The sequence below is a fragment of the Coregonus lavaretus genome (assembly GCF_964263955.1).
Source record: "Coregonus lavaretus genome assembly, chromosome: 32".
NCBI lineage: Eukaryota > Metazoa > Chordata > Actinopteri > Salmoniformes > Salmonidae > Coregonus > Coregonus lavaretus.
The window spans coordinates 17,058,589-17,130,677 of NC_140019.1; the positions used below are offsets into that span (position 1 = coordinate 17,058,589).

Here is a 72,089-nt window from a genome sequence, read left to right on the forward strand (position 1 = left end):
ATGTCAGACAGGGGTTAGTGGTCTATTGTGGTGTCAAACAGGGGTTAGTGGTCTATTGTGGTGTCAGACAGGGGTTAGTGGTATATTGTGGTGTCAGACAAGGGTTAGTGGTATATTGTGGTGTCAGACAGGGGTTTGTGGTCTAGTGTGGTGTCAGACAGGGGTTAGGGGTCTAGTGTGGTGTCAGACTTGGGTTAGTGGTCTATTGTGGTGTCAGATGGGCTTAGTGGTCTAGTGTGGTGTCAGACAGGGGTTAGTGGTCTAGTGTGGTGTCAGACAGGGGTTAGTGGTCTATTGTGGTGTCAGACAGGGGTTAGTAGTGTGGTGTCAGACAGGGAGTAGTGGTCTAGTGTGGTGTCAGACAGGGGTTATGGGTATAGTGTGGTGTCAGACAGGGGTTAGTGGTCTAGTGTGGTGTCAGATAGGATGTAGTGGTCTAGTGTGGTGTCATACAGGGGTTAGTGGTCTAGTGTGGTGTCAGACAGAGGTTAGTGGTCTAGTGTGATGTCAGACAGGGGTTAGTAGCCTAGTGTGGTGTCAGACAGGGGTTAGTTGTCTAGTGTGGTGTCAGACAGGGGTTAGTGGTCTAGTGTGGTGTCAGACAGGGGTTAGGGATCTAGTGTGGTGTCAGATAGGGGTTAGTGGTCTAGTGTGGTGTTAGAAAGGGGTTAGTGGTCTATGTTGGTGTCAGACAGAGGTTAGTGGTCTAGTGTGGTGTCAGACAGGGTTTAGTGGTCTAGTGTGGTATAAGACAGGGGATAGTGGTCTAGTGTGGTGTCAGACAGGGGTTAGTGGTCTAGAGTGGTGTCAGACACGGGTTAGTGGTCTAGTGTGGTGTCAGACAGGGGTTAGTGGTCTGGTGTGGTGTTAGACACGGGTTAGTGGTTTAGTGTGGTGTTAGACAGGGGTTAGTGGTCTAGAGTGGTGTCAGACAGGGGCAAGTGGAGGTTATAGGAGACATACAGAGTACATCAGTCAGGCTAATTGTTGCCATAACGCCAAAATGTTTTAGTCTTAATTAAAAGTGTGTGTTTGGTGAGGGAACAGGCGGGAAGAGGCCCCTTCATCTTCCCTGGTGGCTCTCCACTGTAAAGAGGCCAGTATGCCATGTCTGTCTGGGGCCCGTCTGTCTGTCTGTCAATCACAGTTAAAAGTTCATAAAACTTCTATGAGCATCGATCGCAAGGTGGGAGAGGTTGGAGTGTTGGAGTGGCGGGCCCGGGTGATTGATCAAGCCTCTTGCTTTGAATTTCTCATTTCTATGCTTTCACTGTGAAGGGGTGTGTGCATGTGTGTGTGTGTGTGTTGGGGGGGAATGGTGTGTGTGTGGTTACACATACTGTAGGTCTATGTATTGAGTTTGTTGTACTGTATGTACAGTGATGGATAAATGTTTGGTGACACAGAATATCATATACCAAGTCAGAGTGGATGTTTTGTACGTTTGCATGTATGTGTGTCACGATTTCATCTTATTTTGAATGAGGGACAAATGAAAGGAGTAAATCAATAGCATAGTGCACATGTATAACAGGGGGCTTTAGATGCTTGTCAACAGGTCGGTGCTCCACAACCCCCAGCAGGCTACACAACCCCCAGCAGGCTACACATAGCAGACTCAGATCAGTCCTTCTGCTTACGGCTCACACTGTTGTGCGTCTGACAATTCCTTTCCCCAGAAGAAAGGGAGGAAATGATCTGATACACACATCTGTAGACACAGCGATGACCTGCGTCAATCATAACATGAATAAAGATGAAGCCCATGCTGCTCTGGGATGCAAGCCACTCCAAATCCCCCGTATCCCCTGTTCTGTCAGTCAGGTGTTGGAGATGGGCTTGGGCCTTGATGGTATATTTCATATGGAATTTGAAATGGTAAGTGCAATGTAGGAAAATCCACAGAGAGCATATGTGTTGAGTGTGGTGGAGGAGGATAGTAGAAGCAGCCAAGTAGAACAGCAGAAGCCACCTAAGTGGTTGGAAGGGCAGCGGCGGTGGGAAAAGTAAATATAAAATAGCTCAACATATAAATAGATGTGAACACGTTGGAGAATGAGGATGTAAGCATATGCTGAATGAATGTATATATATTCTGCCAAGGCACCACTTGAGCATGCAAACGTTTTAAAGCTTGGGAGCCTTAGTCCCTACCACCCGTGAGACTGATTGTAAAAGAGCAGTGAGACTATGGCTACGTTCCAATAATATTAACTAGCTTCCTATTCTGGACCACCAATCTGAAAGGACTTGATTTGTGAAAGTCCTGTAGTTGAACACCTATTCAATACCCCAAGTAGCAACAAAGGAAAGGAAGCAATTTTAGAATATTGGCCCAGCTTAACTCTACTATGTTTTCCATTTAAGTTAGGTTCAGGGGTGCAGGTGAGCGTCTCTTCTGATCACGTTGACCTTGTAGAGGTACACTGTTCTAACTCTGACTTAACCTTTGTTCCTGCTAACTGAAGTCATTTGGGTCCTTTGGAAGGCAGAGCTGTTTGAAATAAGACAGAGAGCAACATGGGAATTGATTTGGAGGGAGCTTTAGGTAGCCTCCTCCTAAACCTCTAGAAATAGGTTAGGACATCTGCCTCGACATGTGGAGGTTTTTCACATGGGTTGAAAAATGATGTATTACACTTGTAAGATGAAATGTTTTTTGTTTTTTGTACAAAATATAGACTTTGCGACTTGCAACAATATCTCCCAACCAACAAAAGTGGCGTTTTGCATTTAATTAAGTCAGAACACAGGAGGTTGGTGGCACCTTAATTGGGGAGGACGGGCTCGTGGTAATGGCTGGAGCGGAATTAGTGGAATGGTATAAAATACATCAAACACATCGTTTCTATCTGTTTGATACCATTCCATTTGCTCTGTTCCAGACATTATTATGAGCCGTCCTCCCCTCAGTAGCCTCCATTGAGTCAGAACGATATCAGAGTATTAAGGTAGAAGACATGACACTTAAGGTGATGATCAAATGAACATTATCATGCTTAATGAATATTTCAGATAGATGGTTTATCTGACTTTAAAGTGTCAATCAGCAGTAGAAACAACAACAAAGTTGCCTCCCCACCCCTGGTTTAGTAAAAAGCTGAAGGCTGGAGAAATGTAATCACTCTGACAGAGCTATGGATGCAAGGACTGACCATCCATGATATTAAATTATAGTTTTCACCATGTTTTAATGCCGTAAAACAAGCTCATATTTTGGATTCTGATGGGGTATCACAGTTGAACTAAGTTCATGAGGCATTTATACGTTTTATTCTTCAAGAATCAATGCTTACACGTCATTAATTCATAAATCCAAAATGTATGTTGCAACTGCTGATTTAAAAGCCTCCAATTTGGACTAGATTATTCTCCTTAACGCAAAAACGTCTGTCTTACTTGTATAGTGTTCTGCTGTCACCAGCACTATGTACCTAGTGCTATCTACCTAGTGCTATCTACCTAGTGCTGTTGTGTGATCTGGGATCATGTTTCACTACCTCTCCTCTCAGGCTTGGTTGAGTGTGTTAGTGGAAATCCCATTCACCCTCTCCCTCCCTTTTGTCGCAGTCGAGTGGTCACCTAATAACAACGCTCTGTTTAGTGAGACCCCAGTCGACTGTTTGATCACTTTCATGGAGAGAGAGAGAGAGAAATAAAGGTCAATAATTGGATGATTAAATAAATAAAAAATGATACCTCGCCGCCCCCTCTCTCTCTCTTTCTCCCTCTCTCTCCCTCACTCATATTTTCGCCTCCTCTTCCCACCGAACTGCATTATCTTTACCCTTTTAAAAAATTCAAACGTCAGACACCGCAAAGACACGAAGATGGCTGGGCCCCCGAAAAAAAAAATAGATACAAATTACGATGGAGAAAGTGCCACTGATGGCTGGAATTGCAGCATTTGTTTACACTAAATCAGGCAATCTATCTTCATATGGGCTGTGTATTGCGTAGGGGGTCAGGGTTCGCGCAGCGCGCCGGCACTCTCCAATTACTCAGGCTCTTTGCGAGGAGGCAGCCGTATCGATTGGCTGAGAGGACAGGGGCCTGCAGGCAGCCAATGGGGTGCTGGGGTCAAAGTGCTATGGGATTTTAATAAGGGGAAGTAATGGTCTTAATTTCTGGGGGGCCTGGCAGTAGAGGGAGAGACATCTGCTCCACTACATTACAGTCATTTAGCAGACGCTCTTATCCAGAACGATTTACAGTTAGTGAGTGCATTATTTTTTTATTTTTTTCATACTGGCCCCCCGTGGGAATCGAACCCACAACCCTGCCGTTGCAAGCGCCATGCTCTACCAACTGAGCTACATGGGACCTACCCTCCAGTCTCCCTGGCGAGAGGTTCATTAGGAGACAAGCTTTATGAGATTCTCTTTCTGCTTCTCTCTCTCTCTCTCTCTCTCTCTCTCTCTCTCTCTCTCTCTCTCTCTCTCTCTCTCTCTCTCTCTCTCTCTCTCACACTCTCTGTGTGTCTGTACCTTTTCTCTTGCTTTGTCTCTCGTTCACTTGTTCTCTCACTTGTCATACTCTCTTGGTAGATGGCTGTTTTTAGAATTCTCCCTGGTTGTGTTGAAATTCCCTTTCCCAATACTCATCCCTAGTGCTCTGACAAGGCCTTAGGAATACCTTATTATCCAAAGACATCTGTTTGGTTTCAAAGTAGACTATCCCCGCTTCATCCCAACAAGGGAGGAATTGTCCATGAGAGAGTAATCCATCGCAGGCCTCTCAGGGGCCAGGGGCAGAGATTCAAAATGGCAGCCTGTGTGGAGAGGGAACGTGTAGGCTCTGTCACCCTTCAGATAACATCCCCACCCAGCCCTAGCCTGAAAGCCCTTTTCTCCTTTCCTTGGTGTGAAACGGGACTCTGACAAATTTGATTTAGCAGCTTGCGGGTGCCCATTCCCGGGGAAAGAAAACAAATATTGTTATAATGGTAATAACATCTATTTGCCGCTCGCGAGAAACAGCAGCGGGCCTTTGAAAAGACCCTGCGCTGCCGCTGCCACCTTATTCTTATTCATGAAAGCGCCGGTTATGCATATTAGCGCAAACTAGCTATTCTACTTACCGACATTTGGTGTGTCAATCATCCTTACAGGGCAAGAAGGCTGACAAATTGTCCCCAAAGTCATATTTGACAGCCTTTTATGATTAATGGGCTTGATTATGGAGAAATATCTCCCTAAGTCGTTTCTGGATGTTTCTCTTTTCCCCTTGATATCGAAACGGAGAGGAATGGAGATTGTGCTGTTTGGGGGGGGGGGGTAATGAAATAAAAAGGGGGGTATGTGAGGGGTTTAGAGTGAGGGAGGTGCAATTGAATTAGTGAGGAATGCTCTGTGAAAGGGATAGTGACTGGGACAGGTTGAGTGGAAGGTCTCACGCTTAACAAACAGCATTAGAAGAAAGAGAGAGACATGCCGGTGGAGGACGAGATGGGCTGACACTGGGCTGATACTCTCAAGGCCATTGTAGAGCTCCTGTATCAGGGCAGGACAGCCAGGCAGGCAGGGGAGATATGCTACTCTAGAATGTGACATAATGCCTTCATAAGGCCATCATAAGGCATACAGAAGGTCGACATAGGCATACACAATGCGAGTGTGCCATTGGAAGCAATAGAAGGCAATGCATGTTTGAGCCGCTTCACCTTGTTTGTAGAGATATCACTCAGCAATGTTCTAACCATGATAATTCTCTCTCTTTCCAGCCTTGAATGAGCCTACCATCGACTACGGCTTCCAGAGGCTACAGAAGGTCATCCCCAGACACCCAGGAGATCCCGAGAGGTTACCTAAGGTCAGTGACACGCCTCATAGGACACCAAGGAGTACAGCATCCCCTGTTGTTACTCCAAAGACCACCCAGACTATATTGACTTCAGACTGCCAAATATCTGAGTTTATAGAGGGCAAACCAGATTTGTTAGATTGGATTAATTTGTTCCACTCAATATGGACCTGGCCTTAAGAACACAGTCCGATGCCAAGGGGCATATTGTTCTGATAACTTGTACAATTGGAAACAGGTGTTTATGGGATGTTGTATTGGTGTTGTAGAGTTTGAGGCAGTGTTTCTGGTCTGGTTATTTTTAGGTTTGAGGAAGCAACAAACATGCATATGCAAAGTCACTGCTTATACAAATATATCCGCATTCCATGCACACATGTAGACACACATAGACAGAGTTTACAAAACATGACATAGACTGACCAGGTGAATCCAGGTGAAAGCTATGATCCCTTATTGATGTCACCTGTTAAATCCACTTCAATCAGTGTAGATGAAGGGGAGGAGACAGGTTGAAGAAGGATTTTTAAGCCTTGAGACAATTGAGACATGGATTGTGTATGTGTGCCATTCAGAGGGTGAATGGGCAAGACAAAACATTTAAGTGCCTTTGAACGGGGTATGGTAGTAGGTGCCAGGTGCACCAGTTTGTGTCAAGTACTGCAACGCTGCTGGGTTTTTTCACGCTAAAAATAGTTTCCCGTGTTTATCAAGAATGGGCCACCACCCAAAGGACATCCAGTCAACTTGACACAACTCTGGGATGAATTGTAGTTAACATGGGCCAGCATCCCTGTGGAACGCTTTCAACACCTTGTAGTCCATGCCCTGACAAATTCAGTCTGTTCTGAGGGCAATATTAGGAAGGTGTTCCTAATGTTTTGTACACTCAGTGTAGACGCACGCAAGCACGCACACATTATGCAGGGTCAAGAACACAGGCAGCCGTCAAGTGCCCTGGGCGGTTTGCCGCCTGGTTAGTACGAAAATATTATTTCCCCCCTAAAAAGGTGCACCATTAAATGAGTGAGATTGTTTTGGGCAAGGAACTGCTGTAAAGAGGGATACGATCAGATGGGGCCTGACAGTCTAAAGCAGCTGCCAAATTGAAACCATTTATCAAAATCTGACATCTGAGATCCAGTCACCAAAAAAGCAGTTTATTTGTAAATTGATACTATTAGTGAGCATACATTGTCTGGCCCCTTTGATGCCCTGATTTGTGGCGGAGGGAGAATGTCCCTATCAGCCGTTATATATTTATTTATTCAAAAGAAAACTCAATAAGCATATAGATTTTCCTCCGTCTTCTCTTCAGCCGCGAGCTTTCCCGACATTTTAGATAGAAGGAAATAACAACAAGACTAACACGTAAAAGCTTGCCATTCGTGAAGTACCTCATTGCTCTCACCCAATGTGGCTTGTCAGGACAGACTCACACGGTCACTCTGAACAGTAACGCTGACCTTTCATCCCTTTGTTATCCTCTCTCCTTTGCTTTTCTTGTAGGACAGAAAGGTTGGCCAGGACCGTTAGTAGAATCTCTTAGGCAGGGAGCAAAGCAACCCCAAGCTACAGTCAGAGGCTATAGGCACCAAAACCTGTTATTGGAACCAATTGAAGTCAAATTGAAGTAATGTTTTAAGCAGGAAGCAACAGAGCAATTCTTGAAGGGTGGGAATAATGGGGATTCCATGTAAATAATGATAGGGGAAAACACTGCCTGTTGGTTTTTGGTGTTTTCCTTTGTAGCTGAGAAACCCCATTTGAGTGATTAGATTAGGAGGTTGGCAGCCACACATCTCCAACGAGTCGGTCTCAGAGCTGGAACCCTAGCCTCAGTGAGCTGGAACCCTAGCCTCAGTGAGCTGGAACCCTCAGTGATGGACAGACAGACCAGACCAGGGCTAAAGCATGGCCAACTGGTCACTGATGACCTCAGAGGCTGGGACTGGATCAGTTCGCCTCTAATTTCATTTCCAGTCTGCCTTGGCTGCAAGCGGACACTTCCCAGTCCAGATCTATGGAGGATATGTGGTTTAAGCTCTAGCCTCTCCTTATTGCTCAGCATGGGAGGCAGCAGCATATTTGCGAGCGGCGCTCCGTTCCAGGATCTTTGCGGTAGAAGACCCATTCCCAGGTCACGGCAAGTTTAACGGCCTATGAATCCTCTTAAATAGACACCTGGATGGTGATGCGTTCCTTACATGTGGAGGGCCTATTTTCCTAAGATACGGCCATACGGGAGGCCTGTTTTGATACAGAGCAGACAAACAAATGGAGACTGAGCTAAAAAGCTGACCGAGGTGAAGAGTTTGCTGTCTTGTCGGCCAAAATGTGTTAACGGCTGAAAAAGCATGTTCTGGCCTTATATGATATCTGAGACTAGATGTGTTTACCACCTGTTTGGCCATTACATTTGAATCAACTGCCAGGGTTAAGGGGCAATTCTATTCAATGCAATGTTAGTGCTGGGCTGTAACAAAATCCTGCACTCCCTATAGCTAGTCCAGGACCTGTGCTGTTAGTTTGCGCCCCTAATCTACACTGAACAAAAATAGAAACGCAACAACAAAAGTGTTGGTCCCATGTTTCATGAGCTAAAAAAAAAAATCCCAGAAATGTTCATGATGCACAAAAAGCTTATTTCTCTAAAATTTTGTGCACACATTTTTTTACATTCCTGTTAGTGAGCATTTCTCCTTTGCCAAGACAATCCATCCGCCTGACAGGTGTGGCATATCAAGAAGCTGATTAAACAGCTTGATCATTACACAGGTGCACAATAAAAGGCCACTTTAAAATGTGCAGTTTTGTCACACAGCACAATGCAACAGATCTCAAGTTTTGCAATTGCCATGCTGACTGCAGGAATGTCCACCAGAGCTGTTGCCAGAGAATTTAATGTTAATTGCTCTACCATAAGCTGCCTCCAACGTAGTTTTAGAGAATTTGGCAGTACATCCAACCGCAGACTACGTGTAACTACGCCAGCACAGGACCTCTACATCCTGCTTCATCACCTGTGGGATCATTTGGGGGGGTGGGGGGGGGGGGGGGGGGGGGTTTACCCCTGCCCAGTCATGTGAAATCCATAGATTAGGGCCTAATGAATTCATTTCAATTGACTGATTTCCTTATATGAACTGTAACTCAGTAAAATCTTTAAGATTGTTGCATGTTGCGTTTATATTTTTGTTCAGTGTAGATTATATACTGAAGAGATCAGTGGCATAGGGTGGTAGCAGTAGCTAGAGGTACAGTTTTCACTCCCTTTGTGTTGTAGCTAGGTGACTACGGGGCGGCTGTGCAGAGCCAGGCTAGGAGTGATTTATCATTGTTAAGGGACCTGTCGGAAGGCTTCTTCTCCCGGGTCAGCTGATCCCTTCTCTCTGGGAACCTCGCGAACCAGGGAGCCATCCTCCCATAATTGAGCTCCTGGAAAGCAATGGAAGAAAATAGGGAAAAAAGATGGAATATGTCTGGAGACAGACGCAAGGAGGACTGGGGCGTTGGTGGCCAGGGGCAGGGGCTGGGGCTCAGGGGGGTTGGGTTAGGTGAGATGGGTAGAAGAGTTACGGGGAGAGATTTTGTCATGTTCAGTCCAGTGTTTGATAAGGAGGATGCAGTTCAACTACATGTAGTATGATAAAGGCACATTCTATAACATTTCCACATGAAAATAGCACTTATTAATATCTTTCTGTAATAGTAAAGAGATACAATTCCTTGAGATAAATACTATTTTGTATTGTCGCTAAAATGTTATATAGTACTGCACATTAAAAGGAGCACTGAGAGGAAGGGACATAGGCTGGGTTTCCAGTCGATAGGTTATGAATTGTAATTCAATTTATAGATTCGGAAATTCAACTCATGAATTGGGGAGAAAAAAATCCCCAACGAAAATGATGGCCATTTTCAAACACATGAATCAAATTGGAATTCATTTCCTCAATCGACCTGACTTGAAGATGACCCCAGTCAGTTCAGGATAGAGGTATTCTATCATTCCTACTCTTTCATATCGTTCTTCTTGTGAGTTATTCCACCTGGAGCTCTGAAGTACCCTAAAGAGACGTTCACTCGCTAGATGTGTGGTCTGTCGCTCCAGAATACTGTATGTGCCTTCCCCTCTTGGCCTGGATACAGATGAGAGCATGGAGCATGGTGGATGAAATGATTTCCCCTTCTGTCTGAAGTAATAAAAGAGAGACATACACTAGCTAAAACCTGTTTTTCCCCCGGTGTATGGTAGAAAGGGCTTTAAAGTCATCAGTGTAGAGGTTTCCAGGATAGAGGCTGGGAACAGACTATTCCTACTCACACATAGGGAGGGAGTCCCTTGTAGGGTCAACTTCTCATCCCTTACTGGCACTTGACCCGTTGAGGATGGAGGAGAGGATGCTCCTTTCCATCCGTCCTGTCCTCCGCCAAGTCCCTTCTCCTTCCCCCTTCATGGTGTTTAGGTGCTCTCTCTCTCTCTCTCTCTCTCTCTCTCTCTCTCTCTCTCTTGCTCTCTCTCTCTCTCTCGCTCTCTCTCTCTCTCTCTCTTTCTCTCTCTCTCTCTCTCTCTCTCTCTCTCTCTCTCTCTCTCTCTCTCTCTCTCTCTCTCTCTCTCTCTCTCTCTCTCTCTCTCTCTCTCTCTCTCTCTCTGTGTGTGTGTGTGTGTGGGCAAAGTGCTTGCATGCTAATGTGTGTATGTATGCTTGCATGCATGTGTGTGTATGCGTTCTGTGTGTTTATGTGTGTAGTGTTTGTATGTAGCGTGTAAAGGCTGTCGGGGCGTCCTAGAGTGTCGTAGCTAGGGAATGTGCTGAGCAGTACAGGGAGAGCATAGCCCCTTATTAATAGAGGACACACAATGACTTTTAGTGTGCCCTGCGGTCTGCACTGCCACTACACACACTGAAAGCTAATAAGACCCGGGACAGTTGTTCTGTATGCTGAAAGTATACCATTATAGGCAGGCTGCATGTACTCTGTCTGTACATTACTCCTCCATAGTTAGATTTCAGTCTATGTCCATTTGTTATTGCTTTATTACTTTAGTATCCTAGAGTATTTAGTGAATTTATCAAGCAATTTTCACTTTCAGTGAATCTTTCAACCCTTGCATATTCCATGTTTGATGTTTATTCATATTGCAAATGGGTAACTTCAAGAATCAAGATATTACCGTTATATTTCATTCAAGTGACACTTACACTTTATACTAGCACTAAACCAGCATTTTACACACAATGGACACTTCCATAGTATCTTCATCTGCCGAATCCTTCAGATCATTGGCTGAGGTGATTATTGAATGAGCCATCACGCTGCTTCTATCCATCCATCCCTCTATCCCTCCATCCATCCCTCCCTCCATCCCCCCTCTCTCCCCTCTCCCCTCAGAGGTGTGGGCCAGTGATAAGAGATTATGATGATAACTGGGAGGCAGTGCATTACCGTATTGATTGGGGCAGAGCTTTCAGCGGCGTTAAAGCACCCGTGCTCTGATTGCCGGCACTTGCGCTGACAGGAATCCAATGGCGCTGTCTCTCCTCGTCGCTATAGGGAGGGGTGTGTGTTCATGTGTGGGTATATGGGTGTATGGGTGATGGGAGGGTGGGATGTATGTGTGTGTAAGGGAGGGGGGGTTTATGAGTGTGAATGTGGATATGTGTGTGTGTGTGGTTCAAGGCAGTGCAACGGCCATCTCTCACCTCCACACACACATGGCTCCCACCCCCACCCCAACAGCTACAGGACCACAAGGCCCAGGCATAGATAACCCTCACTGTTATGTCACAAAGTGCTGTGATGTATTTTCAATGGTCCAAGTCAAGTAACATGAAATGAAATGAGGTTCTCAGAACAGATGGCCTGTTCTTAGTTGGTTATCTAAAGGTTCTCAGAACAGACGGCTTGTTCTTAGTTGGTTATCTAAAGGTTCTCAGAACAGACGGCCTGTTCTTAGTTGGTTATCTAAAGGTTCTCAGAACAGACGGCTTGTTCTTAGTTGGTTATCTAAAGGTTCTCAGAACAGATGGGCGGTTCTTAGTTGGTTATCTAAAGGTTCTCAGAACAGACGGCCTGTTCTTAGTTGGTTATCTAAAGGTTCTCAGAACAGACGGCCTGTTCTTAGTTGGTTATCTAATTGTTGTTATTGTCTGGAGATAATTAGCTAAATCCATGGTAGATTAGTGAGCTGAGGAATTTCTGTACATAACGAAGTGCTTCATTTATTCTGCTATAATACTCTGGAGAATGTACTCCAAGGAGTATTTTCTTTGCATTTGTTTTCGAGATTGGGGTTATTTACGGGGTTGTTCTTAGAAACTGCCCGCACACTTCAAACAATTGAACGCACACACACACACACACGCACACACGCGCACATGCACACACGCACACACACACAAACACACGCAAAACGAAGCAGAGTAGCACCAACGAGGCCTCGAAGGCGTTGTTACCTTGAGAAGGCTGTTGTGTCTGTCACTGCCTAATGAAAATACAAGGAGAGACCGACTGTGGCAAACACACACACACACACCAGTGTGTAGAGGCAGGAATGTGTGTGTATGTGTCTATGTGTGTGGGTTTGAGGCATCTGGGGCGGGAGGGGGTTGCCAAAGTTCCCTGTGGCAGGCAGGGTGTTGCAACCGCCAAGCCTCAGAGACATTAACTAACTTCTGTTTTATAATGGAGATTAATGAAGCGAGTACATGCCAGAGGGGGAGAGGAGAGGAGAGACGATAAGAGGAGAGAGGAGGAGAGGAGGAGAGGAGGGGTCCGAGATACACTCCTCACAGGGGTATAGCGTTTGGCAGTGCCAAGGTGTGACAGATTGTGCCCTCTCTCAGTGGATAGGGACGGGTGACGGGGTTCAGGCGTAGATCTGGGGGTGGGGTGGAGATTGACAGGAGCTGAAACGAGAGCTGTATTGCTTGGTTGGTGTGGGGGTGGCGGTGTGTGTGTGTCTGTGTGACTGTGTGCCTGCAGGATAGCTGTGGGGTCAGTAGGAGTGTTGGGGTAGGCAGGTGAGTGGGCATGCTCACTAAGGAGAGGCACAGAGGAAGGGCACACTGGCATGGGGGATCTCAGATAGAGATGTGAAACTCTGCTAATGTACACGCTCACACACAGGCACACATATGAACACGCACACACAAACACACACAAACACACACGCATGCTCTTTATTTAAAATGTGTGTACATAGTAAAAATAAATCAACCAGTATATTCATAAAACAGAAGAGAATCCATGAAGTTAACAAAAACTCACACACCCCTTCCTCACTCTGTAACTCACGTCAGTACGCAGGCCTGCCCACCTGGGCAGATGGTAATTCCTCAGACTGTTTCGACCTTACTTGGATCCTTTTTGCTGAGGTCATATTTTGTCGTGGGAAATGGGGGACAGAAAGGGAGAAGAGCATCCTCATGCACTCTTTCCCTGTCAAACACTTGACACAGGGCCAACAGTGAGGGAATAGTTAAATGATTAAACGATAAGAAAAAACATTATTCCCGGACACATGTTCACCACAGCACTGCACATTTCCTTTGACAGCGTTTCGGACAAGTCAAGTTAAGCTGTTTTTTTTTTACACAAGGAAAAGGCTAGATGTGTTGCAGGAACCAATCAGGCTCCAGACAGGCAGACAGAGGCCCCTCCTCATTGTAATACCCCGGAGACCTCCAGCAGAGGCTCCCACAACACCAGCTCTCATCCCCAGAGCCCTGGAAACATCAGCCAACCCAGCTCTCCCCACCTCACTCACTCCTCTTCTCTGTCCTCCTTACGTCACATCTCCTTTCCGCTCTCGTGTTGTGTCGTGTTGTGACGTCTCGTCCCTATCTATCAGGCCTGTTATTGTTATTAAGAGCCATTGCCACGGCGAACCACTGGGCTGCTGGGGAGAGATTGGACGCTTCCTCCTCTGGGTGGGAAAACAGCCTAGGGGCAATGGAGGGGGGGGGGGGGGGGGTGAATTAGGCAGGGAAATTCAACAATCACATGCAATGTGGCTCTAATAAGCCTGGGTCTGAAGTGGCGGATCGGAAACACAGAAGGCAGTTTGAAAGTGTTAATAGGTACCCACCACCTCAGGCTGCTCCCTCTCTCCTCCCCCTCTCCCTCCAGGGTGCATTGGCAGCCATTTTGATTAGAGGCTGGTAAAGATGCCCTCTGATCATGACAGTTTGCTATTGTGTAGTGCTGTGACAAACTAAGTGCTGTAACAAAAAGGCCACCCCCTACAAGCAGAGACATGAGAGCTCAAGAAGGGAGTGGTGGGGCTCAATACAAGACGTCTGACTGGGAGTGCGTGTAAGTGTGTGTTAGTACACTACATGTCCAAAAGAATGTGGACACCTGCTCGTCAAAAATCTAATTCCAAAATCATGTGCATTAATATGGAGCTGGTCCCCCCTTTGCTGCTATAACAGCCTCCACTCTTCTGGAAAGGCTTTCCACTAGATGTTGGAACATTGCTGCGGGGACTTGCTTCCATTCAGCCAAAATATCATTAGTGAGGTCGGGCACTGATGTTGGGCGATTAGGCCTGGCTCGCAGTCGGTGTTCCAATTAATCCCAAAGATGTTCCATGGGGTTGAGGTCAGGGCTCTCTGCAGGTCAGTCAAGTTCTTCCACACCGATCTCGACAAACCATTTCTGCATGGACCTCGCTTTGTGCACAGGGGCATTGTCATGCTGAAACAGGAAAGGGCCTTCCCTAAACAGTTGCCACAAAGCTGGAAGCACAGAATCATCTAGAATGTCATTGTATGCTGTAGTTCACTAGACCGAAACATGAAAAACAGCCCCAGACCATTATTCCTCCTCCACCAAACTTTACAGTTGGCACTATGCATTCGAGCAGGTAGTGTTCTCCCGGCATCCGCCAAATCCAGATTTGTCAGTCGGACTGCCAGATGAAGTGAAGTGTGATTCATCACTCCAGAGAACGCGTTTCCACTCCTCCAAAGTCCAATGGCGGCGAGCTTTACACCACTCCAGCCGACGCTTGGCATTGCGCATGGTGATCTTAGGCTTGTGTGTGGCTGCTCGGCCATGGAAACCAATTTCATGACGCTCCCGACAAACAGTTCTTGTGCTGACGTTGCTTCCAAAGGCAGTTTGGAACTCGGTAGTGAGTGTTGCAACCGAGGACAGACGATTTTTACGCGCTTCAGCACTCGGCGGTCCCGTTCTGTGAGCTTGTGTGGACTACCACTTTGTGGCTGAGCCATTGTTGCTCCTAGACGTTTCCACTTCACAATAACAGCACATACAGCTGACCGGGGCAGCTTTAGCAGGGCAGAAATTTGACGAACTGACTTGTTGGAAAGGTGGCATCCTATGACAGTGCCACGTTGAAAGTCACTGAGCTCTTCAGTAAGGCCATTCTACTGTCAATATTTGTCTATGGAGATTGCATGGCTGTGTGATGTGATGCAGACAGCTGCTTACTTAGGGTTGTTTATCACACGTAGGCCTTGCCGTTAAAGCTCATCTCTGACTTGTACTCTGTAAAACAATGATTACATTTGCATGTTTTCCTTGTTTTACCACCCCAACTCCCATCACCAAGGTCTGACACTTGCAGCAAGCAATTTGTAGTTTTCATAATGATTTACACCAAAACATTGAAGATTGTATTATCGCTCAGATCATGTTTTAGGTTTAGAGTTGTAGGTTTATAAAAGCAGTAAACATTTATTTTCTACAGTCTACTTTCCTAGATTTTACTATCAACCATCAACAATTTAGAGGATCCAGTTTTAGTAAGTGTGGAATTTTTCATGTAACTGTGTAGCATATTACGTTTGAATCTAATGAAATAAAATAAACAGTAAAGATGTGATGTGATGTCATTTCAGGAAGTGCTGTTAAAGAGATCAGCAGACTTAGTAGAGGCCCTGTATGGAATGCCCCACAATAACCAGGTATGTCATCATATAGCCCATTTTCATTGCTAAAACATTTAATTAAAAAAGTGACCATTCAGATTTATATTCTTATTTGATTATTTTGGTTAAGAGGTAACAAAGTTTCCCAGAGTTTTAAAATGTTCCTTTTATTTTCTTTGATTATACACAGATTAAATTAACATTCCGTTTATATTTCGAGAACAGCCAGGTCACAGAGACCTGGGAAGCCAGGGAAAAACAATCTGTACAGTATCTAAATGTCAGAAGTAGTAGTTCTGTTTATCTTGAGTCTATCATCTGTGAAAATTCCAATATTCAACCCTGATCCAATCTGAGTGACCCACCAAAAATACACTGCCCGAGGCTGTACATTACAAAACCTTTTTTATGACCTAAACTCACAATCACCTATGGTACTCTCTCTCCACCTTCCCCCTCTCCCTCCCTCCCCCAGGAGATCATTCTGAAGCGGGCAGCAGACCTGACCGAGGCCCTGTACAGCGTCCCCCGCAGCCACAACCAGCTGCCCTCGCTCAGTGGCTCGGCCGCCCACTCCGGCATGATGGGAGTCAACTCCTTCAGCAGCCAGCTGGCCGTCAACATCTCTGAGGCCTCGCAGGGGGACCAGGGTGAGTGCTACAACCCCCCACCATGATCCCACACCCCACAATCCTCACCCTGCTCCCTCTGATCCTCTCACCCCTTCTCTGTGTATTGGTGTTGCCTGTAGATATGTGATGATTGCTAGTCTTCTCAATGTAAGCTTCATGGCTATCCTGTAGCCATACTTTAGTGTCTGTCAGCAGCTCTGCTTTTAGTAGCCATATACATCAGGCCTGGCCCTTTGTGCATACATCCACTCAGTGAAACATTCCCTCAGATCCAAGCGTGTGTGTGTGTTTGTGTGTGTGTATGCTTGTGTGTGTGTGTTTGTGTGTGTGTGTGCGGGTGTGTGAGTGTGTGTGTGTGTGTGGCAGACAGTGACACCAGCTCCCTGTCACTATTCATGGAGAGTGTATGAGAAGGGGAGGTGCTAATGAGTTCAGAAATGCAGACGATGTGGCATGAATAAAACAACCAGTTTAGCCACTGAATACAGACAGCAGCTTGGTCAAGGTTTCATGGAGCAGTGTGTGTTTGTGTGTCTCTCTTAACAGCATTGAGTGTGAATTCACTATTTATACACTTCCAAAAATGCATAAGCATGTTATTATGTTGTTATGCATATATTATAATGCAAAGCCCCCCACGCAGGCATGACCACGCACACACACACACACACACACACACACACACACACACACACACACACACATACACACACACACACACACACACACACACACACACACACACACACACACACATACTATCCTAGAGAGGGCTGTTTCCTTTGACAAAGCAGCTCTATGACTGATGCACAAGAAATATGTCTGAACGTGTGATGAACACATTGGCTCACGTCGGAGTCGAGGATATGGATAGAAAGAGGAAATGCGAGAGATCTCTAGAGCTGTTTTCTCTCCTCTGACACCTCAGCATTCTAGTTCCTCTATTTCTATCCCTCCCTCTCTCCCCTCATCTGCTTTTCACATCACATACAAGAGAACACCTACAGGAATCTATGAGGTCATGGGAACAGGACTGCAGCCATCGTGAAAATACATAATGTCATAGTTTATGTCCATGATCATTGGAACATTACAACCCAGAATCAGACTATTTCCCCCTACTGTTGTACAACTATGAAACGCCTCTTTGTGCTCCTAGAAATTACGTACTATGATTAAAACCTTAATATACAGGGCAGATCATATGCCGAGCCTTATCAAACGCATGAGGAATGTAATTTACTGAAGCAATTCCAGACCAGCGTTATGGATCTGCTTTAGATCAACAGCAAAATTGATTATATCATTTCTCCTCTGGCGTTTGTCTTCAAACTTGCATCCACTCCACTTGTTTTACTTTACGCTGACAGTTTCCTCTGGAGCGAATAGGGATACTACCTTGTGGCACGTCTCGGTCTCATTGACCTCCAGAGGCTGACCTCGTCATTGCGTCAGTCAGCGATTGCTGGATAGGGTTACTGACTGCTCCCCCTAGGCTTGTCCTTCATGTCTCACCCCAATAGTGGATTGGCGTTGCCTCTCCCCCCGATACCACCCATAGCCTTATGTTGATTGGCCTTCATCTAGGATGTATTGAATACCCGTTCTCCCTTCGTTATAGCCCTCTCCCCTTCACGAGGCACTAGGGCTTGTACTAACCTGGGGGCTTAGTTAGAGACCAGAGAGAAAGGCACACTATGCCAAGTAGCACAGTGTGCTCACACTTCCTCTCTCTCCTTCTCCCCTTCTCTCCTTCTCCCACACTCTTAGAAATAAAGGGGCCTGGAACCTTTTGGGTTGCCACCCCGGCGGAACCTTTCCAGTTGAAGAATGTTCCTTGAGGAACCCCTCTGAAATGGTTCTTCGAGGAACCCCTGTGTAAAGGTTCAAACCGGAACCTTTTTGTGATGGGAGGGGTTCAATTTTGAACCTTTTTAATAATATATTATAGAGGTGGCAGCCTATCAGATTGGAGGCGTGGCTTTCAGATATTTATTTTTGGTCACCCTTCAGTGTAAATGTCATTCCTGTTCATCATGTTAAGTTTGTACACTGCAAATTAAAATGTTCCTTGAATATTTATGCATATTACATATTCTAATATAATATTAATAATATTAACATAAAGTGGTAACTATTCCAACCTTGGGATTTGCATAGGCTCTTGAGGAACTCATACACGTGTTAGCCTCATCGAAGCTACAAAATTGTCAGTGTTCAACTTTAACATGTGATGACAACACAACAAAACAGATTAACAGGAATGACATTTACTCTATGGGTGGCCCCCCAAAAAACTACTAAGCCACGCCTCCCCTCCAGGGTTCCTCCAGGAACCCGTTGTTACATTGAACCATTAAAGGTTCGTCCAAGAATCCCTTAACTAACCGAAGGTGCAAATATGAACCATGGACTAGCAATGGTTCCTTGAGGAACTCCAGGGGTTCCTTGAGGATCTCCAGGGTTCCTCAAGTCACCAATAATTCTAAGAGTTCACTCTCCTTGTCCTCCCCGCTCTCACTCTCTCTCCCTTTCCTACTTTCTGGTTTGAGCCAACGCAATTCCCAGCAGGAGAGCAATTGATGGAGCGCTGCCCTGGGATCAGGGAGAGTGCAGGCAATGGGAAACACATGTCAGGAACAACGGTGGAGGGAGTTGCAGCATGGACAATCCCTCGCAAAAGCTACACCGTGTCCGATTCAACTCTGCAATGCAGAGCATTGGACATTTACAATACGGTTGCATTTTAAAAAGCCCACCTCTTACCAAATCGAACATATGCTTTATCGCTTCTGACACAATATTTATTAACCCTCGTTCAGATTTGAAGTGTAAAGGGAATTGTGCTCAAACAATGAGGGGAGAGGGGTGGTTTTAGTTCTGGAGGAGAGCAATGCAAGTCTTAATACTTACTATTAGAATAGTAGGAATTGGGTCCATGCTTTTAGAGATTGTCAACGGAAGTGTCAAAGCAAATGGGATGTTGTTCAAACTGCACGGTTTTGATGACATTGGATTGACCATAGCATTTCCTCCTTTCGTCCAGGTTACTCCCGTAACTCCAACAGTGTATCACCCCGTGGCTACGTCCCCAGCTCCACGCCCCAGCAGTCCAACTACAACACCATCACGTCCACCATGAACGGCTACGGAGCGGGCATGACCAACCTGGGGGTGCCAGGCTCACCCAGCTTCCTCAACGGCTCCGCTGCCAACTCCCCCTACGCAAGTAAGTACAGCCTTATTTGGTCTCAATGATCATTACTGTAACAAACCAATGTGGGGGATCATTTGGGTAGTTATATGTGGTGGGATAGCAACACACGGTTTCATTAGGACAGTAGTACTCTGATTCAGTCCAGGAGGGATGCAGTGTATGCTAGCTCTTCTCTTACTTTTCGTTTACACAGTGACTGGTTTAGATCTGGGGCACCAAGTGTATGGACTCACAGACTAAATAAGTGACATCAGTTTACTATTGATCGATTCAGTGGAGGCAAAGAAACAGAACATACCTGCATCCGCTGCCGTTCTGGAGGACTGGTGTTGAGGACTCCTGCTGTAGGATCTGCATTGGAATTCCTCACACACATCTCATAGATGACATCATTGGGATTCCTCATCTCTCCCTTAGGGCTAGATCCCTTCAGTTTCTCTGTCCCTGATCTTTCCTTCACCACTCTAGTGCAATTAACATGCTTAGAGTCACGATTCTGCTCTGAGGTCACAGGTGTCTTGAACTCAAACTGTCAACTGAACTCAAACTGTCAACCTCTGGGACTCTTTGAATTGCTTATTGTTTAGGCTACAGCATCACAGAGCAAAGTCTCCCAAAATAAATGCCAGTGTCCCAGTAGTTGTAAATTCTAGATACTAAACTGAAAGTGGGTATTGGTCTGGCACTTGATGTGGAAGGTTATGCATTGTCTACTGAAGGGAATGGTTGGGTTTGTCTGTCTGTACCATGCATTGTAAAAGTCTTCATCTTCTTTGCCTATATCTTGTTCCATCTCCTTCATTACTTAACACTACTAACATACTAACACCCTCATAGTATCATTCATGCTGTGGGCCAAACCCATGCAGTTGGATTAGTAACAAAACATCTCAACTGTGACGTTACAGAGCAAGAATAAGTTAATAGTTCAATGAAGATAAAACAAAATAACAATTTACATGTAGGGATATTTACAATTTGCATTTTGCCATCCATTTTAGACGTCCATTTTGAATTTCTGTATTTGTGAGATATGAGGCTAAAAGCTGCTTCAGGGTTTCATACTTTAGTGGATTCATATTTATTGTGATAAAAGATGCATTAACTCGTAGGTACAGAAACTAACCAAGCCAGTATGGGGAGAATGAGGTATCAAATACACTGTGCTTTAAATTAAATTGCTTCGTTATCACAGTCAGCATTTCATACATTAACATTCTACACACATGCACACACACACACGCACACATACATATATTTGTTTGTGAACGTGGATGGAGGTTGCTGCTATCCTCAAGAACAAGGTATTGTTTGTGTCAAAGTCTAAAATAGGCCTTCAAGTTATGGATCAACTTGCAAATATTGTGCACCTTACTCCGAGCATGTTACTCCAGACCTTGGCCCTTCTTCAGGCAGGCATCCATTCCTCAGCCCCCATGCATGCCCTCACTGTACAGCTCATCTCAGTCCACTCACTCACCAACCTCTGTCTGTCTGTCTTCTCCGTTAGGATCTACCACCTCCCCCTCCTCCTCCTACTCCTCCTCCTCCTCAATCCCTCTGTTCTCCGGTGGACCCATAGGCCCTTATTCATTCTCTCCTGTCCATATGATCTCTGCAGTCAAACAGAAGAGCGCCTTCGCCCCTGTCGTGCGGCCACAGACCTCCCCGCCCCCCACCTGCACCACCACCAATGGCAGCAGCCTACAGGGTGAGCATCCCGCCCCTCAGTCCCGCCCACTTCTGCCTGGGTCAATGTTAGAAAAGGGCGTGTCATTGATACCCTGTAATGCTAGAACTCACACAACAAAATGATATGACCTGAGGTAGTAGTGGATTGAAGGTCAAAGTTGATCCATAACTTCTGGCTCTGAGTGACTTTTCAAAAAAAAATCATCACAATCAAATCATTTGGCTGAGAATCTTTGTTCACATAGAGTGAGTGATTCTAAGGGCTCGATCCAATATGTATCGCTGAAGCATTACAGATTGCGCGATCGAAATGTAAAGGTAATTTACGATTGAGCCGACATATGTAGTGTTTACCGTGAATGCTGTCTCCGCTAACGCGGGAACATTGCCTTTAAATTTCTATCACACTATAACGCTGAACTTCAGCGATACAGATTGAATCCAGCCCTTAGTCAATGTAACATGACTGGAAAAGTTATTATATTTGAAAAATATAATTTTGTCATTCTTAGGTTTTGCAGCAAATCCATATGCATATCATAATTACCTCAACACACGGCTTTTCATTTAAGAGGGTGTGTAATGATTTTCTATGGGATATGTATCCTTACAACATTATATTACAGTTTTATCGATGCAAAATGTGTTATGGATACAAAACGTCTCCCCACGTTTGTAGGTAACCAGCGTGTCTGTTGTCTTTCAGCCATGGCAGGTCTCATAGTCCCACCTATGTGAAGAAGACCTTCTGTCAGACAGACCACATTTCCACTGGCTCACAGAATCTCTGCAACAGAAGCTTAAAGCTCATCAACCTCCAAAACAGGACCATGAAGCACCTTCACTCCTGGAAACAAAGCAAACAACACAACAAAGAAAATTCAAGTAACCAAAAACCCGTAAAATGTCACTAGAGTATGTTTGTGTTGGTTCAGTAGTTGGCTTACCCGTCACCTTCTGTGCTTTGCATTTTGGGACTTTCCTTGCCCATTGGGTAACATTCCCACAAAGATATGTGTGAAGGGTTAGCTAATCTGAAAATATAGCGAATAATAAACTGTGGTTTTGAAAGGCAGGTAGTTACTGCTTGTGGTATGAGTATTGTCCTGCGTCCTACAAGGTTTATTTGCATGTCTGAAAAGTAATTTGACTGGATCTTCTAATGAACCAAGTTCATTTTCAGTCATATAACCACTGTGAGCAGGGAATGTGGAAAGGCCTACAGTTCAAAACTGTCAACTATGGAAAAAGTGCAGAATCCAGGAATATCAAACTCTCTGTCAATTGTCAGACTCAAAATAGGTGGGACTTTCAATGAGAATTCCCCCCAATGTCTATAAAAAAAACTATTCAAAAGACCATTGATATCTAATGTCATGGTCTTATAGCATTTTTGTTTGTGTACCATCGCGTTTAATAATGTGTGTGTTTATCATATTTAAAGGGAAATGCAGTAATTTTCTAATCTAATGAAAGGAATGGCAAACATTCTGCCAAGGAGAGAAAAGCAAATGTTATACTAATATTTGCCCACTACCAGAGTCATGCCAGGGCAGCCCAAGGTTGTGAGGTTCAAAGGTTTTGGATGTCTACCATTTTTGAAACACAGTACAATAGATATATTTCCGGGTGTGTTGATTAATAGATTTTAACCAGAAATGCTTGCAGCAGTTTTAATCACATTTAGGTACCAGATTTCTTGTTATTCTTCTGATTGTGCTTATTTTGTATGTATTTATAAAGTATGTTTTGGGATTCCTTTTGTGATTTAGGCCGGAATGATAGTCTCAAATATACATGTAAACACATTTGATGTCTTAAAACCTTTTAGATATTGTAAAAAGATTGAAAAAAGGAGAGGAACAACCCTTTTGTAAGAACAAAAAAAGTCGAAACATGACATGGTCACCCTGTCTTTCAAAGCAGGATATATGCTCCACCACTTTTGTATAAAAATGCTTTTCCGATACTATATTTAACTTTTTTTGTATACAGCATTTGTGTTTTCCCCTGTTCTTCTTGTCTTTTCTGTATTATTGTGAAATGTGTATTATCATGGTTATTTCTTAATGCACTATTTTAGTTGGGGCACTTACAAGAGCAATGCATCTTAGCAAGCAAGAAAAACAAAAAACAAAAGGCAAAAGCTAGTACAAATATTAACCAATATTTTGGGGGGGATTCACATTTTTGTCATTGTGGCTGAAATGGAAAGGTCATTGTCATGCAAATTTCTCTATTTCAAAAACGATTCTAGTTATTTTGTTAGATTTCAACTCTTTTCCCGTATTATTTGGACCCAAGCCTATTCCTTATGTTTTGGTGAGAATGAATGTAACACACATGCCTGTACAAATCAGCTGCGAAGTTGAAAAACCCAAGTAAACCCTCAGTAACTGTAGAGGGACCACTCAAGTGTAGGATTCACCTATCTCAAGGAACCTTGATGGTAGTGTTGTTGTTGTTTGTGGTGGTGTTATTGCCGTTGCACACAATCTATCATTTACTTATGCAATTTGTATTTACTGTAATGCAAGTTCTCTCCACATTTCAGTAGAATGGTTTTGAAACATAAAAGAACACAATACATAATTGATGCCTTACAATAGATCATGCTCCAACACAATGCATTTTCATTATTTTGATACTCTAATTGAAGTGTGGTTAATTTGAGTTATGCTTTTGCAGATGTTTAAGAATTAGTTAAAGTTGTCATTCATTTGATGGTTTACATTAATTTAATAACACAGGCCCATCATTTGAGCTGCAGTGGATGTAGTTTAAACTGGGATATGTTGGACGGTACATCCTTCTCCAAATTTCCACATATCCTGTTTAACATAATGATAGTGGACAATAGGTCACAAATCAATGATGAGCCTAATTGTGAAAAAAAACGGGAAAATCTGTTATGCTTTTTTAAAAGCCATTTTTCAATTACAAGATTGAAGGCCAGCTCATATATTGTCTTTTAGAGTGCACTTGTACACTTCACAAAACATCTGAATTCAATATCATGGACTTTTAAACCCATTTTCAATGAAAACACAAGTTTTCTTTTTGAGTAAAATCTTGGCTGACTTCTCACAATCCTCACCTTCACCCCCATTCCCTGTATCCATTCCATCCATATACTGAGTTTTAAATAGCTTGAAAAAATGTTTTTGTAGAAAGCTTGCTTTTTGCTGCCCTGGTTTTCAGCAGAGGTTTTTTAAATTGTAAAGTGTACTTTCTCAATGTTTAATTCAATGTGAAAAGGGGAGAGGTACTGCATCTTTGTGAAATATGAAATATACCATAAAAGTATATCAAAGCACAATGTTTAATTCATGTCTTTAGAATACAAATGGGGGATCTCTCCAGCTTCTCCTTTTCTGTCTTTGACCATGCTGTAAATAGATGCATGTTTCTTTCTGTGATCCAGTGCTTTTTGTACAGAAAAACTAATAAAGAATGCATTTGGCCTCGAAAACTCTGTTGTATTGTCGGTTCTACCTTCTGTATTGGAGTTCATTCTGCTTAGGGTGGCAGGTAGCCTAGCGGTTAAGAGCGTTGGGCCAGACGCTCTGGATGAGAGCGTCTGCTAAATGACTAAAATGTGAATGTTATGAGGGGCTTAGTTACAAATCTATACTGAACAAAAATATAAACGCAACATGCAACAATTTCAACGACTTTACTGAGTTACAGTTCATATAAGGAAATCAGTCATTTGAAATAAATTCATTAGGACCTAATCTATGGGCATAGGGCCACCCACTGGGGATCCAGGCCCAGGCAATCAGAATACGTTTTTCCCCACAAAAGGGCTTTATTACAGACAGAAATACTCCACAGTTTCATCAGCTGTCTGGGTGGCTGGTCTCAGACCATCCCGCAGGTGAAGAAGCCGGATGTGGAGGTCCTGGGCTGGCGTGGTTACACGTGGACTGCGGTTGTGAGGCCGGTTGGACGTACTGCCAACTTCTCTAAAACAACGTTGGAGGCGGCTTTTGGTAGAGAAATGAACATTAAATTATCTGGCAACAGCTCTGGTGGACATCCTTGCAGGCAACATACCAATTGCACGCTCCCTCAAAATTTGAGACATCTGTGGCATTGTGTTGTGTGACAAAACTGCACATTTTAGAGTGGCCTTTTATTGTCCCCAGCACAAGGTGCACCTGTGTAATGATCATACTGTTTAATCAGCTTCTTGATATGCCACACTTTCATGTGGATGGATTATCTTGGCAAAGGAGAAATGCTCACTAACATGGATCTATACAAATTTGTGCACAAAATGTGAGAGAAATTAGCTTTTTGTGCGTATGGATAATTTCTGGGATATTTTATTTCAGCTCATGAAACATGGGACCAACACTTTACATGTTGCGTTTATATTTTTGTTCAGTATACAATAATTTATTCCCTCACATAGCAGGGGGCAACAAGAATCAAACCAAGTACTCTTAGCTTCATAAAAAACTTTCCAGAGAAGCTCATCCTTCAAAAGCTTCAAGCTTTTGGACGCTAGTTCTTGCCAACTCTCCTCAGTCTATGGGAGATATTTTTACAACAGCCTCCAAAGATCTCATTTTATGATGAAAATCTTGGCACTCAAACCCTCAAACTGGGCCTCTCAGATGACATATTGACCAGTGCATATCTGAATCAATCATTCAAAGTCTGAGGAAGGGAAACAATTCCTCCCTCTGTGAATGACAGCATATCATTGGGTAAAAATGTAATCTTGATGTTTGCAAGACTTTGTTTGAGTCAAAGAGACAGGTTTTCTAAATTGTACAAAGTGACTTCATCACTTTTGTGTTTGCCTACCTGTTTGATAGTGTGTGCACTGTCCACAGTCTTACTCAGGGGCTTCCTGAGATAGCTGCCCTGAACTCTACCCGGTTCTCTTTCCGATGCCATTAAAGTAGACCAGCAGAGGTCTTTATCAAGTCTGCAGCCCCTCAATAAGAAGTATGCTTTACATCCTTCAAGCACATAGGAGGATTAGAACATAAGCTATCTAAGAGACTTAGCATCCGAGGCTGCAAAAGGCAACGTCGATTAGACACCATTAGCTTTCTACGCCACAGGTTGTGAGTAATTAACCCTACTTTGGTAGTCAGCAGTATCTTGATGATTTTTGATGACTCTTTGTTGGCGGTACACAGTGCTTGTTAGTAAGTGCCTTCGCCCAAAGCCTTCTACAGCACGCCCATAGAAAACAATCTCCCAGAGCCAGAGTCCTTCCCTTGTAAGAGCCAATATACATCTGGGGTCTGCCAAGTGAGGGCGGAAGCTGAGCAGCCCAGGCTATATAAAACATGGCCACCATCCCATAATAAGTTGTTCGTCACGTAGAGAACCCATTAATGGATTTGACATATTTGATCAGGGTTTCCTCTGTAAAGATTTCCTGGAAAAAAGGTTCTCATTCGGCGCCTCATTTGGAGGGAAGGAGGAGGAGAGGAAGCTTCCACTAAGGGCTCAATTCAATCCGTATCGCTGAAGTTCAGCGCTAGAGTGCGCTTGAAATGTAAAGGTAATGTCCCATTGAGCCATTCATAACATTTCTGCATTCATAAAATATTCAGACCCCTTCACTTTTTCAACATTTTGTTAAGTTACAGCTTTATTCTAAAATGGATTAAATTAAACATGTTCCTAATCAATCTACACACAATACCCCATAATCAGACCCTTTACTATGAGACTCGAAATTTAGCTCAGGTGCATCCTGTTTCCATTGATCATCCTTGAGATGTTTCTACAACTTGATTAGAGTCCACCTGTGGTAAATTCATTTGATTTGGAAAGGCACACACCTGTCTATATAAGGTCCCACAGTTGACAGTGCATGTCATAGCAAAAACCAAGCCATGAGGTTGAAGGAATTGTCCGTAGAGTTCCGAGACAGGATTGTGTCGAGGTACAGATCTGGGGAATGGTACCAGAACATTTCTGCAGCATTGAAGGTCCACAAGAACACAGTGGTCTCCATCATTCATAAATGGAAGAAATTTGGAACCACCAAGACTCTTCCTAGAGCTGGCTACCCGGCCAAACTGAGCAATCGGGGGAGAAGGGCCTTGCTCAGGGTGGTGACCAAGAACCCGATGGTCACTCTGACAGAGCTCCAGAGTTCCTCTGTGGAGATGGGAGAACTTTCCAGAAGGACAACCATCTCTGCAGCACTCCACCAATCAGGCATTTATGGCACATGACACCTAGCTTGGAGTTTGCCAAAAGGCACCTAAAGGATTCTCAGACCATGAGAAACAAGATTCTCTGGTCTGATGAAACCAAGATTGAACTCTTTGGCATGAATTCCAAGCGTCACATCTGTAAGAAACCAGGCACCGCTCATCATCTGGCCAATACCATCCCTACGGTGAAGCATGGTGGTGGCAGCATCATGCTGTGGGGATGTTTTTCAGCGGCAGCGACTGGGAGACTAGTCAGGATCGAGGGAAAGATGAACGGAGCGAAGTACAGAGAGATACTTGATGAGAACCTGCTCCAGAGCGCTCAGGACCTCAGACTGGGGCTAAGGTTCACCTTCCAACAGGACAACAACCCTAATCACACAGCCAAGACAACGCAGGAGTGGCTTCGGGACAAGTCTCTGAATGTCCTTGAGTGGCCCAGCCAGAGCCCGGACTTGAACCCGATCGAAGATCTCTGGAGAGACCTGAAAATAGCTGTGCAGCGACGCTCTCCATCCAACCTGACAGAGCTTGAGAGGATCTGCAGAGAAAAATGGGAGAAACTCCCCAAATACAGGTGTGCCATGCTTGTAGCGTCATACCCAAGAAGACTTGAGGTTGTAATTGCTGCAAAAGGTGCTTCAAGCATGTGCTGAGTAAAGGGCCTGAATACTTATGTAAATGTAATATTTCCTTTTTTTTCCTTTTCTTTTTTATAAATATGCAAACATTTCTAAAAACCTGTTTTTGCCTTGTCATTATGGGGTATTGTGTGTAAAAGCAGTTGAATCCATTTTATAATAAGGCTGTAACGTAACAAAATGTGGAAAAAGTGAAGGAGTCTGAATACTTACCGAATGCACTGTATGCAGCGTTTACCATGAATGCAGTCTCTGCAAATGCGGGAACATCGCCTTTCAATTTAAATCCCGCTATGACGTGGAACTTCAGCAATACAAATTGAATCGAACCCTCTCAGGCCAAAAAGGTGACCCGTATTTATATGATGACCATATTCCACTATATTCCACCTAAATACTTTCTAAAAGCCTATTTTTCTATCATCTCATCACTTCAACCTTACTGATCTGAAAGGACTGGACGGCTGTAAACAAGTGGGAACATTCCACCTAGGCCATTACATAGCCTACAAAAAGCCCAAGAGAAGATTAAGATTTTTTCATGTATTATCCAAGTCTTGCATTCATAGTTCACATAGCTTTAATAAGAAGAGGTGGTATAGATTTTGTACAGGTGTGTTTTGCTTGGGGGTTTGGCCTGAGTGAATTAGGTGACATCGTCATTCCACTACACCATACATCAGCATTCTGAAATGTTGAAGAATTAGACAATTTCCTGTGTGTTGATGATGTCATGGTGACACCGCAGGCCTGTCTTTGGGCTGGGGAAGGTTCATAACAGTAAAACGGCACTCAGGACTGACGGGGGACTGTAAGTCATCTGGCACAGGAAGTGCCTTGGGCCTCAGCCTGCGATGACATTGGAGCCCTCCGCCAACTCTGCACAGTTAAGACGGTATGTAAATCACCCATACAAAAGTTCAACCTAGCAGCCATGTTTCCTGGGAAGGACCGATGCTGGAGGAGCTTTGGAAATATGATGTTGGCCCATCAAAACCATGTGTTGCACAACCTCTGCACTGTCAAAAAAATAGCACATATTTCAGTGTGAGGTTCACTGATTTCCTCATCTTTTGGAGTAAGGTTAGAGAATCTGGGTGTTTAATAGTTAGTGAGTCCCCCGAGCTATTGGTACTGTGACAATGTGACAAATCAAACTGTATTCACAGATGTGTTATTATCTTCATAGCCTATGACGTCAGAACTGGATATGCAGACGACTCAAGGTCCAAGGGGTTCTGTAGTCCGTGGGGTTCTGTAGTCCGAGGGGTCTGGGATTGGAACCTGCTTCTGTCCTCTCAGAGGATAGGGTTATGGTTTATGGTGGTAATGGGAAAATGGAACTATATTCACAGAGCATATTTATAAACCAATACAGGATTAGTGGATTCATTGATTTAATTCATTACAATGATAGTAATGTCTACAGTATATAAATATTACTACTAACCTCATAAACAATGTAATACTTATCAGTGAATGGTATGTCCATATTAACACACTGATGCTTTCCTCCTACTACCACACACAAACACACACACACACACAAACACACACACACACACAGGTCTTCACAAGCATGACACGTGTTACTTGATCATTCTCAGTTGGTGTCACATGTTGAACTGTGTTGGTTTCACAGATGAAGAGATTTCAGGAGCCCCTGCCTATCAAAAAGCCTTCAGTAAATTAGCATTAGTAAACAAGGATATGGCCTACATTGTCTCTGTCAGCTTTAACCTTTTACTGCAGTGGGCTAAATCAGGGTCACATAGAGTGATTCCTGGTAGTCTTAAATCTACTTTGAAACAAGGTTTACACCTCACACACATGGTTATGGGCAACAAAAGAAGATACATTGTTGAAATATTTTCAATTTTGAGTTTGCATCCCAATATTACACTTTATATACAGAAGACTGAAATATAACAAAACCGTTTGACATAGAAACACCGAATTTTCGTAAAAAAATTAAAACGTTATTAATTATGAAATTCAGACAAATATTAATAACATTCCTCCCATGAGGCCAAAGAGGGAACTTTTGGTCATTGATTGCAGGAAAGGGCGGCATGACTTGACATCATGATTGAGTCTATGTTCAAGTCCCTTAGGTACACATTCAGTACCGTGTCCAAAACTTTTTTTAATAGTTTCCTTGTCATCCCCTTCCTCCCCGCCCAAAAATTCTAACAACCATTTTGCCCCCATTTCTCCATTCCTTTCAGCAAAACTCACCTAACATTTCTGTTAAATCAGTATCCCTCAAATCAGTAGCCTACCCCTCAAATCCCAAGTGCATTTCTCTCCCACAACACTGCTTACTACAACAAACAAACCACCGCCATGTAATAGCTGCCACAACATGAAATGTCAGTTATTGAGAAACTTTGGCACTCATATGTGGAATTTAGAAACAACTGTTAGCCATTAATCTGTCATTCTACATTATGGTAGGTGTTATGTAATGTGTTATGACAGTATTATGAGTGGACACTTTAAAACCAAATAGTTTTTGTTTTATCAATTAATTTTAAATGGGTGTAAATGCAGTCAGCTGTGTGTGTGAGTTTGGGGCAGGGCAGGGTTCTTGATGGTTAGTGTCACTGTGTCACTCAATGGTCCCTAAGCATAGCTCAGGGCTGCTGCTACAGAGGACCATAGTGAAACCCCCGGGTAGGAAACCCAACCTCATAAATATGGAGCAGAGCAGGGGAAGTGCTCCGTTTCTAGAGGTCTCCCTTGGTATCCACAGTCACTCCCTCAACAGTTCCCAGGAACCATGTACAGTATGTGCAGCAGAGAGAGAGAGAGAAAAACGTCCTTTGTTTTGTTTTGCTTGGACTTTGCCCCCCCCTCCTCCCTAGGACCTTACTGAGATGTTTTCTCAAAGACAAGCAAAGCACAGAACACCTCCCCAAGAAAAAGAAAAGAAAAGCACAAGAGTAAACTTTACACCTGTTTCCTTTTTTCATCTGTCTTCATTTGTCAGGGGGAGGCAGGATGTTTAGCTTGGCTGCGACCTGCCCCATGACTTAATCCCTGGGTGCTATTGTTACATTTTCGAGAAAATAATGAAAACCAAATGCAGCGTGGGACCCTGTTCTGAGTTTCAGGGCCTGCGCTTTAACAATGTTACATTTCCAGCCATTGAGGCCAAATAATTCACTTATGTTTCCCTTGTAATATTATGCCAAACATGAGATCTTTACTTTGTCAAATCTGGTAAGTATCAAACCAACTGTATCAATAGGAAAACAGTTTCAAAAAGCATTCCCAGAAGAGAGCCGAGAAACACCTCTCACCTGGAAGCTGTTAAAACCGACAGGAAATGGAGGCAGAGATGGAGTGCTTCCCAAAAATGTGTATCCCCTGGAGAGTGGAAATATGTAGATTCATCATAAAACATTTCTGAGAGGTTGAATTGTAACGGAAGATAAAAATCATCACAGACAGCTGGGCACCCACTGCCCTCCAAGATTATTATCCCACAAACATCTGCAGACATAAAGATTGCAAAATAGTTGGGAAGAGAATTTTGACGTACCGATTCCATGGCATAGTGTTTATGAACTGATATGCAAAACGACGCCGGATTCAAAACTTAATATATACAATTCTTGCTACCAATAGAATGTTATTTATATGGGGGATACAATCTTCCCAGCTCTGCAGATTTTGCTGCGAAGAGACAGAATCATTATATCATTTGTTTTGGTACTGTCCATTTGTAGCTTGTTTTTGGACACAGGTCCAGGAATGGCTAATGGATTGCAATATTTACCTGGAGCTAACCCTGCAGATAGCACTACTGGGTGATCTGAAAAGTCATAGTCAATCGATCAATAATATAATAATACTTTTAGCAAAAATGTTTATTTTCAATTTACAATCTGTAGAAACAATGAGAATAGAAGGGTTCAGAACTTTTGTAAAACATCACAGTACAGTTGAAAAATATATGGCAAATAGAAATCCAATATGGATGGTGTTAAGAGATAGATGGGTGGTGTTGAATGAAGTTGAAGGATGGGACTAATAACAACTAACAACAACTAATAACAACAAGATAACTAATGTAAATCATACTGTGTCCATAATAAGTATATAGGTTATAGGTTGAGAGCTTTTGTGAAAGAGCACAGTTAGAAAGATATGGCATATAGAAGCAAACCGGATGGACATCATGAAAATGATCTGAGAGGTTGAGGGTAGAGGAAGTTCAGGATTAAAAACAAACAAAATAGAATTATTGTAAAATTGACTGTGTCCATAAAATGTATATAGTATGTATAAGCTGGAAGTAGAGGCCTAAGCATTGTTGTTCACTAGGGAAGGGGTGGTGGGGTTGGAAAGTAATAAAAGGAAATATATTTTTTTAAAGGATATGTATATGTATATGTGTATGTATATGTATATGTATATGTATGTATGTATGTATGTACAGTAATCCCTCGTTTATCGCGGGGGTTACGTTCCGAAAATGACCCGCGATAAGTGAAATCCGCGAAATAGAAAACTTTTTTTTTTTTACAATTAGCAACTATTACATGTATACAAATACAGTGACTCACGTGTAGGCCGTTTCGTCGACATTATGGGTTTAGAAGATGTTCGAAATTACAAGATAATATATATATATATATATTTGCGAGAGAAAAAACATATGGGGGATTGGAAGTGATGCAGACAATTACATTGATGGAAGTTACAATCTATCTGCAATATTAAAGCTGATCTACCCCCTAAAAAATATAAAATAAACATCTGCAGACATAACTTTTTCATATTTTATCTGTGACTTCATATCATCACTTTTGATATCCATAATGTGAACTTACATTTTCCAGATGGACAGCCATTTTTCCCATCGGTGATAGATTTGGACTGCCTCCATTAAATTACTACTCGAACATGGCAAATGTTCTAGCAAAGCCGGTTCTTCCAGAACGTTTCATGGTCTTATTTTGGACATAAGCTTGTCGCCTGCCTTCCCGCCTATGTGACAACGACTCCCATTGTTAGGGCAGAGACATGAGCATCTCATCATTATAGCTATACAGATCTCTGGTTCTTCTTTCCATTGAAATTCCTGAAGCACCATGATCGTCATCATGATGGTCTCACAGGCAGAAATCAGTGTTAATAAATCAATCCCCAGCTTGGGTGTGCTCTCCTCTGCTCCCTTAGCTGCTTGATAAACAAATGGATTCTGCATGCCTAATGAGGATGGGGGAGATAGAGGTAAAGCAACTAATACCTTTAATGATTTAATGATCTCAACAGAATAAGAAACACTGGCACCTGCCAAAAACAAGAAACAAAGTCCAAGTCAGGAATTTCTGGACAGCAATACCTCACTGATCACGGATGAGAATTGATTGTATCATGGAAGATTTACAGTGGACTGTGAGACATATCTTGGAAAGACAATGCATTGAAGTGAGCGTTCGCGTGTAACTGTGTATTGCAGAAAAAGACAACACGCAGTCGTAGAGGTTTCAGCCATCCCTGTAATCCAGGGTTTGTGCATGTCAGGCTTAGCCTGCTAATTCAAGGTGATGACGTGCAGATGATGAGTAATCAGGAGCACATCTGCATAAGACATCACTCTTTTTTCGCCAGTCAGATGTGAAAGGTTACTGAAACCTTTCGCTGTATAGAACAACCGTTCTCCCTCTTAATGTGTTCTGCAGTTCGGTGTAATGTGAGTCCGAGTGGACATTGACAATAATAGAGAAAAAGTAAATTTAAACTCATCACTTGTGGGATAGATATATCTACGAGATCAGGTACTTAGCTTGATGGTCCTGGGAGGAACGATTTGGAACAACAACAAAAAACGGAACAAAAGTCATTACATGTGGCAGAGCACACAATTCATAGTTAATTATCCAAACATGAATATTCATAATAATACAACAGGTTGATATTTGTTATTGATCCTTTATTTAAAATAAATGTTAGGCCTTTTGGGTAAAACGTTAATGATACGTGGTGACGTGATGAGACTGGTGTGTGATTGCGTAGGGGACCGTTCATATGGCTTCAGTAACATAACTGAGTCCATCAGAGCTTTCTAAGATGTCTCAAGAGCAGGGCAATTACAAATCCACAGCAACAGTATAGAGGGCACAAATTATTCTGGGGCAACTGTTCACTAGACAGACAGAACTGGCCATTATCCACTACAAGATTACCTTTCTAAAGAATGTGGCCTTGTCAAAAGTAGTTGATTAGATAATATCGCATTTGAGTGCATGTAAATAGGTAGGCCTATACCGCTATGATGTTGGCTAGCTTACGTCTATTACTAAATACACTGTTTAGTATGTCACTAACTAGACTGTCTATACCAGACATGTTTACTTTGGCATTATGAATAGTAAATATAGCATAATATGAAGGTTGGCGGGTTAATCCCATTTTGTGGTTTTGCAATAAGAGACACTATGAAATTCTAGTAGACACCTCTACTGTCAAAATATTTACCAATGCTATGCTCGAATTCCATCTGTCCACTATTGGTGCTGCCCTTAAAAAATCCCCTCTGGGAACTGTGAAGATGTACCAGAGCTCCAGCCTGGCCAAGACTCTTATTAAAACAACGAAGCTCATCATTATTGTGGAATTCCAAAGTAGCGCTAACCATAATTAGGCCACACAGGAACAGCCTTATAAAGAATGAATGTAATAAATAAGCCATTAGATGGGCAGTAAAGGCGCAGGAAATAAAAAACAACACTGGAACGGAGTCTGGACAGATCTCATTGGCTCTTGATGAGCACTTTGAGAAGTTGACTTCTCTCGTATTTTCATTCCATTCCTAATTTTGCTGGCTGAAATGTTGAACCTCTGAAATGTTGCAAGACCCCCTATATATACTATAACTGACTATGCCCCTTGAGAATGTCATTGAAAATGTATTGGCGATATAATAGCTTTTGACAATGATGTAGTGTTTGTTTTCTCAACGTACCACTTGGTTTGCATTCATATTATTCCAAAGTAACACTAACCCAAACATTAGTTTTTAGTTGCCGATGAGAGTTTGTGATCCCTTCCTTTGCTATCAGTGTTTATTATTTATTGTATACACATGGCCCCTAAAGAACTAATGAAATCAAGCCCAAATACCCCCTTTCCCGGTCAAATACTAGCAACATCAAATACCAGCAACAGACTCCCACAATTCCATCAAGGCTGAGGAAATGGTATTTTTAATGGCTGCTTTGAAGTAAAAGGAATTATCATATCTCTGAAAGTATTAAACTTCTCCAGAAGGAACCCTACGGTTTTATTAGTTTTACTACTGCTGTCTTTTTACGGATTCAACCGCCATCCCAGAGCAAGCAACACCAAAGTTAACGTGTAACAAAAAGAAGTCAAAGGGATATAACTCCTGGAGATACTAATTACCAATGGCTGTAAAATAAGTCAAACGGGTCATTCTAATGAGCACACCAGAGACCTATTGCTAAACTCCATTAAAAATATATATATTCCCTCTTTTATATATATATATTTTCTACAGCATCACTGTCATCCATCAAATATAACAAAACAAATTCCTCTTTTACAGCGCAAAGTTCCAAAATGCATAATTAATGTAATTTTAAGCTTAAAATTAAAGCAGAACACGATGGGAAAGACAAGAGATGGGAAGCTATTTCAAGAACATATTTTAATGGGGAAATATTCTCAAAACTAATTACATGTGTTACATTTTGGACCTATATATTTGGATAAGGGCAGACGCAACCATGAAGGGGCAGCATAGTTTACTCTGTGTTTGTCTTACAATAGGAGATGCAGGTGTGAAGGCCAGCCTACCTCCTTGGCCGTCTCACCGACAGAAAAGAGAGTGTGTGTACGGACAGTACAGTGAGGGAAAAAAGTATTTGATCCCCTGCTGATTTTGTACGTTTGCCCACTGACAAAGACATGATCAGTCTATAATTTTAATGGTAGGTTTATTTGAACAGTGAGAGACAGAATAACAACAAGAAAATCCAGAAAAGCGCATGTCAAAAATGTTATAAATTGATTTGCATTTTAATGAGGGAAATAAGTATTTGACCCCTCTGCAAAACATGACTTAGTACTTGGTGGCAAAACCCTTGTTGGCAATCACAGAGGTCAGACGTTTCTTGTAGTTGGCCACCAGGTTTGCACACATCTCAGGAGGGATTTTGTTCCACTCCTCTTTGCAGATCTTCTCCAAGTCATTAAGGTTTCGAGGCTGACGTTTGGCAACTCGAACCTTCAGCTCCCTCCACAGATTTTCTATGGGATTAAGGTCTGGAGACTGGCTAGGCCACTCCAGGACCTTAATGTGCTTCTTCTTGAGCCACTCCTTTGTTGCCTTGGCCGTGTGTTTTGGGTCATTGTCATGCTGGAATACCCATCCACGACCCATTTTCAATGCCCTGGCTGAGGGAAGGAGGTTTGATGGTACATGGCCCCAAGATTTGATGGTACATGGCCCCATCCATCGTCCCTTTGATGCGGTGAAGTTGTCCTGTCCCCTTAGCAGAAAAACACCCCCAAAGCATAATGTTTCCACCTCCATGTTTGACGGTGGGGATGGTGTTCTTGGGGTCATAGGCAGCATTCCTCCTCCTCCAAACACGGCGAGTTGAGTTGATGCCAAAGAGCTCGATTTTGGTCTCATCTGACCACAACACTTCTCCTCTGAATCATTCAGATGTTCATTGGCAAACTTCAGACGGGCCTGTATATGTGCTTTCTTGAGCAGGGGGACCTTGCGGGCGCTGCAGGATTTCAGTCCTTCACGGCGTAGTGTGTTACCAATTGTTTTCTTGGTGACTATGGTCCCAGCTGCCTTGAGATCATTAACAAGATCCTCCCGTGTAGTTCTGATCTGATTCCTCACCGTTCTCATGATCATTGCAACTCCACGAGGTGAGATCTTGCATGGAGCCCCAGGCCGAGGGAGATTGACAGTTCTTTGTGTTTCTTCCATTTGCGAATAATCGCACCAACTGTTGTCACCTTCTCACCAAGCTGCTTGGTGATGGTCTTGTAGCCCATTCCAGCCTTGTGTAGGTCTACAATCTTGTCCCTGACATCCTTGGAGAGCTCTTGGCCATGGTGGAGAGTTTGGAATCTGATTGATTGATTGCTTCTGTGGACAGGTGTCTTTTATTCAGGTAACAAGCTGCGATTAGGAGCACTCCCTTTAAGAGTGTGCTCCTAATCTCAGCTCGTTACCTGAATAAAAGACACCTGCGAGCCAGAAATCCTTCTGATTGAGAGGGGGTAAAATACTTATTTCCCTCATTAAAATACAAATCAATTTATAACATTTTTGAAATGCGTTTTCTGGATTTTTGTTTTGTTATTCTGTCTCGCACTGTTCAAATAAGCCTACCATTAAAATTATAGACCGATAATTTCTTTATCAGTGGGCAAACGTACAAAATCAGCAGGGGATCAAATACTTTTTTCCCTCACTGTAGTTCCTAAACAAAGACACAGTGTAAACATTGCAATGGCAGGTTGGATTGAATTCCAACCTTTGAATGGATTGGATCCAGCGGAGAAACTCAAAACATTTGGGTGTAAGACAGGCTACACTTGAGGCAGTTAATGAGACGATAAGTGCTACTTCTTCGTTAACAATCAACCAACGTTGGTATCACCTTTCTATGCCATCCATCGACTGTGCATTGAGGACTCAGGGGGCTGCTAAACCATGCAGGGTGGGCAGAATCTAATAAAACCGAGTTGACATTTTAATTGTGTTTTCCTCATCAAGGAGTAATCTGCAAGATGGTTGTGGCGTTTCTGTTGAGACCAATAAGAATTATATTATGATCACTAATTTCTTTGATAAATATGCAGCTCCCGACTCCATTGTGGGAATAGCACAGTGAATGAAGATTTGCCAGGAGTTTGTTTCTGTTGTTGCTTTGTGTTGTTGCTTCCATTTGTGTGACACGCTCGAGTGCAGAGTGTATTTATCACAGTATGGGGTTAAAATGCCACTCAACTGACATCTACCTAAGTAAAGTACTGTTGTTACTTCTTCACCTAAGCATCTCTTTATTCTGTTTCGTTATTAAAACATTTATAAATCCATAGGGTAGCAACTGACAGCCTTACCCTGGCCCTTGTGTGGGAGAGTTGGGACTTCAGATACATGGCGTTTAATGGTCTCTCCCTCAAGTGTGACACTATGATAATATGGCTCATAATGGGTTTCATTTAGCAGTTCCATAAACATTACACACTAAATGAGTTTCTTTCAATTCATTAAACTACTTGAAAATGTAATGCTAACTCTGAACACAGCTGTGAGCCACTAGAGGCAAGGTAATGGCCATCAGCCATGCACTTTCTTGCATGATAAGAATCAGAGCTCAACCTGAACTCTACAAGACCAAGAGTACTGGGGGTGCTGTTTCCCATCACATACACGCACACACGCACACACGCACACACGCACACACGCACACACACACGCACGCACGCACACTGAGGTGGGATCAACTGGCATGCTTTAAATTCACAGTGTTTCCTCTAAGTGTGCTGCCAATGAACAACACCTCTACAGTAATCAACCTCAGTGACCTGGAGGATTTTGACTAACGCTATTCCAACGTGAGTCCAAAAGGTCTTATTACTTATTTTAATCAATTTCCAAAATGTTTCATTGATTCCACTTTGCCTTTGACTTCGTTTGTTTCAAAGCAAACACATTCAACTGTCTGCTCTGGTTGAGGGGTTAAACGTATGAGCACTCGCAGTTGAGATCCCACACGGCTTAAACACAGAGAAAGAGAAGTAATTGGAACTAGTCAGCGTAGCTACAAACAATTTTTTCCTTTTCGCTGAGATTCAAATTTACAGTTTGAATGGCAGAAAAATCCAAGATCTTTCAATTACGGCTTTTCTTTTTTCCCCTGCATTTAAATTGGAAGTGATCTCAGAGGAAATAGTTCTCATTTTAATGACAGTCTCCATTCATTAAAACTCTCATTCTTTCCCCCTTCCCTCTCCTGGGGGGCCTCTGGATGAGGAGCATTCACAGAGCCTCTATTCAATTACCTCCAAGTTGCCCCCCGCCCACCCCATGGGGCCCCTCTCTGTGGCCCTGGAATCCTGTCCTTGTCAGGCCCAGGTGCCTCGCAGAGAAAGCAGAAACCAAGCAGCATTTACTGTTGTCAGAGGACTAGCTTGTCATGGGGAGCGTATGTTTGTAATGCAATGCAGAGTTGGCATAAGCAACTGTGTATTCAAATGTAAAGTGGATGTGACAACAGAGATGAAAGGGGGGAATGCACACCGTCCAAAATGTCTGTGGATATGGTATGGAGAATGCCATTGGGCTATTATGCATTACTAGTGATTGAAGAGGCCATACGTGGTAGGCAACTAGCTATTATGATAGGTCCATGACTACAATTATGATGAAATTAAGGCAATTGTTTTTCTCTTTGTGAGTCTCATTAATAAGAGCTAAACAGGAGACATCAAAGAGAATACAGACTTACATATCAAACATATAAAGTAATCTCCATTAATTTGTTTCTCTAAATCTCCTCCAAAACTGATGCACTAGTTAATTGCAGACACAGATTTTGTGATCCTCGTCATTTGCATTTTAGGAAAGTATTTTAGGTTATAAATGTGTAAATAAACCCAAGCAGCAGATTTTCTTCCTCTTACCTGAGGGGCAACAAAGTAACATCTTTAAAAAAGGAAGAAAAAACACTTGATTAGGGACTAATCATGAATTTCACTGAACAACACTTTTAATATTTCAAGATCCTTAGTCGTATGCAAATAGGAACAGCATTAATTGTATCAAACATTAGGAAGTCAAAGCACATAACACTGTTTCAGGGATCGGCTTTTTTCATTGTGTAATTAGGGCCCAAATGTTAATGAATTATGCTAATTCCCAACCATTAGCATATAATATTGAAGACAATCAACAATTAGCATATGCTGTGTTGAAGACAATCAAAAGCCCCCTGCAATCCCATATGAACTGCATACACACCTAATGTATAGGAAGAGGCCACTGTGTCTGTGTGTGAGATCTGATTACATGCAAAATCAGCATTCTAATTACCTCTGCCTCACATGCTCCTCTGCTCACCCTCTGCTCCCACAATCCTTCTGGGTTCTGGACAACAACTCACTAAACCTCCCTCTCTCACCCAGGTCAGCCAGACTGAATAGGAGGCTAGTGTTGAGAGTGGTTGCTCTGGGGCCAGGCTGTTGATGTGCCTGTGCAAGGGGATAACGCACAGTGTTATAGTAAATAGAGCATCTGAAACCGTTAGCGGTAATGTTTTGCATTGTCTGATTTTTGTTTATGGACTTTGCGCTATCGATTGTAACTATTGTAGTCTTGTAGTGACTAGTTTTGCTGTTGCATTACTAGCGATTTGGCTAGCAAACTGGCTAATGGCAAGATACTGTATAGCTAAATTGAAAATTAAAATTAAGCTGTGTTTATTCAGAGCAGTCTAGTAAAAATCTATTTTGGCTTCCAAAGCTATTAACAGTGGATTAAATAGGTTGTTGTTGAACAGTCTAAATACAAAGTGTTATACTGTAGGTAGATCAGCTAAATGTGACAAAACTACCAACAGGGTAGTTAGGTGTTTCCCACCAGCCTCCTGTCATTCATAATGATTGGTCCAGTTGGTCAACTTTCAGCACTCTGGGACTACAGGTAATCTAGCCAGCCAGGTCAACCGTGATGCAAGTCAGTATTTGACATCCATCCATGTCTGAGGACTTTGGGAGATGACATGGAAACCGGCCACTAGGGGAAACAGTTACATTCAAGGTGTTGTGGACGGGGATGGCGGATGGGTAAGCATCTGCCTCTGATTCCAAAGGTTGCAAGTTCAAATCCAGCGGTAGAAAGTTATTTTTGAGATTTATGTTTAAAGCCTATCCGAAACCTTAACCCTTACCTTAACCATTCAGAGTTAATGCCTAACCTTAAGATTACGGAGTTAATGCCTAACCTTAAGATTTCGGAGTTAATGCCTAAACTTAACCTTAACCTTAAAATTCTGAGTGAATGCCTAAACTTAACCTTAAACACTTTGAAATTTGAAGTTTGCAACAACCTCGAAATTTGAAGTTTGAGAAACATGGATGAAAGTCTAATTCTGATGTGAGACTGTGAGAGCTAGTTGAATCTAGCACCCCTGGAAGGTGCCTCCAGCTGTCCAGGCCTGTACCCAAATCCAGGGCCCCATACTTTCCTTCTCACCTATCGGGGTTGGCCGTCCCAGAGCAATGGACGTGGGCTGGCAGGAAGGGTGTGGAGGGGCGCGGAACCCAGCGCCGAGGCCCGGTTGTCCATTTGGAACTCATTAAAGTGCTCAGACGGAGGCGAGGCCCTGGTTCTCACATCCTCCAGGGGCCTCACGCTGTCTAAGCTCATTTACAGAGTGTCTTTTCCCACTGACAGCCCTCTAATTCGCATTTGAATGTAGGTCACATTGATCTGGGCCCAGGTCCAAAGCCAACTCCCGGCGGATCCACCGTGCCGAGGCATCCTCTCCGCGCCGTGGTCAAGCAGGAGGAAGATAAAGTTTTTGCTGAGAAACAGCCTGTAGCGCCACGGATGTGATTGTGTTAAAGTCGAGGATGGTTTTGCTCACTGTGGAAGCAGGTTGCTCTGCTCTGGTGTTTCAAGGATGTGGGTTTGAGAGTGTCGGAGAGCAGTGATGATGCATGTAACCAGGGTCAAAGAGGGGAGGAATCTGTACTATGTACTGAAACAAAGAGGTTAAGACAGAGAGGAGATCAAAATATATACATTTTGGGATATGATTTTAATATGATGTACAATGTCTATGCCTCAGTAAACAAAGTGTAAGCTTCTCAGGTTGACATGGAAAAGCCTTATTGATCCTCAAGCATACTTTCATTGCATGGAATTCTGTAATTTCTACTTGTTTTTCAGTTGTGTTTTTTCCTTCAACCACAGAGCACACATCAATTGGAATGTAAGGATATCAAGTATTATCCTTGGCTCAGGGGAGGTAAATAATGTATGCTTCCCAACCTCTCTTACCAAATGTTTTTATCATCTGTTATTGACCCAGCGGATTTGTATCATTACAGTCTGAGTGGCATAGGAACAATTTGATTGTCTCTAATAAATAGTCATTCAGAGATAGTAAACTGTCATGGTATCATACTGCTGTCATTTTTAACTACACAAGGCCACACTGAAGAATGCAGAACATTTTTGCTTTTTCCTTTAACTCTCTAAGCTTCCCTTATTAATTTCCTCAACAGATTGAGCTGCGGAATGAATGCATTTTTCAGAGGATCCGACCCTACCAGCAAGGTTGCCTCACATATCAAGAACTCAATTACTCACAACATTTAAAATAAATAAATTAAAGGTGTCCCGTATCCCAGCTCAAGCAGCTGCATCATTACAAGTGCTCCTGAGAGACCAAATTAAGCCACAGAATGTATATCTAATATAAAACCCCACTAATGATACACGTTAAAAGACCCAATATGTAGGCACAGCTTAAAAATTACACGGTTCATTACAACAAATTGAGACCAAGATTTATCTGCTGCCAATAAAACACATAATTTGTTTTACCTGGTAATCATAGAGCCAGTATAATGAAATGTGAAAACAAAAAAATGCGATAGTTCGTTATGTGGCAGTTATGAGGTTAAACCACAAGAGTATTGGCAGGGTAGACCACTGTGTATTCTGCTGGAGGAACAGAGTAACTATGGGTTTCTATGGCAGTATACTGTACGGGGCCTTGTTTTCAAGCCCTGGTATCTAGGTCTTGAAGACCAAGGTGTGATCAGTGTATTTGCTTATCTGATCTGATCCAGCTTATGCTATATAGACCATTCAAATATTCCCACAAGGAGATTTATTCATTCACCTTTTTCTTTAAAATAGGTTGGGGAGAAATAGAAAATTAGACACACTTTTCAATGTGACTGCATGTATTTATTTTGGGTGTCCTTCGCAGTCTTGGCTCCTTACAGTGACAGGAGTGATACAAAGAAGTGCTGAAAAGTTAAAACCTTAATTACATTGACATAATTCCTACACCACCACCAAATCTATTGGATGGCAAACATCTACATTTTAATAGATTTTTTTTCCACCCCATGTCTTTCAAGATCATTAACTTTATTGGATTGGACATTCCTGTCGCAAAAACAATTCAGCATAATCATTTGCAATGCAACTCCCCTGTGCTGATGCAAATCCTCCTCCTTCGCTTCCCGGTCTAGCAATTACTAAAGGACCACAGATGCAGACCTCCATCGGCATAAAGTAGATGCTGCAAATAATGCGATTACTCAGTCATTACATATTGGAGTGCATTCATTATGGGCAAGACCGGAATCAGGGCATTGTTGACAATGCCTTGGCAATGCCCAAGATGTAGTACGATGTCAAGAACATAATGCCCATAATTTCATCTCAGCAGTCCGAGACTTTACCAACTCACCAAGGAGTTTCAAATGAATGCCATTAATTTATTACGCAAGCTGAATCTTAATGTGTAGACTTGAAAATGTTTCTTGAGACAAATAACAGGATGGTATGTGCCTGCTGTACCAGGGCTGTACAGGTGGCATGGGCTGAGATTTGTAGGTAGTGGGTTAATAGGTTGTTATCACAACACATTTTCAAAATGGCCCACTTGCCTTCTATGTATCTCTCTAGTTGACATTTGATCAATAAGGAGACTTATTTAAATCCCTGTGCTGCTTTTCATGAATATTTCGGGTGTCTGTTACAGGTACTTAGTAAATGAATAGATTATCATCTGACCTGACTTCTGATTTGATAGATTCTAGCTCTTCACTCCTGTAACTGTATGAATTACTTCATGTTGAAAATAATGTTGTAGTGTTTAAAATGTAATGTGTTTACATGTAATAGTACTGTGACTGTGCTGGAATATTTAGTGACAACTCCCTATCTATCTGAACATTTGAACTCAGACAATCTGTATATTCAAATAGGCATGTAATAAATGAAGGACCAGTTTAATTTAGCAATTTGGTGCAATATGTTAATGTCGGAACAAAGGGGATTCATCCTTAAATGTATTCAATGAAATGAAATGAAATAACATATATTTGAAAGTATAATTTTTAACACACATTATTATTTCAATCCCGGTAATTGAAACTGCAATCCAAGCAACTTGTATTAAATTGGATTGTGTCGAAATTGCACCTTTCGTTTGCCAAGGCTGAGTGAGTCCTTGCATCAAATGAATTAAATTATTCCTGTAGCCCATATATTATTAATCATCTATATTGATTTCTGAAGTCCCAGACTGCTTGTGGATATGCAAATTTTGCAACGGCAATATCAGCATAGGTTCATTTGCATGGGAGCCCATTATTATTTTATAAGTACATTTTAATGTGGACTCAATTAAAACTCAGCGAGTGGAACAGCTAAATTGGCCCAAGGTATGGGCTTCTATGATTCATGTGCAGAGCGGGGATATATCAATTAGTAAAGATCAAACTTCTGGCTCCTCTGTGGGCGAAGAAAATGCTGGAATTCAATCAGAATGACTTTGACTACTTTCAATGAATAGTGGATCTTTGGTGATTTCCTTTTTGGAATACATCCAGGTTGCAATGAGAAAATCTGCCAAATAGAATTATTACCCTTTAAATACAATCTTTTAGTCCCAATAAAAATTGTAAAGAAGGTCACTTCAAAACTTTTTTAGTGACCATATATATGACCTTACTTAAGCTTCATATTATTGTATCGGTATTCACAGGAAATGCTTGGTAGGGGTCCAACAATTGCTTAAGTGATATCTCAATGCACATTTAATACCGGAGACATAAACCATTCACAGTTTTATAGCTGCACTATGTTGCAAGATTATTGAGTTATTTGCAGGAATATCACTTATTCAATTACCTGTTTTATATACTAACCCCATCTGACCCTTCAGAAAAGCATTATTAGAACAGATATGTCAGAAAATAGCTCCGAAATGCAGCAGTCAAATCCTCTGGGAATCAATAGGTGAATGCTTTGATCTTCCTCTGGGTGGCCAACTTGTGAACAAAGCCTTATCTTTATCTTTTCTTCTGCTCCCCTTTCACTTTCTCTCACTCTCTCTGTCTCTCCTTTCCTCTGAGGATGCAGAGTTACGTAAGTGCAGTTTTTGACGGCGGGAGCTGTGTGTAGAACCACCAGAGGAGAGACAGAGGCCAGCTGTGCCCCAGTACTGCAGACTGCAGTCTGCCTGAAGGAGCATGCGTCACGCTACTCTCTGATGATGACAAGGTCACCCTTCACTTATGAAAAGTCACTTCCTCCCCAGCCATTCTCATGGCAGCTTCACACATGAAGTCCCTGCCCAAACACAGAAAGGGATGTAATGGTGAAATGAAGAGAAGGTAATATAATATGTCACTCCAGGCTGTGAAAGGTGCGATGAGACCGAAGGTGGAACCCTATCAATACTTACTATATAGTTCGCTACAGGATTACAGATTTGTACAGTTTTATCCTGGTAGGTTATGTTCTCTGATACAAAGCATGCAGTTGTCCAAAAGAGGAATCCTTGTCTTTGAAACAGGCACAAACATTCCCAGCAATCACAGCCAGTCAGTTAATCGCCAGCCTTTATACGAGACTGGTGGCTATCTCTTGATGCAGTGTGGGCACCAAGACTTGGATAACTCCACAGAACACACAGTGAGATCAGGCAGAACTCTCCTCCTTTCTTCATCCCTTTAAAGTCCAGCAAGTATGTGGCTGTGATTATCAGTCGGAACTTCCTGGTTACAGAGATGTCTGCATGTGATTGGAGGGGTTACGGTCTCTCTGACTGGTTGATGGAAAAGGCACATACACAGTTTGGGGTGTCCGCTGAACAACAGAGCTTTGTCCTCCTGAGTGCACTGTTGCTGTGAGCAGTGCATTAATTGGAGATGTTGCTGGAACACTGTGGCTCCTAACCCAGACATGCTGAAGTAATCATGAATGATGCTGACCGCAGCAACCTGCTATTTAACATCAGTTACAATTATGTTGTTACTGATTCACCTGCTGTATAGTTTAGAAACACACCTCAGCTAACTTCCTTCTTAATCACCAACACACCCACAAACATTTCCAAACCCTATATTGGTCATGATAACTGAACATTTGGTGTTATCCTTGGGATCATCAGCCACAGCGAAGCAAAACATTGGACCTGCTCAGGGCCTCTGGAATAGCCCTCAACGCTGACAGCCATGTTGTCCCTCTCTTCCCTCCCAGGACCAGGAGCTGGCAGGAGGGAATTCCATCACTACCATTAGTCCCACATTATTTGGAATGGAAATGGTGGGACCAAGCCAAGATAATCCCCAGACTCCACTATGACCCGGTGTCGCTAGTATCCAGTAACAGAAGTCCGGAAAGGTTCAGCATTCCTCTGGTATGATGGCTCAGTAATTTACCGCTGGTCCATAAACATTACTTATACAAGCACACTAGATGACATATTGGGGCTATATGCGCTGAGGTCAAGGATATGGACAGAAATAATCCCATCTTGAATCACATCTGATAGGGACATGGATGCGGACGCAGTCATGAGGTATGACTTATGGATGGTTCGATATATGGAGAGGATGTAGGTATCGATGCAGGGGTAGAAATGCTCCTCTATATTACCTTGGATTTTAGAGGCTCGTGAAGATGAATATGCTGATGTATTCCAGATGGGAGAAAGCTATGGGGCTAGGATGGACACATGCACCCTCTCCATTTACTTTTAAAACCTTGTACGACTTGATTTTGGCAACGGTAAAGATTTGTCCCTAATGAGTCATTTCTCAGCTCTTGTGAGGACAAGGCTAAAGAAATGGGACACAAAGCAGATATATACTACAGGTATACAGTATTTTACGAGATATAATTTATCTTAGTGTATTATCTTTCCTTTCTGTGGGGGCATCAAGAGATTAGAAGTCTGTTTGAGGCTTGAAGTCTTTGGTTGAAAGTATTATCTTTAATTTGACTGGTCTTTAGAGATCCTGGCTATGTCTGGATGTGTTATGTAATTGTAATAATGGTTTTATAACAGTGTAATGACAGAACAAAGGCAAGTGTGATCGACCAATCAAAACTAACCTGGTTAGAGTCCTCTTGTAACATTCTCAACCACGTTGTTCAATTGTGAAGCGTCTCAACATGTGGTCTCACACAGAGACTGTTATACTGACGTGCTGTTTCCGTTCGATACCTCCATCCAACTTCTGGAAAGCTCCTCCCCAACCTCAACTGTGTGTGTGGATCTGGTCATGGCAACCTTCTGAGGGGATTTTGCAGACACATGACAAGGGTATTGGATCACACAACTTGCACAGCTAAGAGCTAGCTAATTTATTAACCAATGCAATGACAATCAGTGAGACGGTATGCACAGCTCAATCTACCTGCACAGCCATCACCATGTCCACCACACACACAGACATTCCCAAAAATGCTAATCAGGAAATCCAATCATCCTGAAGAAGAAAAAACCTTTTGGATGCCAGGACCACAGTAAGAACTCTCCCTCACAGTAAGAACTCTCCCTCTCTTGGGGGGGGGGCAAAGACTGAACCAATGGTCCATCTTTGCTGGACCCGACCATCAGGTTATATTTGGTGATGAGGTAAAAGTTTAACGTCTAATTTGATATGGCAAGGGCTCTGAAGGGAAAGTGCAATTTTCACAAGCCAAATGGTCATCCCAGAACACTGCAAAAAAATCAACTGCCTCTGTTCTTGGAACTTTGCGAACAAGTTTCACAGGAGGGTTTAACTCCAAGGACCATCCCTGGCACATATGGAGAAGTTTGGAAGTCCATGCTCATGGAAGAACAATAAGGAAATATTATATTAAAAGGAAAAGCCCATGCATAGTCCATTAATTCATTTTTTTTTTTCTCCAATGAGTAAACTTTAAATATTTGTGAAATGAACACTAAAGCCTCTTTAACTGTGTTTTCACAGCTGGCTGGAATTCTCCCACTGCTCGGTAATAAAGGCCTTTCCTGAATGAAAATTAACATGGGAAGCCAGTAACATCATACTTGGCAGCCCTGCCTCGCCACTAAACACCTAGTGAACCCAGCACATAGCCGGGCCTACAGGAAAATAAATCTGTATTCCGTCCTGCACATTTGCTGGTAGACCCCGACATTTAACTGGTGACATATGGTTATTTAATCATAGACGCCCCTTACTCCCTCTGTCCTTCCCTACCACCCACCCTCTCTCTCTCTCCCTCACTCCCTCTCACTCACTCTCTGCAGTTCATTTCCTGGTAGGGAGGTGAAAATCCAAATCTAGGACATGTGCTGCTGAGGAGGGTTTCCTGCTTCTGGATAGATAGGTTTGACTGCTAACAGTCATGTAAAACACTGTCAAGTCCCCCTGCAACTGGAGCCGGCCCTGGGAGCTTTCAGACTATACTACTCTCAGCTCACATGTCATAGGACAATATGGAGGACAGCGGTTCCATTTACACTGTGTTCAGCTCATGTTACCACAATAGTCAATCACTTGAAATAGTTGACTCTAATAATGTATATCCATTAGTGAAGTGTATCTTGATGTTGTTCTGTACTGAACAACTTAAAACAGCTTATGACCTTTATAAAGGGATCAATTAGTGAAATTGATTAATTGACTGAATGAGGCTAGTGGAATGGTCCTCTGACTGATTTAGGTGTAAGTTATGTCTTTGAGTTCAGTTTCACACTTGTACATCCAAAGGGGGTAGAACTTTGTTCCACTGGGTGATGGCTCAATTTGACCCCTGGTTAACCCCTAACTTTCACAATATAATAGCTAAGAGCATGAATGGAGAGAGGTTTCTTTGATTGAATATTCATGTCAATATCCCCATCCTGAGGAATGTAATTGTAATGGAACTGTAAATCCTCTAAAAATACTGTACCTGTCCTTGGCCAAATGTATACAATTAATCATGGCACTTGATCAAATTTGTAGGGAATTAAAGAGAACTTTGGACGGCTATTAAAATGTGTGTTGATTACGTTTTCTCTTCTAATTTTCATTTTGAGCTCTGCATCATGTCTGTCAGCGTGGGTCCTTTACTGGGGGAACCCCCCACCTCCTCCCTCTTCATCCCTCCTCCCGCTACTCCCTCCCTCCCGCCTCCTTCCTCCCTCCTCTGTGTCCTCCCGGCACACTCGGCCGTTCTGATACAGTAAACCACTCCAGATGGCCGAGAGTGATTATACCTGTCTCACCCAATATCTACCTGTGTCCATCTCCTCGGAGCACGGCCATAAAAGCTAACCCTGTTCTCATTCACGCAGCCAAGAAAAACAACCGCTGTGGGCAATTGTGATTAATACTTGTATTGTGCCTGAAATTGTTGATGGCCCTACTTCCGCTCGGACTATACACTCGCTGCAGAAACATCGGGCTAATCTGTGATTAATAAAATGTATGAAAAAGGTGACATAATGTTTAGGATTGAGCTCGACGGCTATTAGATTGGATTGCCATTGTCGGTTTTGACGTTCCGCTGAGAGCATAGCCAAGTCGAGTCAGGGGTGCCAGTGGTGCCAGTAGTGCCAGTGGTGCCAGTGGTGCCAGTGGTGCCGGCGGTAGTGTGTGCGTGCACGCGTGTGTGATCGCAGAGCAGGCAGCCCTGTGTGTGACTACAGAGAAGGGAGATGAAAGGGCCATTTAATCCACTCTGGCACACTCCCACTGCATCCGTTTCCCTTTGGCCAAGTGACAGTGGGACGTGCAGCAATGTTATAACGTATTAAACCAAAAGTGAGAAGAGAGCATTTGGAAAGACCAATCTTTGTACTGCGTGAGATGGGTGTGCTGGCCTTGAAGAATGTGTGTATGTATGTGTGTGTGTGTGTGTGTGTGTGTGTGTGCGCGCGCATGGTGCACTATATTAGCCTGAGTGTACAAAACATGCTCTTTCCATGACATAGACTGACCAGGGGAATCTAGGTAAAAGCTATGATCCCTTATTGATGTCACTTGTTAAATCCACTTTAATCAGTGTAGATGAAGGGGAGGAGACAGGTTGAAGAAGGATTTTTAAGCCTTCAGACAATTGAGACCTGGATTGTGTGCCATTCAGAGGGTGAATCGGCAAGACAAAAGATGTAAGTGCCTTTGAACGGGGTATGGTAGTAGGTGCCAGGCACACCGGTTTGAGTGTGTCAAGAACTGCAACGCTGCCGGGTTTTTCATGCTCAACAGTTTCCTGTGTGTATCAAGAATGGTCCACCACCCAAAGTACATCCAGCCAACTTGACACAACTGTGGGAAGCATTGGAGTCAACATGGGCCAGCATCGCTGTAGTCCATGCCCTGACGAATTGAGGCTGTTCTGAGGGCGAAAGGGGGTGCAACTCAATATTAGGAAGGTGTTCCTAATGTTTTGTACACTCATATTCATACAGTGGGGGAAAAAAGTATTTAGTCAGCCACCAATTGTGCAAGTTCTCCCACTTAAAAAGATGAGAGAGGCCTGTAATTTTCATCATAGGTACACCTCAACTATGACAGACAAATTGAGAAAAAAAATTCCAGAAAATCACATTGTAGGATTTTTAATGAATTTATTTGCAAATTATGGTGGAAAATAAGTATTTGGTCACCTACAAACAAGCAAGATTTCTGGCTCTCACAGACCTGTAACTTCTTCTTTAAGAGGCTCCTCTGTCCTCCACTCGTTACCTGTATTAATGGCACCTGTTTGAACTTGTTATCAGTATAAAAGACACCTGTCCACAACCTCAAACAGTCACACTCCAAACTCCACTATGGCCAAGACCAAAGAGCTGTCAAAGGACACCAGAAACAAAATTGTAGACCTGCACCAGGCTGGGAAGACTGAATCTGCAATAGGTAAGCAGCTTGGTTTGAAGAAATCAACTGTGGGAGCAATTATTAGGAAATGGAAGACATACAAGACCACTGATAATCTCCCTCGATCTGGGGCTCCACGCAAGATCTCACCCTGTGGGGTCAAAATGATCACAAGAAAAAAAATCCCAGAACCGCAGGGGGGGACCTAGTGAATGACCTGCAGAGAGCTGGGACCAAAGTAACAAAGCCTACCATCAGTAACACACTACGCCGCCAGGGACTCAAATCCTGCAGTGCCAGACGTGTCCCCCTGCTTAAGCCAGTACATGTCCAGGCCCGTCTGAAGTTTGCTAGAGTGCATTTGGATGATCCAGAAGAGGATTGGAAGAATGTCATATGGTCAGATGAAACCAAAATATATTTTTTGGTAAAAACTCAACTCGTCGTGTTTGGAGGACAAAGAATGCTGAGTTGCATCCAAAGAACACCATACCTACTGTGAAGCATGGGGGTGGAAACATCATGCTTTGGGGCTGTTTTTCTGCAAAGGGACCAGGACAACTGATCCGTGTAAAGGAAAGAATGAATGGGGCCATGTATCGTGAGATTTTGAGTGAAAACCTCCTTCCATCAGCAAGGGCATTGAAGATGAAACTGGGTGTTTCAGCATGACAATGATCCCAAACACACCACCCGGGCAACGAAGGAGTGGCTTCGTAAGAAGCATTTCAAGGTCCTGGAGTGGCCTAGCCAGTCTCCTGATCTCAACCCCATAGAAAATCTTTGGAGGGAGTTGAAAGTCCGTGTTGCCCAGCGACAGCCCCAAAACATCACTGCTCTAGAGGAGATCTGCATGGAGGAATGGGCCAAAATACCAGCAACAGTGTGTGAAAACCTTGTGAAGACTTACAGAAAACGTTTGACCTGTGTCATTGCCAACAAAGGGTATATAACAAAGTATTGAGAAACTTTTGTTATTGACCAAATACTTATTTTCCACCATAATTTGCAAATAAATTCATTAAAAATCCTACAATGTGATTTTCTGGATTTTTTTTTCTCATTTTGTCTGTCATAGTTGACGTGTACCTATGATGACAATTACAGGCCTCTCTCATCTTTTTAAGTAGGAGAACTTGCACAATTGGTGGCTGACTAAATACTTTTTTCCCCCACTGTATGAATCTGAGTGTGTGTATGTGTGTGTGTGCTGTCAGGGGCCCAGTTTGGGACAGATACAGTGGAGGAAAGGAGCTGGGAGCCGGGGCAGCTGCAGTCCCTTGGGTAGACAGAAGCTGAGCCAGTGCCACTGAGGGTTCGGTAGCTTGGCAAACCTTCCCAGGGAAACAGCAGAGCCTGCGGAGTGCCAACAGACCTCCTCCCCTCACTCACATAGGGCTCTTGCCTCATGCTGGTGACTGCAGAGAAATAACCGTGGATCTGCTGTTGTCAACTGCGATGTCGTCCAATTAAAATGAAACATGAATAGTTTGGAAGGCAGGGAAACGAACAGTGGGGAGAAAAAGATAGGTTCCAGGCCTAGACTTTGGGCCCGGTTCAGAGAGAAATCCATAAGATTTACATCTGAGAGGAAAACATATCAGGGGACGTTATGATGATGGATTCTGACTTGATGCAAGGGAGAAAAAGCGAGCATTCATGCGGCAGAGTGGGGAAGATCATAAATGATCCCTAATTTGAGAGGCGGCAAATTGGAAACATAACGGCAGATTTGCCTAATTGTCATCATCTGCAGCTGTCATCGAACGGCGGCGGTCAGAGGAAACCTGCACTGGCTGGGCAGTGGTGGCGGTGGCGGGACTCCTGCCAGGATACACCAGAGCAGAGCCACGGCCCAGTGTCTGTGGAGGGACAGAATCTATCGCGGTGACTGGTGGCGTTTTGAAGTGGCGACGGCAGGCCGTAAATCCTGGCTTTTGGGGTGAAGGGGTTTGAGGGAGGGAATCGTGGCTTGTACTAGTGAACTCTAGTTTAGGGAACTGCACTGGGGTAAGTTGTTGAGTCTGACCCCCTCCTCCCCTCTCACCCTGCCTCGTCCTCTTCTGTCAGCAGAGGGTACTAGCCTGCTGTTATAGATCTGGTAAGGCAGATTTGATCTATCTGGGCCCGTAATACTGTGCTGTACAGGATATATATCATTATTTAACATTGCATGACCATCTTTGGTGTTGTATTTTCAGCTGGACAAATATTATATATTTTCGATAAAAATCTTGGTGAAAGACATTATATGATATAGTCAATAAAAGTCAAAAAAGGCACCTAAGGACCCAACCTGTACATTACACATGACATCATGGTGGTGTCAATCTTTATGTTATGTAGGGGACATGTTGATGTAGCACATTTACAGTTCTGAGAATCATTTTCATAATATAATCCACAACCAAGTAACTTGACTTCAGGCATTGTATTCATGGATTTATGAAATTGTTCTTGGAATGTGTTTCTCACTGTTAGGAATACTATATGTTCTGAAATTGTTCAAAGGAGAACTAAATTATGTGAATATACACTGAGTGTAAAAAACATTAGGAACACTTTCCTACTATTGAGTTGCACCCCCCTTCGCCCTCAGAACAGCCTCAATTCGTCACGGCATGGACTACAAGGTGTTGGAAGCGTTCCACAGGGATGCTGGCCCATGTTGACTCCAATGCTTCCCACAATTGTGAAATGTTGGCTGGATGTCCTTTGGGTGGTGGACCATTCTACACATGGGAAACTGTTGAGCCCAGCAGCGTTGCAGTTCTTGACACAAACCGGTGCTCCTGGCACCTACTACCATACCCTGTTCAAAGGCACTTAATCTTCTCTCTTGCCCATTCACCCTCTGAATGGCACACATACACAATCCATGTCTCAATTGTCTCAAGGCTTAGAAATCCTTCTTCAACCTGTCTCCTCCCCTTCATCTACACTGATTGAAGTGGATTTAACAGGTGACATCAATAGGGGATCATAGCTTCACCTGGATTCACCTGGTCAGTCTATGTCATGGAAAGAGCAGATGTTCCTAATGTTTTGTACACTCAGTTTATAACTAAATACAATTTATACATTTTTTCAGCTATGCAGTGAGTAAGTCTATAACAATTGCTATATGACTATTAACATATTAGAGAAAAAATATGTTTAATACATCATAGTAAATAATTCAAATATATTGCTACGGGCTATTTTGCTTTTTGTATGTTTCTTGGAGGTATGATGCAAGTGTTTCAATTACTTGCACCAATGAGAGGTAATTTAGATTTTCCAAACTTTACTTTAATGGCTCATTGAAATCATAACCAATTTCCTTCCACTGAAAAAACGACCAAACGCTCTAATTAAGAAAACCAAAGGAGGAGGAAATTGACATTTTTATTTGTAACATTTTTTGCATTTAATGCAAGCCTCAATGTGCAACTCAAAGCATGAAACCCTCAATGATTCTATTTAAATAATCTACCTGTCTATCATACATTTAATCTGATGTTTTTTCTCACTTATTCACTTTTTCATCATTCAAATCCAATAAAACTTTTCCATTAAGGAAACAGCATTTGTAATTATCAATGGACATCAATACCAATGAATATTGCGACATGAAGTACTACACTTAATATTTGGTAGTATGTAAATACTTCGCTTCTATTCATTCTGACATCATGTTATAGTGCAGAAGGGAGAAGAGGTGTTTTAAATCATAAGAGTAATTTGATTTCATTCCAGCTTGAAGGCTGATTAATAAATAAATATAGTGCCTCCAACAAAAAATGAATTATTTAATCCCTCACCGATCAAAACATCTTAATAACTGTTGGCCCAGATATTGATATGCAGATTTTGAGCAACTAATAACCCTAATCAAAATGGTCTTCAGTTTGTTTGGGCTTCTGAGTGTGTATGTTTATGTTTGTGTGTGGAAACCCTCCATCATAATCTATTAGGTTGGGATAGAAATAGGACCTGAATTATTGCATTTATTTATAGTACGGTATTCAAGTGATTAAAATTACATGTTTTAGATTATTTATCATGATTCTTGGCTTAGCAGCATACCATGTACATTTTAGCATAGATGGTTATATTTGAAATAATGAGAAATAACTATTAATGTTATAATATGCATATAATGTTTGACAGTGTAAGGTTAGCTGTTGATGTCTTTAAGAGTATATTTTTATTCAAAATGTTAACAACATTTTCCAAATACTTTGATTCACTCGTGTCTCTCTTACCATTTCCCCATCTGAAGCAGACCTGACACTTTGACACGTTCAGTGTGCCTGTATTGGGACTTTGGGTTGGTTATTTTTAAGTGGGGTGTGAGGCAGGGGATGTCAAACCTGGCCTTTAAGATTTCCACACCATGGACTGGTAAAGATGTGAGAGCAGCTGCTAAAGAAGAGGGGAACAGGATTCCAAGTTGTTTTCATGTGTCAGCAATCACAGTGCCGACCGTGTTATTTCGCTGGAGGGCACTTGGTATCTCTTTACCATTTAAGTGGGCCTGGAAGAACGGCCAGAGATTTGAAACCATAAACACATTAAGGAATGTGAGCGTTTCACTTTCCTGTGGAGAAGTATACTTTCAACCAATTTCATGCTTCATGTCCAAAACTCATGTTTTTGTTATCACACTGCAATAGAGTTTGTGGAGAATGCACACTACGCCCTTCAGTCCTGCTCTTGGAGGATCTGCTTGGGAGCTGGGGCTGCGATGCTACCAGTTTTCTCTCAATGGCTGAAACTGCCAAGATCTAGAGGAAATGATGGTTCACGGCAAATTGAGGACCTTTTGCTATCAGGAGACTTTCGCAAAACATCAGATTTATGTAGTTGGAAACAAAATAGCTGACATTCTCAAAAATGTTCCTGTTATAATCATATTTCATTTTATGCACATATCAATCTAACTGCTGAGTTTTTCTCATAGACCTGAGGGCATTGGGGGAGAGCTACCACTCTAATCCGATTGTCAATCAAACCCCTGTCCAAGGGAGACCCATTGGACATGCTAATTCCCGTATTGACATATTGCCAATCAAACAGACTCGCTGTGAATGGTTCTGCATGCTAAATGGTCTCTGAAAAGAAAGTCAATCGGAGTAGTTGTTGGACAACACAGAATCTTATTTGTGAGATACTACGTAGAAAACATCATGTAGAATCAAAAAGGTTGCACTACCTCAAATTGCCCTGGGTCTGAGTTTTTAAGGGACACCCTGACCATGGGATTGCCTAGGGCCTGGGGTTTTGCTCTTTCCCCACAGTAGCGGAACCTTCGGTGTCGGTGCCAGGATGTTACCCAGAATAAATTGCTCTCGAAAGTTGCTCTTGCCCTTGTCCCAGTTTCCTATTTTCCCATGTCATGCGTTCATGGTATTATGATTTAACGTTAGTGCCAGGATGTGGACATACTGTACTGTACAACTTCTCCCATCATCCTCCATAGTTTATAGGTCTGATTAAATGGACAAAAATCAACTGTAGAACAGGCATGTCATGTTCAAATGTTGAAAAAGTGCTCTCTGTTTGAAATTGCAGTGTGTAAAATAAATATTTTCCAAGACCAGTATTGGGGAAAGCTAAGAGGACTGTAAATCCTTAGGTCGCTGGTTCGAATCCAGCTGGATGGACCAATATTGATGAACTGAATATGAATCCACAGTCTTTTGTACAAGCAGTGCAGTAGACCAAATCCATTCATAAAACACATATAAAGCGTTACCAAAGTACATACCTTCTGTTAGCCTCAGAGATATACATTCGCACGATAGGAAAAATTGTCCACTTCACAACAACAAGCAATTAGAGGCTTTGAAGTGAGCAAGTAAATCAACCCAACGTGAGTGACACTAGCTCTTTATCAGTGATGTTCAGTGTTTAACTTTCTGAGCCAGGTCTGCATTACAGAAGGTGCAGGAAATAATCTCTTACTTTAATTCAGCTTTAGAGAGGAGGTGAGAACCCTGCTTCAGCAGCAGCTTGATGGACTGTCAGACGAGTTCGCTGGAAATTAATTGCATTATTTGTGTAAGGCAAGTGTTGGATCTGAGAGAGATAAATAATTACTGTTAAGTGCAATATGTTTCACTGCCGTAACAGGATTCAGGGGTTGTTTTTTTGGCTGGGATAATATATCTATTATTAGATTTTTCGAATTGAATCACTGAGATTAACGTTCTTCCCTTTTATGATGTTTTACCAGTTTGATTATCCAGTGAAAGTTAGAGTACTTTGTTGTCAGGATATTTAAAGACAATTTAAATACAGTGTTGATAATAATGTAGAATATTATGATCACTTCTTGCAATTGCGTCCCAAATTAGTTAACTAAACAATCTGTATTTGAAATATTATTCACGATTATTATGGAGATTCCATTGTTTGGAGAGAAGAACCTTCCCAAACAAAATGTAATTATGTCATTAGTCATACCCTACGCTTCTATTTTTCAACTATCAAAACACGACACATCAAAACAACATCAGTGCCACCCACACAGGTCAACGTAGGTACTGCGGCTGTGTGCTGAAAGGTTACGGTGTAAGTCCTGGCTCACGCACACAAGCCCAAAAACACCCACACCCGCTGCATGCTGCTAAATGTCAGCTCAGTCCATATGGCCCCCTGGCCGGCAGCTGCCAATTCTTTGCCCTCATCCAATCACAAATCTCAGAGCCGGAATCTCCCGAGCCCCATTGCTGCTACGGCTTTGAGCAAGCCCACCCGGCCCACCCGATCCCGCTTTAACGCTCTGCTCCTTCAGCCCCCCAGCCGTAGTCCCTCCCCCACTCTGCTCCACAATAGGGCCTGGTGCTCGACACCTGCTTATCTGGGGAGGGGGCTACAGGCACATCTGCTCCTGGGGTCTGGGCCAGCCGAGCTCTCCCGCTCTAATTAATGACTCACCAACAAGGTTACTGGCCCAACGCTCTTAACCGCTAGGCTACCTGCCGGTCAAATCAAATCAAGTCTAATTGTATTTGTCACATGCTTCGTAAACAACAGGTGTAGACTAACAGTTAAATGCTTACTTACTTTTTTTTAAAGATAAATTTGCTCAAGTTAAAATATAAATAGTGGGCCTCCCGAGTGGCGCAGCGGTCTAAGGCACTGTATCGCAGTGCTTGAGCCGTCACTACAGACCCGGGTTCAATCCCGGGAGTCCCGTAGGGCGGCACACAATTGGCCCAGCATCGTCCGGGGTAGGGGAGGGTATGGCCGGGGGGCTTTACTTGGCTCATAGCACTCTAGCGACTCCTTGTGGTGGGCCGGGTGCCTGCAGGCTGACTTCAGTTCTGACACATTGGTGCAGCTGGCTTCCGGGTGTTAAGAAGTGCGGTTTGGTGGGTCATGTTTTGGAGGAAGCATGACTTGACCTTCGCCTCTCCTGAGCCCATTGGGGAGTTGCAGCTGTAGCGATGAGACAAGATTGTAATTGGATATCACGGAATTGGGGATAAAAAGGGAAAAAAAAACATGTAATTAGTGACATGAGGAATAAATAAACAGTGAATAACAATAAGGAGTAAAAATAACATGGATATATACAGGAAGTACCAGGTAATAACATGGATATATACAGGAAGTACCAGGTAATAACATGGATATATACAGGAAGTACCAGGTAATGACATGGCTATTTACAGGGAGTACCAGTACTGAGTCGATGTGCAGGTGTACGAAGTAACTGAGGTAGCTATGTACATATAGGTAGATAATAGACTGAGCAGTAGCAGCAGTGTATGTGGAGCAGCAGCATATTTGGTGTGAAAGTGGCATCAGTATGCATGTGTGTGGGCGTGTGTTGTGGGTAGAGTCCGGTGTGTGTGCATAGACAGTGCAAGAGAGTTAGTAAAAAAAAAGGGTAAATGCAGGTAATCCGGGTAGTTATTTACTAGCCTTGTTTAGCGATCTTATGGCTTGGGGGTAAAAGCTGTTCAGGGTCTTGTTGGTGGTCCACTGGTACCGTTTGATGTGCAGTAGCAGAGAGAACAGTCTATGGCAGGGATCATCAACTAAATTCAGCCGCGGGCCAATTTTTTCTTGAGCGTATGGTCGGGGGGCCGGAACATAATTACAAATAATTTGTAGAGTACAAATTGACAGCAAGAAGCTCAAACAGATATAATATTTGATTAAAACATAATCATTTCAAACCTTCCTTACATTTGTATATGATCACGTGTATTTTTATTATGCGTGGGAATACTTGGGAACAGATTTCCAAAATCAAAATCACTTGGAGCTGATTTCCTGGTGTTTTTACAGTCTTTTATGTCCAACAATAAAGACAAATACGACAACAACAAAAATTGCTCAGAAAACCCACGGGCCAGCAGTTGGGGAACCCTGGTCTATGGCTTGGGTGGCTGGAGCCTTGCCACCTCCGTTGAGCGTCAGAGCAGGCGTAGTAGGATTAATCTTAGTCCTGTATTGATGCTTTACCTTTTTGATGGCTCGTCAGAGGTCATAGCGGGATTTCTTATACGCATCCGGATTAGTGTCCCGCTCCTTGAAAGTGGCAGCTCTAGCCTTTAGCTCAGTGTGGATGTTGCCTGTAATCCATGGCTTCTGGTTGGGGTGTGTACCAGTGGAGGCTGTTGAGGGGAGGACGGCTCATAATAATGGCTGGAATGGAGTCAATAGAATGGTATCAAACACATCAAACACGTGGTTTCCATGTGGTTGATGCAATTCCATTGACTTCCTTCCAGCCATTATTATGAGCCGTCCTCCCCTCAGCAGCCTCCACTGGTATGTACGTACGGTCACTGTGGGGACAACACAGTCAATACACTTGTTAATTAAGCTGGTGACTGATGTGGTCAACTCCTCAATGTTATCATATTCCAATCTGTGCTAGCGAAACAGTCCTGTAGCTTACCAATCGCTTCATTGGACCACTTCCGTATTGAGCGCGTCACTGGTACTTCTAGATTTTACTTGTAAGCAGGAAGCAGGAAGATATAGTTATGGTCTGATTTGCCAAATGAAGGGAGAGCTTTGTCTGTGTTTCTGTTTGTGGAATAAAGGTGATCTAGAGTTTTTTCGCCTCTAGTCGCACAGCTGACATGCTGGTAAAAAGGAGGTAAAACGCCTCTGAATGTGCATTTTCTTGTTTGCTTATGACCCTAGACAGCTTGTTGAGTGCAGTCTTAGTGCAAGCATCGATTTGTGGTGGTAAATAGACAGCTATGAAAAATATAGATGAAAACTCATACTTGGTAAATAGTATAGTCTGCAGCTTCATGAGGTATTCTAACTCAGGTGAGCAAAAACGTGAGACGTCCTTAACATTAGAGATCGTGCACCAGCTGTTGTTTTTTCTAACAGTGTGGGAAATACTTTGTTACTTTACATTTGATATATAGAAAAAGTTGGTTGTAAAATATAAAAATATTTGATTATTGGGAAATGAGTACAGAGCAGAACTTCCTTTCAGTACTCCCTTTAATATGATACTGCACATAAAACACACTATACAGTATACCTTTCTTTATGATATCACTCATCCACATTAAATAATGTGGTGTTATCACCATTTCCTCTACTAGCAACTTACACTAAACTGTAATGTTGTGTTAAGCATCTGGGTGTTTTCTAAGATAACTGAAGTAAACTTGAGACCGAGCGGTAAAATAACTCTGTACCTCATCTGAGCTTTGAACCCATAACCCGCTGGTGACAGTCCTAAACCACACTTTTCTCCTCAAATCGAACCCATATCCAAACCCTGTCATATTATAGTCCACACTTCCATGACGATTCTAAACCCTTTCTGTTTTTACTACACATCGCCTGTCTCTCAGTGGTTGAGTTAAATATGTCTCCAGCTTATGTCCCGAGGGAAAGCTCTACATCTCAGATACTTTTTTCAGTTTTCGAAAACATCCTTGGAACAGGTTTTTTTTATGTTGTTCACTTGGGTCTCTAAGGAGCAATTTGACTTTAATGCATAGCCAACAGTCTTATGGACCAATGGAAGTGTTTCAATCAGCAATTTGAGTCCTAAGTGCTGATGTGGGCGGACCAGTGGATGGACACCTGCGATGCTGTGGCTAAAGAAAGCAGTAGGTAGAAAACATTTCATTTAGAAAATATAAGAAAATGTTGATTCTGTTTAAATATCAAAGAACAAGTTATAACACTATAACGCTGAAGTTAGAACGTTTCACTTTTGAACACTTAACACTTAACACTTTTTTCAACATACTGTTATTAAATTAAAACACATCTAATGATCTTAGATCTTGAATTATAAGGCTAATAAATGCAATATGTTGGAGTTTAATTTTATATATATTGATAAACGTTATTACTAAGTTGGTACAGTGTACACTGTCATTGTGGTGTTGTTCATTTCATTCCTTGGACCTATGACCAGACTAAACATGACTTCTTAAAGGGAATACAGAAGCGGCAGTTCATCAATATCCCTTATTAACTCAACTGTCTGAGGTAATTGCAGAAAACACAGCAATATATCAAACAATGAAACACTTTAAATATTCATTTTACTGTAAGTGACTTCAAAGTTTCTAAGATGTCCACCATCCTCAATTACCTCGAGGAATTCTTTCATTTAATTTATCTTCAGAGAAGAGTGATCCTCGGGGGACAAAGTGCCTCCAGGGTCCTGAATTATCCTCTAAAACACAACATTGAATATGTAAATGAACATAGTATCTTTGTTAGAAAGTGTCCGTTTTTCCACTGTCTTTAAAGTGGGAGTAACACTGTCTTTCTTTTGATCCATGTTATCATATTCTTCATCTTCATCGCCTGAAACGATAGTAGATATTTGCAAATGTCCCTGGTGAGAGCGCAGGACAAGAAGACAGGGAAGTGTTGCCCATGGGATGACATGATGAAATGTAACCAGGAAATATGGTGACATATCTAATGCAGTAAATCATTGTTGTCATTGTTGTATTTATTGTGTTGTTATATTATTATCATATACATATTTTCCATTCATGTTTATTCATGTTCATATTCGAGTGTTAACATAGGTTTAGGCAAGGCAAATTGCAACAGTTAGACAAAATATTTTTTGGTCTGAAAATTTGACATTAGCTACTGCAGATTAAAAACATTTAAAGTTCAGGTACTGTATTTATTATAACTCAGATGATCCTAATATAGATGCCTTTTTGAAAAGGTATTTCCTACAGCATAATCTTTCAGACTTAAAGATTTCCTTTCCAGTGTATGTCAACATTGGGCTTGTTCCCAGACGACTTATATAACTTAATATGAACATAACATTACAGATAAGAATATCTATTATAAGTCACAATTGAAAGTTTAATATCCAGTCACGTACCACAGCATCTCTAAGTAATCGATGTGTTGACAGAGAGGGAGATGACCTCACGATTTGGCAGCCAACAAACTAAAATTAAGACAACAATTAATATGGTTCATTTTGTCACTCATGGTGCCGCATTAAAAGTATATTCATTTTAATAAATTATGCAGCCTAGTTGCTGAAACATGTCTGTGGGGCTTGTTTAAATGTCATATTTCACCGGCATCTCTGAAAACACTACCAGATGTTGTCATCAGCTACCTTCCTGCTTCCTCTGTCCAATTCCCACCAAGCAGTGGAACGTGACACTTTCCCTGGAAAATACAATAAAATTGAAAAGTAATACACAGCTATTTCCTTTCATAAATTCTTTGGCCCTCGCTCGCTCACAGAAAGTACAAGCCCCAAGTACATATATTTGAATTAAAAGCAGCACATAGCAGCAAATCCATGGACGACAACTACCACTGGGCTTTCATCGTGTACCTGGCCGGGGTTATTTATGCGAGGACGTAGTATAGTGCTCATGCGTGTAATCCCTCCTCCCATCCTTCCGGCGGCCCATGTCCCCAGCCGAAGATGGATGGCGTGTGTCGGCGTGTGGACCTCAGGATCCATCAATCAGCCCAATAAATGGAGACTCACCTGTTGACACACCCACCAGGTTCTTGATGGGATTTACTGTATATTTCTTAAGGAGCGGTTGGACAATTCTTATACTGTGTTACTGTAGATAAGTAAGTAAATATGTCTATTTTACCACTACGGAGTGCCCTGTAGGTCAAAATACTGTTGCAAATAAATGGGAAAATATTAATACTTTCCAAGTTTGAATGTAAGTTGGAAAATATGGATCAAGGCATAGCTTCCCCTTCTAACAGGGGCGGCAGGTAGCTTAGTGGTTAAGAGCGTTGTGCCAGTAACCGAAAGGTCGCTGGTTCTAATCCCTGAGCCAACTAGGTGAAAAATCTGTCGATGTGCCCTTGAGCAAGGCACTTAACCCTAATTGCGCCTGTAAGTCGCTCTGGATAAGAGCGTCTGCTAAATGACTAAAATGTAAAAATGTAACACAGCGTTCAATTGCTGTGTGTGAGTGTTGGAACGGTTGGAGAGGTGGCTGCTGGGAGCACTGACCTCGTAAAAACACACCTCCTCAAACAGTGCTTTGGATTGTGACATCAAGTGAAGCAACATCTGGATTTGTCCCCTCTGCTAACTGAGGCTCTTCTGCACTGGAAGCTAATTGTGCCTCTTGTCGCTGGAGTTGTGTATTGTTTCTCTCTGTACAGCTCAAGACCCTGCTCTGGCCACGCTTGTACTGCAGAAACCTGTGTGTGTTTAGGGAAAATGTTTAACGTAGATATGTTATGACATATAGCTATTCCTCTCACATAAAATAGAATTAAGCTAAATAAAATGATAAACATTGTCAAATGAAAGTTTCACTCAGACAGACTTTGTAACTTCCAGTCCAATTCAGTTATATCCCTATACAATGCATCATGCGTTTTCTCTGAAACCTATGTGATTCCCTGAAAAGGAATTAAAGTACAGGCAATGTACAGGCAATAGGGGCTAAGCTAAGAACCAGTAAAAGGTGTGAGTGAATGCGGGTGGAGGGGAGATCTCAACTCCGGCGACCACCTGGTGTCCTAAATTGGGCAATTAGAGCGACGAAGTGTTTTCTTTGTGGGTAATACTCTATAATGAGTTCAACAGTGCAAATCTGCCCAAGGCCCCACCTTTACCCTCACAAACCCCTACAATAAAAAAGGAAATCCACATGAGAAAAACACAGTGCTCGAGCCCCTGACATCGCATCACAGAGGCCGTGCGTTCGGCCTGTCATTCTATGTAATCTAGGTCTTCCTCTGCCAGCATCACCAGCACTCTCCATTCCCCCCTCTCTATGATTCATTGACCAGATCCCCAAAGCTGCAACGAGGTTCTGCAAATCCCCCTGTCCTAATTAAGATTTCTCTCACCCCCTTGTGTGTTTTTTCTCCGAGCCCAGCTCCTAACATGGACTGAAAAGTTCTGCGGCTGACAAGAAATCAATGAAGCCCGGGCAACTGGGGCTCAGGTATTGGATTTCAGGTGGACCCAGAGGTGCCCTGTCCGGGTGCAGGCTGCAGCACCAAGCCGTCCACAGCCGTGGGCCCACTGCATTCGAGATGTGAATTCTTTGGCTGCTGGATAAAAATGTCAAGCACTAATAGGTTCCATTGTGATTAGCCGAGATGGAGTTCAGATATCCTTAGTAGAAAATCTGTAAGAAACTATCTTTAAAATGTCTTAAGGTCCCCCGCACCCTCCTCGTTCTTATTTTGTATTAGGCTCTGCTCGTCTTCAGAGACACAGAAATGGTCTTAATTAAAATGTAAGAAAAGTGGACTTGGGCAGTCTGTTGTTATGGCCATAAAGAATATTCATGAAGCGATCGCCCAGGAAGCTCTTGTTTTTGAGGGATGTTTTAAACCCCTCTGAAACTGCTCCCAGATATATAACGTATTTACACTTTGTTTTTCAGCGTTTTTCTCCCTGTCTTGCTTTTTGTATTTTGCCTGAAAGTTTCAGATAGGGAATCTGACCTTTGTAGATTAAGGGCATCTTTGAGAGAAAATATATTTTATTTGGTGTTAGAAATCTCGTATTACCTGCAGATGGGTACATGTCTCTTAGGTTTTAGGTAACCGAGTCATCGTTTTGTAAATGTATCCAAATACACTACTGATAAAGCATTCAGTAAGTCAACTTATTAATATAGCTTAAGGCAAAATAACATTGGATCATCTTACATGTTTAATTACAATAGAAAATGCAATATACATTATTACAATATACATTATTTTACTTGGTCGCAATAATCTTATTTAAATCATTTTAATTGTATTTATTTAAAGTGCCAATCAGTAAAATGCTCAGCTGCTACTGCATTATGTAAACATTTAATACAGCCACTGAATTAACTGCAATTTATTTGTATTATAATATACTTATCATTTTTATATTCAAATAAGGAAATGTCACAGCCATTAGACCTTAAAGCTGGAATAATGGTGAAACTGCCTTGAAAGAGCACAATATGTACAGCAATTATTTTTCTTTGCTGTGTGACGCGCCTCAGCTCGGCAACAAAAACAATAACAACAGAGTTGGGGTTGCCAGTGGCGCTGTTTCCCGCTACTGCGGATTCCATCTTTAAGTGCTTTGGAAGTTTTGCAATATTGCTAACTGTTTCATATCAAAATAAACATTGTATGTCACTTTTTTCTTCAATCTACTTTGAGAAACTACTTTCCTGTCTTATAGTAATTGGGCTCTAGTTCTGAAAAAAATAACAGTGAGTCCGTTGCTTCTACTTCATCAACACCAACAGATATAAAAGCACAAGCTGTAGCCTACGCTTTTGTCCCAGCACTGTTTCTCACCATCATGAGCTACGAGGGACTTGTCAGTTGTCCTGTAGCTGCCTGTCGTCTTATGGTTGAAGTCGTCACTGGACTCCCAAATCGGCCCTAAGCGTGCACTTAATAAAGAAAATGAAGGATGACAATTTATAAACAAGTTAACAACCTTGCGGCCCGTCAAGTCAAGGGCATTAAAGCCTTTATGGATGTGCCTCTTCGCTGGAGGGTGCAGAGGTTGGGTTATGTCCTGAGACTGTTTAATGTTAAGCTGGGAACAGGATTCTACGTCCCTAAGTATCACTCTCTATATTAAGGCTGTGGTGTCCGACGTCTGTCACTGATGGGAGCTATAGTCATCAAGGACCGGGCAGGGGTCAGGCCGTGTACACCATAGGGCCCTATAACAAGTTAGACTTCCGTAAGTTAGTTTTGAGCCTGTTTTGCAAAAGTGGAAATATAGGGGTCTGTGGCTCTAGGTTACAATTTAATTTGTGGTTTATTGTTGGAGCCAAGAAGATAAAACACAATTGTGTGTAGAGCCTGTGGTGTAATGGTAATGCCTCAGGCTATATGCACTCCCCACCAAAGACCTGGGTTCAATCCCACCAACACTGTTTCTCCCACTTACCTGTCTCCCCCTCTGATTTCAGCACTTCCAAAATAAAGTGTAAAAAAAGGAAAGAGCGATATATATTTTTGCAACTCTTTAAATGCATTTTTAAGTGACCCTAATACTTATGTATTTACATCATAATTAATAGCCTTTATTACAGTGTAATTACAATGTAGGTAGTTATTGTAACACAGTACTTACAACTTACCTTAACAAATAATTAGAGAGTCAGAAGAGGGTTAGCCACAATTGATTTTATATCAATCAAATCTATTTTTTACATCAGCAGTTGTCACAAAGTGCTTATACAGAAACCCAGCCTAAAACCCCAGAGAGCAAGCAATGCAGATGTAGAAGCATATAAAACCTGTAAATACATACAGTAGGTATGCTTATTGTAAAGTGGAACCCCCACGATGCAAAGCAAACAGTGGGGTATATCTCAAAATATCCACAAATGCACTTAAGATCTACTCTCTGACCATACAACTATCCATTCCATAATCACCTTGGACTTGCGTATTCTTTTACTGCTTGTAGAACAACCCTCCCAACCCTTCCAACCCTTCCAACCCTTCCAAACTGTTCTGGTTTTAATGAATTTCCTGTCATGCAGTCTCAGAAATGTTAACACTCAATCATAACGTAATTGAATTCTAAACCAGTCCCAAAAAAAATCTTAAGCTTTAGCATTAAAATATTATTTTGTTTGCAGTCTTAGAACCTATATGGTTGGTCTTTATCCGATTTCGTAATGTTTCTAACATCTGTGCAGACAGAAAAAGTAGAAAACAAAGTGCAAGTGAAACCATGTAAGAGATATTGAACATCTTCAATGTGGTCGTTATGACCGCCTGTGAGTATAATGCATTGTGAATGTATTCATAAAGTATTGAAACGCAGCCATTACAATATAATGTGTTACCAATGATAATTGTGACTTTGAGGGAGGATTGTCAATATATGACTAAGAAGGAACAAGATCGGGCAGAAGGTCATGCAACATAACATCATAACAGCTGGACATATGCAATGATACAGAGCATTATATGAGGTACAGCTTTACCTCTAGAGCCAATGAGTCACAAGTTCAGACCCATGCTTAAAATGTTCTATCTTTCCAACATGGTCCATGTACAATATTAACAATCAGTTGCATTTGTGATTTATCACTATCAACTCTAATAGAAGGATTTTACAGTTGTATTATGTTGGTCTGCGTCTTCATTACTTGACCATGCTTCCCTGATTGGTCATAGCCTCAGAACAGTTTCACTGATTGGTCATAGCCTCAGAACAGTGCTGAGGTATGTTCTGGACTTCCTGTTGCCTGAACAAAAGGACAGACCAATTTAAACATACGGGAGTGTAAAATCGGGGTATAAAATTGGGGAGTAAAACACGACACCTGACATGAGGATTATTTATGTATTATATTTCTATATATTTCATTTTATTCTCTTTTTCTAATTGGCATGGTCCTCGCTTGCACTCTCAATGTAGCGGTGAAACGGGTCACAGGGGGACTATTCCAGCGAGTGGCCCAGTTCCTGGCGTCTCCAGAGAGCTCTGAAGAATGAACCTGTCTATGGGCAGGCCCATAAAGGCCGTCCGAAAGACCCTTTTTTATTTCCAGCCCCAGTGTTTTCTGTCAAACCATGCAGGCCCGGTCCTTTGTGAGCACTTATCACCTGTAATGAACAGTCGTGAGCCCTCACCCTGCTAATGGTACCAAGTACTGGTTCCTGTGGCCTGGTGGCGGATTGCTCACATCCGCCCAGCTCAACCTCTTCACTGGGCTTGACTTGGGTCTATTTTACTTGGCCCCTGCCTGCCTGGTCATATCAACTCAACCCTGCAAGGAGAATCAATCACTTTGGTTTGCGCACAACCTTTTCAATATGAACTAATTAGATTTCTGGGTTATAAGGCAATAAATAACAGCAATAAAACAACAATCCCACATTTTCCAGGACAAAACGTGCATTGTACTTCTCTAATTGACTACAGGTTTTTCAAGAATGTTGGCCATCTGCACCGTCCAATAACATTCCTGAACATTTTATTTCTTAATGAAACCAAAGAGAACCGGTGCGAAGAGGGGATAGAGATGAGGAAAAAGAAACCCTGTTGATTTTATTGTCAGAGGAAGGCCCAAAAAATGGTAAAAGACTGCAGTCACCCAAGTCATAGACTGTTCTCTCTGCTACCGCACGGCAAGCGGTACCGGAGCACCAAGTCTAGGACCAAAAGGCTCCTTAACAGCTTCTACCCCCAAGCAATAAGACTGCTGAACAATTAATCAAATGGCCACCCTGACTATTTGCCCCACCCCCCCTTTGTTTTTACACTGCTGCTACTCGCTGTTTATTATCTATGCATAGTCACTTTACCCCTACCTACATGTAAAAATTATCTCGACTAACCTATACCCCTGCACATTGACTCGGTACCGGTACCCCCTGTATATAGCCTCATTATTGTTATTCTTCTTATTTTTTTTTATTTTTTTACTTTACTGCATTGTTGGTTAAGGGCTTGTAAGTAAGTATTTCACGGTAAGGTCTACACCTGTTGTATTTGGCATGTGCCAAATACAATTTGATTTGATTTGATTTGATGTGGCACTTCAGCCTTGTCTTTCAGGTGTTTGGACAGTGAAGTAGATTAGGACAGCAAATATTTCAACATGTGTAATGTGATGTAATTGCTGGTATTAAGTGTAGAATCGCCAGGCCGGACAATATCCCCCTTTGTAATGTGAATGAAAGAATATTAGCTGGAGTAGTGCTGTTGCCGTCCCGGTCGCACTAATGGATGGAAAATGGGTCGCTTCACAATTTAGGGGGTCATTAGAATACAAAGCTTGTGTTAAGAGGGGTTTGGCACTAACTGGCCGTGTGTTATGAACTCTGCTCTATCCATTGTGAGTCATGTGGAGGTGCTGTATCCTTGCCAGAGAGTAAGGGTGGCTGGGGTGCGAGAGGGGTGGGCTTACGGTCACCGGAGAGGGAGGAGCTCCAAACTGGCACAGTCCATTTGCTGTGAGTATGGGTGTCCTTCCTCCACAAACTAACCCACCCTCCTGGGGCAGACCTGATCCATGCTTCCTGTTATTACAGAGGTATTAGGGGGAATTAACACAATCTCCATCTTGTGGCCCGAAAATGTGTGGACCAAACTGTTGAGTGGTGTCCCCCCATAGCCTGATGGAAAACTAGCATGGCCTTGAGAGACTGCTAATAGTACTTTGAATTACTGTTAATATAATAGTGGAGATATATTTTATAGTAGCAGAAAAAAAGAAAGGTAAGTCACTGGGCTCCCGAGTGGCGCAGCGGTCTAAGGCACTGCATCTCAGTGCTTGAGGCGTCACTACAGACCCCCTGGTTCGATTCCAGGCTGTATCACAACCGGCCGTGATTGGGAGTCCCATAGGGCGGCGCACAATTGGCCCAGCGTTGTCTGGGTTTGGCCGGTGTAGGCCGTCATTGTAAATAAGAATTTGTTCTTAACTGACTTGCCTAGTTAAATAAAGGTTAAATACAATTTTAAAAAATGCACTGGTCTGAGGTGTAGTAAAGGAAAGCATACAGGCTGACAAGAAGCGGTTTACACTCACTCTGTATCTCTGTGTGTGATCTTGATGATAAATCCAGTCTTGACTAAGCACAAGGAACTGGGGTATGCCACTGCTTTCAACATTCCTGCTAACACGTTAAAGAAAGATTGGATGTGACAAAGCAGGGGCCAAGACTGACCACAGTAGTAGTGCTGACCATGCAATTATATAAGTAGGGTGTTATTCCTACAGGTCTTTTGCTGCTATTCATATGGGAGTGGTAACTTCAGAGATTGAAGTAGTAGTAGACAGGGTCTATTATATGGTTGCCTCTGAGACCACACAAAAAGACATCTTGCAAGATACTCATGGTACTATCAGAGTATCATTGCCAAACAATTTCATAATCCCAGTGTGATTCACAGATTGGTTTAGTCCAAGTCTTTATACATTTCCTGCAAGATGATTGATCTGCCTGAGGTAACTTTGTCTGGCCTGAACTAAGTGATGGGAACACTTTAAGAAAACTGCAGAATACACTCTTGGAAACGGTTCTCACTGAGACTCATCAGTCATTGCTCCACTCATCACTGGTGTTCTTTGTTTATGACACATTACAAACATCTTGGTGACATTATCTCTATGTGTGTTTTCAATTATAAGCGATGTTGCATCATAGGGTTCACGTGCAGGTTGTTTTCAGGGAGGTCAGATCCTACTTTGGTTTGACTGTTCACGACACTGTGAGTCACAGACAAGGGGAGTGATGTGGTTAGCAGCAAAAAAAATACATTGCGGTTTTGAGATTGTGGATGAAACAGCTACTTGGCCTTTAATCTTTTTTTAAATGTTGTGCCATTTTTTTAAATATCCTAACTGTAAAAATATTTTACACCATCCCCCTACTAATGATAATAATGAGTTATCAAGATCTCATAAATAGATACCTACATTGACTTGTGTATGCGGCCTGCGCAAGGTCATAATGGGGCTCTATATGGGCATATCAACACTAGTATTCCTTGCCAGGAACTTAATCCATGCTATGAGTCTCAAACCACCATGCTATTGCATGATATTTACAGCGACGTGAAAGATCATATTTGATGGTCTCAGAAAAAGTCAGTTTGCAGCTAAATGTCAACAATGTTGTTTTATTTAGGCTTAAGACTAACTTTCCTGGAGCCTTCCTGCTAAAATATCCCTCGGCCTCACAGTAGTAATGCATTTAGATCAGTGTCTTATCCTTCCCTATGATGACGGCCATTTTGTCTTTTTCAGATCTAATCTTCCCTATTCCATATTGAGAGCAAAAAACATCTCCCTGAGGAACAATGTATTTTAGGTCAGCTACATGTTTGGCCATCTGTTCTGCTCAACAACTTAAAAGACGTCGGAGAAGAGAGGAGAGTCCAACTGAGATGGGGAGCAGAGAGGGAGGTATTAACCTGAGTGAGAAGCTTGATTGAGAAGGGACTGAGGGGCAGGTGGTGTGCCTGTTGAAAGAGAAGGAGTCTTCACAGGAACCGGAAGGCACCTGGTGCCAACGTCTAGCTCAAAGAGGTAGGACATTCTGTGCATTGACTGGAGGGAGGACTTCCATACATTTATCATCCTCAAGCTTCCCAATCTGCCTTTGAGTGAAACAGTAGTGACACAAAGGATGGTGAAGTCCCTTTCATGCACACAGCAAATTGGCTAGTGTTAACTAGTGTTGATTTTTCAGTGTAACAGTTATAGTTTTGATTCAAGACTTAAATTAACACTGTAAATAGTTAAATTAACACTCAGCGGTGTAAATGAACCCCAATGTTGGTGTTAATATCCAGAGTTGCACCCAAACCAAGCCCATTATTATCATATTTCCCAGCATGCTCTATTGCAGGTTGATCTATATTTTTGCATGTATATTGATTGATTAATGTTATGCTACTCAAACATAATAACATTTTTCTAAACTATTCCAATCGTGAAATGGTTGTTCCAGTTTAGATGTTTAAGGTAGTCTCATATCTTAGTCATTCCAAACCTGACAGTCATTCTGAATGCAGGTTGTAGGTGAATAACAATTCCAAATGTTGGATATCCCCACTCTGGCTGGATTCCAATAGGAATTACACTTTACTTTGCAAGCCAGCATAATGTGACTTGCATGCCTGATATGGCCTGTACACTATGTGTTTCAGGTCACTCTATTATGGTAAA

The 72,089-nt window shown here is 42.4% G+C and overlaps 1 protein-coding gene across 1 annotated transcript; it reads left to right on the forward strand.

The window, feature by feature from the left end:
• Positions 1–4,763: 4,763 nt before the first annotated feature.
• Positions 4,764–21,819, forward strand: LOC311107211 (transcription factor COE3-like; the record flags this gene model as incomplete). Its single annotated transcript, XM_084149705.1, has 7 exons — positions 4,764–4,773; positions 5,723–5,811; positions 15,678–15,743; positions 16,183–16,357; positions 19,386–19,568; positions 21,067–21,267; positions 21,761–21,819. 7 exons carry the CDS (start codon positions 4,764–4,766, stop codon positions 21,817–21,819), a joined length of 783 nt encoding a protein of 260 aa, XP_084005831.1.
• Between the last annotated feature and the right edge of the window lie 50,270 nt (positions 21,820–72,089).